The 71,064-nt window shown below is 44.0% G+C and overlaps 3 protein-coding genes across 7 annotated transcripts in view; all 3 read left to right on the forward strand.

Moving 5' to 3' along the window:
• The window catches only part of LOC308471618 (protein SSUH2 homolog), a 15,672-nt gene extending 8,677 nt beyond the window's left edge, over positions 1-6,995 (forward strand). The window contains exons 9-13 of the mRNA XM_080995850.1: positions 1,168-1,250; positions 2,971-3,067; positions 3,450-3,551; positions 5,610-5,717; positions 6,231-6,995. Of these exons, the coding sequence (XP_080851976.1) occupies positions 1,168-1,250; positions 2,971-3,067; positions 3,450-3,551; positions 5,610-5,717; positions 6,231-6,371 (531 nt within the window). The 3' untranslated portion in view covers positions 6,372-6,995. The remainder of the gene's footprint in view (positions 1-1,167; positions 1,251-2,970; positions 3,068-3,449; positions 3,552-5,609; positions 5,718-6,230) is intronic.
• A 4,672-nt stretch (positions 6,996-11,667) lies between these two features.
• Positions 11,668-42,782, forward strand: LOC308471616 (protein SSUH2 homolog). 4 transcript variants are annotated; one of them, XM_080995848.1, is made up of 14 exons: positions 11,755-11,847; positions 13,933-13,991; positions 16,253-16,572; positions 19,082-19,183; positions 20,083-20,164; positions 21,066-21,195; positions 23,955-24,015; positions 25,980-26,104; positions 28,001-28,063; positions 34,042-34,124; positions 34,917-35,009; positions 36,842-36,947; positions 38,760-38,873; positions 40,709-42,782. In XM_080995848.1, the coding sequence occupies exons 4-14, from the start codon at positions 19,135-19,137 to the stop codon at positions 40,847-40,849; spliced, it is 1,047 nt and encodes a 348-aa protein (XP_080851974.1). In that variant the 5' UTR covers positions 11,755-11,847; positions 13,933-13,991; positions 16,253-16,572; positions 19,082-19,134; the 3' UTR covers positions 40,850-42,782. The 4 variants fall into 4 exon arrangements, with proteins under 4 accessions (XP_080851972.1, XP_080851974.1, XP_080851973.1 ...); XM_080995847.1 differs by lacking the exon at positions 16,253-16,572 and adding an exon at positions 15,803-16,205 and having other exon boundaries at positions 11,785-11,847; XM_080995846.1 differs by lacking the exon at positions 16,253-16,572 and having other exon boundaries at positions 11,668-11,847.
• A 4,149-nt stretch (positions 42,783-46,931) lies between these two features.
• Positions 46,932-71,064, forward strand: part of LOC308471614 (protein SSUH2 homolog) — a 36,060-nt gene continuing 11,927 nt past the window's right edge. Inside the window, exons 1-8 of one of the 2 annotated variants that reach the window (XM_080995840.1) lie at positions 46,932-46,962; positions 56,588-56,686; positions 58,238-58,319; positions 59,462-59,591; positions 61,869-61,929; positions 65,335-65,459; positions 65,829-65,891; positions 66,716-66,816. In XM_080995840.1, the coding sequence (XP_080851966.1) occupies positions 58,270-58,319; positions 59,462-59,591; positions 61,869-61,929; positions 65,335-65,459; positions 65,829-65,891; positions 66,716-66,816 (530 nt within the window). In that variant the 5' untranslated portion in view covers positions 46,932-46,962; positions 56,588-56,686; positions 58,238-58,269. Of the gene's footprint in view, positions 46,963-49,013; positions 49,153-56,587; positions 56,687-58,237; positions 58,320-59,461; positions 59,592-61,868; positions 61,930-65,334; positions 65,460-65,828; positions 65,892-66,715; positions 66,817-71,064 lie in introns of those variants that run through there. The other variant, XM_080995839.1, reaches the window with a different exon arrangement.

Genomic DNA, 71,064 nt, shown 5'->3' on the forward strand with positions numbered 1-71,064 from the left:
AGGTGGAGGAGGAAGCAACATGTCTTTTGTTTAAACAGCTGATGGGATGTTGAATAGTAGAACAAAATTGGAACCCAAGAGATATAAACCAGAAAGCCAGTAAATATTTGATACAGCAATTGTACTGGATGTCTGGGGTATAGGTTTTCTACGCTGGTTTTTCTTCCATATTTGGAAGCTCAGAACAGAGAACAATTAAAACGACTGACTACGTAATCATGGATGTGAGAAATATTAATTAAAGTAAACGTTGCAACACTACCCAAAATTGATAAAAGTTGCGACTAACAACCCTTCCATCAATTTTTAATCAGTTAATTCAGAAAAAAGTTTATTTTTATTTTTAAAAACCTACATTTTTACATGCCTTGTGAAAATAGAAAGGGATGAAGTATGGTGGAATCGAATAGAGTATCATTTCACAGACTGATGGAACTGGGCAGCTTCTCTTGTTAAGAGGCAAGAAATCTCCAGCTGCATCTAGGCAGTGTTAAGAAAGCAGGAGGAGAAGGTCAACACCTCACACTTGGATGGAATCAGCCTGGTTGGGTCTATGAGACAGGGAAGTCCTCTGTCACAGAGGGAAGACCTTTGGATTTTTGACCAAGATAAAGTGCTCTTCAGGATTGACCCTTCCCCTCATACTTCAGCACCACATTTCATGATTTGCAGGAAACAGATCAGATGGCAGCAGTTTGAGGTTCATAGGGCACTAAAATAATACACTTGGTGGAGAGTGGAATCTGATTTCTGGGGTGGGGTGGGGAGATAGTCCCCCTTGTTTTCCACAAGCAAGTCACCCAAGATTGTCTTGTCTTGAGAACCACCAGAAGCAGGTAGAATTGAGAAGGCTTGGATCTAGCCAACATTTCTGACAGATCTACAGTTACAGCTGACTTTGTGGTCCATTTTCCCATAGGGACACCTCTTTGCAACAATGTCCTCATTGGGGATATGTACAAAGTTGGTACCTTGGGCTTCTCCATCTACTTCCACAGGGTGTTACAAGATGCTTCGGCAGATAGCACCTTAATGACTGATAGAGAAAGTAGTGAAGTGATTCCTTGTTAAAGATGATCATGGAGATCTGATTTTGTCCAATGAGTGTTTTGTTTGGCGATACCCTGCTTATTTCTGGCTCTTTTGTCTAACATTAAATCCGAACAGCAACAGTGTGGGAGATGTCATGGAAGAGGAGTCCGGTTTGTGGATGAAACATGTGACCAATGTATGGGAAGTGGACTTGAAAAGTGCGTGAGTCAATCTGCAAATATATGAAGAAGATGCTCATTTTTATTTTCACTGTGGGGTTTGAGTGTTGCACTATGTGTGACAATTGCACTCCTTCCTGGTCCTCTATACGTGAGATACCATGGACAATCTTATGGTGGAGCTTCAGGCTATAGGTTCAACAGAGACCAGGAAGTCTTTGCTTCAAATCTTGCCTTTGCTGTGAACTGAGGCTGTATACACACTATATACCTTAAAAGCACATTCAAAGCACATTCTTTCCCTCAAAGAATTTTGGGCACTGTGGGTTTCTCCTCTCAGAATTAAAATTCCCAACAACGCCCAACAAACTACAGCACCCATAATTCTTTGAGGAAAGTAATATGTTTTGTATGTGTTTTATAGATATCATGGGTGGTCAGCCTCATTCATTGGCCTTGGGAAAGCTGCGGGATGAAAGAGACATCTGCAGAATAATAAGACTTAGCTTACCTTCAGAGGTGTGCAAATGTTTGAAATACTGCATGTGAAGGACTTTAAATACCCTAAGTTAATTTTTTAAAATTAAAAGTATAGGAAGTATTGTCCTAGATCTTTCTGTAACTGAATTGATTCAAATGTATTTTGCACTTGGGAAGGAATTTGTGCCCAAATGTAAAATAAAGCAAAAGGAGTTGCCTAATGGCAGCACCCTGGAATGAGGGCTATAGTGTAACTGTCGGAGAAACTAGAAATATAAATGGAAGTCTCTTCTGTTTCATGATTTTTCGCAGAGACGTGTGCAGTTGTTTTCCAAAATTTGAATTAGCGTAAAAAGTTAGACAGCCCTCAAGAGAATGGAGAAAAGATCCTGCAGGCCTTACCTTTCACCTCCCCATTGGTCCCAGGCACATGCAGGCAGTTAAGAATACAGTGGTACCTCAGGTTAAGTACTTAATTCGTTCCGCAGGTCCGTTCTTAACCTGAAGCACCACTTTAGCTAATGAGGCCTCCTGCTGCCGCTGTGCCGCCAGAGCACGATTTCTGTTCTCATCCTGAAGCAAAGTTCTTAACCTGAAGCACTATTTCTGGGTTAGCGGAGGCTGTAACCTGAAGCGTATGTAACCTGAAGTGTATGTAACCTGAGGTACCACTGTATGGTGATCTGTCCTTTTAATCTTTATGAGTTTTTCTGTGTACATATAAAATTGCGATGATGATGCAGCAGCCTCCCTGAAGCTAAAGCTGGTCTGTGCCTAGTTGGGGGGGGCGTATGGAAGCCTGTGGGAGCTCCGTGGTGGAAAAATACATATGAACGAAAGGCTGCCTTAGGGATATGTATGAAATAGAAGGATCCGAAGAAAGCAAATGAAGCAGATTTCCAGCCCTTAACCCAAACTATGGGGCATGCCACACTGCATGTCTCTGTGTGCCTGTGTTGGCTAAGTGTATTCAAGAGAGTAGAAACAGGGTTGCCATCCCCTGACTAGTATTGGCCAAACTGGGAAACGTTCCTAACTGAAAAAGAAGCTCAGCTTGTTATGCGTCCTGAGGCCCAGGAGATGGCGCCATTTCCCAACAGAAAAACGAAACAAGACGCCGGCTCTAGAACTGAGAAACCTCTATTCCATTGGTTTTGCCGGATTATCCTTTCCTTTTTTGTGTGTGTGTTTCAGCCGGGCTCACAAAGTACCAAGCTTTATGCTGAGTAGTTTCATTACATTTTATCGCACCTTGTGTTTTATTGCATTTTATTTACAGTTGCCAGGAGTGTTCTGGTATGGGAAAAACAGTCTGCAACGATTGTGCAGGAAAAGGACAACTGCTGTCGTTCATTGAGCTGCAAGTTGAATGGCAAGTCTTGTCAAAATAGACTGTGGTGGAAAGGGGAGGCCGCTTCTAACTGCGTGGAAAATTGGCTCTGCCTACCAGAGCTGCCTGAGTTTTACCTTCAGTATCATGAGTGAACCGATCCAGTATAAATGCTAGAAATGGTTACTCAACTGATCTGAGCATTGTGCCAGTTTTGTGACTTCATAAATTTATGGTCAGCGCCTGATGTGGTTCAGTTCCCCCATGGGACTGCACTGTGTTTGATTTATGTTGGAGATTGGGCCGGCTCTTTGACCCCACGTAAAAAGCTTACATAGCAGGGGAGCCATTTTGAGAGCGTTTGGTTTGAGAAGGCCGTTGTGCTGTGTTGTCATTGCAACTCTCCTGCCTTTTGCCTTCATAGGAAGAACAACGTTTATGAATATGTGGCAGATGAAAGATCTGGATTTCCTATTGAACTCTTCAAAACGGTTACTGGAGAGACGTTGTTTGTTGATGACAGCCCTATGGTAATGAAATGCTTTCAGCAAAAGCAGTAATGCAAAGAGAGGCAGGACTTGAAAAGGAACCAACTTAAGTGTTGACAGTTAATTAATTGGTGGACCATATTTCACCATATAATGTCCCCCAGACACATAAATCTTCCCCCACCCCACTCCAACCTCTGCTGCCTCTCTCTCACCCTGGGCCACAACACACAAGCAATCATAAAAGTAATTGTAGCCCTACAAAAATACACAGGTACGAATGCAACATGTTTGTAAAGTCATCCAGAGCCTTTGAAAGATTTAGCGTGATAGAAAGGTTGCAGAGGCCTATGGCTGTAAACAAGTTTTCATTCATTCATAAAGTGATACTAGTTCAATTGCATCTTTCAGGAAACCCACTGGCAGCGGCGGAACATAAGCCCTTTACCCCCCTGCTCTCTGCTACCAGGTCAGGCCTGACCTGGCAGTGGAGGTGAAGCTCCTGAGGCCGGGCGCATCTCACCGCGACTGAGATGGGATGCTCTCCACCACCAGGTCAGTAGTGACCTGGTGGCAGAGCTACTGCAGCTGGGCACGAGGCGCCTCGCAGCCAAGGAGGCATTGCTGCCGACTCTTCTCTCTGAGACCTGGTGATGGAGCCGCTTTGACTGGGTGTGCCTTGCCGCAGCCAGGGAGGGCCACTCTCTGCCTCCAAGTCAGAAGTGACCTGGCGAAAGAGCTGCTGCCGCTGGGTGCGAGGTGTGTCACGGCCTGCTCTCCTCCCCCGGTTCAGGGTGGAGCTGCGCCTGGCACAAGCGCCGTAGCCAAGGTGCAGCTCCTTGTGACACAGAGCCAGGCTCCGATGACAGGCGCCCCCTCTCAAAATTGTCCCCTGGCACCCCCCATTCTATGCCTCTGCCCACTGGGTAGCTTACAGCCAAATTGTACAGCGATCCTACTATTTTAGAACTAGCCATATGCCCATTTTTTGACAGATTTGTGTTCTAGCTCTGACATAACAAGTTATCTTATATATCGTTGCTGCATCCTAGATCCTAAGAAACCCTTCTGACCAGGGCTTCCTGTCCCCAACCCCAACAGTGGCAGTCAGAAAATAACTTTAGACAGGAATGGTGGTTTAAACGCAATCTTACAAATAGCTTAATAATACATTTATTGGATTAAAAAAAGCTTTTCATACCCAGTGATTTGTTAAGACATGATTTGAAGATTTTGCATCTTAATGGCATTTCCAGAAAACATGTGTATAGTTTGTATGAGGCTGGGGTATACATTTTCTAAAGCACCCTCATAGCTCCCAAACTATTGCTGGCCTTGATAGCCAAGGCAAACCTTGTGGACCTATCGCTCTGCACGAAGTCAGGGACAATCCCCCATTTTCTTCCTGGCTGGGGAGGATGTGGGTGGGGCAACCCAAGGGAGAACAATCTCTGTGCTCCTCCTTCCAGTCATGGAACTGTGGAAATTTTGGTGTTGGGTGACAGTGGCACTTGGCCCACTTCAGTAGTGCATTTGTCAAATGGCAACACATTTTTCTGTGGAGGCCCACGCTGGGGCTTGTTTTGGCACTGGGCTGCCAGAGCATTAGAAGTGCCAAAGTGGGAACCCAACCTCTCTCTGGCTCCCATTTCCACTAGACGTTGAAAACAGCATCACACCACATTAAACAGTCATGGCTTTCCCCCAAGGAATCCTGGGAACTGTCTTTGGTTAAGGAAGCTCAGAGTTGTTAGGGCTACAGTGGTTTACTAATCCCTCTTCCCACAGAGTGGTTTACTAAACTCTCTTCCCAGGGAACTCTCCTGATAATTTTGTGTAAAAGAGAGAGGGCTGGACAGGGATATACTGGGCTGCCCAGAAACAGCCTGGCTTCATCATCTCGTATTGGCAATAGTAGTTTTACTTACCTGTCCGCAGTGCAGGCAAGAGGCTCTTCTTGGGTGGTATGCAGTTGTATTTTAGAGATCAGCTATGCTTCATGTCTGCATAATGTGATAAAACAATGACTAGCCTGCTCTTGCTCCTCGGTTAGGACTTCAGTTTTCTATTTGTATGTCTTTGAAATTTGTTTTTCCATAGGTATATCCAGTGATTAGTTTCCCTGATTTTGGCGTCAGTCAAGCCTCCAGCTATGCCGTTGAACAACACCAAGCTCAGTTTGCATCTACAAGGCGGATACTGAGGCAGGCAAGTGCTGTGAATATTAACCGAATCACCACTGAGGCGATGGTCTTCGGTGCTGTGATCCAAGAGAATTTCCTGGAGCGCTTCCTTCCCCAGTGCAGGGTCATGGTGAAATTCATACACCTGCTGGCCTCCATTGGCCTGTGCCCTTGCAAACATCCTAAGCTTTGTAGGCTTTTCCCATATTGTTCGGCCAAGTTCCTACATTGGCAGCACCCTAGGCTAAGGGATAGCTGGGTCAGAGAATAAGGATGGGGAACTTCTGGCTTTTCAGGTGTTGGTGCGCTCCAGCTTAAGTAAGCCCAGCAGGCATGCCCAGTGGTTTGGGACAAGAACGTCAGGAGGGTCCCAGATTCCCCATACCTGCCAGATAGGGCCTCAGCATGTCCGTATTCAGAATGTGCCTAACTGTTGTAAATCTTCTATGTATAAAAGAAAGCGATTCAGGTTTGAACTTTTCTGTAAACGATACACTGATGTTTAGACCCTGAAAGTATCTTCTTTGTGTTTTTACAGAGGCAAACAATTGAGCTGATACTTCTCACCAGGGTACAATATTTATGGCATGGCAAACCTTACTCCTTCTATGTTTATGGCAAGGAACGCAAGGTGCATGCGGAGGATTATCCACAGAAGTGTTGCTGTGCCATCCTGTGATTATTATGGGCTATTTCAACTGGTGTAAAAGAAGCATTGTTGATCAAAACTTGTGGAATATTTGCAGTCCCCCCTCATCCCATTTTTATTTTATAAATGAAGTTTATTGACCCACTTTATAAGAATTGTGGAAGATGCTTAAATAAATTGGACATAAAGGACTAAAGTTTGCCAAACTCCGGGATTACACATTAGAAGGAGAAAGAAGAGCAATCAGTGCAAGGATGTCTCTTGCACAACAAAACATTCCTGCCTCCCCATCCAGCGTGTCTCCTGAATATGTTCTTTTTTAATGCTTTATTAATATTAAAAGATATAACAAAGAAATATATATATAATCAAAATAGAAATACAAAAAGAAAATCACATTATTTGTTCACTGTACATTCTTCTGTTCCCTACGACTTCCTGCCACCCCATCATGCATTTACTTCTTATTTTATTTAGTGCCCTATTAATCTCTATTTTCTTTTTAATTGTCAATAATATATCTTCTTATAAATATCCATCGTAACACAGAAGTCATTCAAATCCTGCCACATTTATACTAGTACAATCATCTTTAAGATTTTTTTTATACATGTCCCAATTCCAAATAAATGTTTGTTCAGTATTACCTCTCAATTTGTCTGTCCTTTTTGCCAGTTTGGCGAACTCCATCAATTTACTTTGCCACTCCAACTTTGTTGGGATTTTCTCTCCTTTCCAATTCATTGCGATTAGTATTCTTGCTGTTACAGTAGCATACAAGAATATTTCTCTCGCAATTTTTGGTATGTCTAGGCCAAGTATCCCTAAGAGAAAAGCCTCTGGTTTTTTTTATGAAGGATACTTTAATCATTTTTTTAAGCTCATCTTAGATTATGTTCCAAAACTCCTTAATTTTTTTGCATGTCCACCACATGTGTAACATTGACCCTTCCACTTCCCAAATATTTCAACATTTGCCAAATATTTCAGCATTTCATATTGACCTTTCCATAAATTTGTTGTAGCCAAAGTCTTGGGCCCATTTGACCATAACAGATTTTACCTCCTCCTCCTTGACCTCCCTGTCTTTTTCCAGTCTGGATGGCCCTCCCTGCCTAGAGGAGGAAAGGGGCTAGGCTTTGTTGGTGCCAGCAGCAGCAGCAGCACTTGAGCAGCCGCCATTTTAAGCAGCCCCTCTCCGGAGCCCTTTTGCGTGCCACTTATTGTCCCTCCACCGCCAGCCCCTGCTGCTCGCAAGACACAGCTAAGCAGCCACCGGGCTCGTGCTGCTCTTGCATCACCCCCCCCCCAAATATAGTCTGCCCCCCCCACCTAGGTCTGAGGGACAGTGGACCGGCCCCCTGTTGAAAAAGCTTGCTAACCCCTCATCTAGTGCAACTGTTTCATTGAATACTGATGCTTTGATTTCTCTGTTGCTATTTGTGGGGAGCTATCTCTTCTGTCATCCTGAGAGCATTTTAAAATTGTTTTTCAAAGTGAACCAGGAAAATCACCAAATAAACGATTCATTCTACTCTTCGTATAGATCTCTGTAGTCTCTCGCTCCTTCCCTCCCTCCCTTCTGCTCTCCCCCTTTCACCCCTAAACATTCTGTGTCATTGAGTTCTTATGGGGTGTTTTGGTTTCCCCCCTCCTTGATAGGATTTATTCCTACAAGGGCTTTTCTGCAAACCTAGTGTTGCCTTAGGGATACCCCAAGTCTGCCTGTGCCTTTACTGTGGGTGGTGCAGTTTTGGCTCCAGATACACGAGCACAACAATACGCACTGGAGACAGAGGGCACTAAGGAGGGGCTGCACTCCTTCTCAAGGGGTAGGTCAATAGCTGGAGGTTACCTGGATTCATATTTGTCATTAGTGACCCCTGTGACCAGCTTTGTCTGTTGGCCAAGAATAACTTGACCACTACCAAAGAGCATACTATTCATGTATGCGATGACAGCAGCGCAGATACTACTGGCTCAGAGTCACGACCAGAGAAGACTGGTTGAAAAAGAAGATGGACTATGCCGAAATGGTGAAAATGACCATGAAAATTAGAAACCAAGAAGATAGAAGCTTTAATAAGGAATGCGGGAAATTTATAAGTTACCTAAGAGAACACTGTAAAGGACTAAAAACTTCGGCAGGATTATAACAACACTTGTAACGAAAACTAAGGTAAAAATGAATTTTTAAGAAAAATTGAGAAATTATATGATTCAGTGGGAAAAGGTTGACAATGGAACCAATGGAGGGAAGTCTATGATTATGATTATTCAAATTCAAATTTATATTGTAAAACTGAATAATAATAAAAACAAATAACTTGACCACTAGTCAGCGCGTTGTTAACCTCAAGACTGGATTGCTGCTACTCAGCCACCCATTCCAGAACTTGGTTGTCCACTAGGTCACCTGCTCAGGTGGCTGTTCAGTCACTTGCTCCACTTCTCAATTGGTAAGTCAATAGGTCAGCTAGACTGCTGCTCAGTGAGTCTGCTATTAATATTATTTTTACTATTAAATGTGTAGCCCTTCAGCCGAAGATCACAGGCTGGTTCACAACATAAAAAGAGGGGAACAGAAAATGCATATACAGTGGTACCTCGGGTTACAGACGCTCCAGGTTACAGTTGCTTCAGGTTACAGACTCCGCTAACCCAGAAATAGTACCACAGGTTAAGAACTTTGCTTCAGGATGAGAACAGAAATCACGTGGCGGCGGTGCAGCAGCAGCAGGAGGCCCCATTAGCTAAAGTGATACCTCAGGTTAAGAACAGTTTCAGGTTAAGAACGGACCTCCAGAACGAATTAAGTTCTTAACCTGAAGTACCACTGTACTAGACTGGTACAGGCTGTTGGCGTTCTGCATGAGATGACAGCAGTAATGGCAGGAGAGACTACAGTGTTATTCACACTTCTTTGGGAGTGAGCGTCACTGAACTGAGCAGGACTTTTATCTAACTGGACATATATAGGATTGCACCCTGAGCATCCTCCACACTAAAACCCTGGTATCCTGGGCAAGGTGGGAAGGTGTCACTGATTCAGCTGTTGGGCATCTGATATTGAAAGCTATGAAGAACCATACTGCACTTAAACATTCTGTAATGCTTAAAAGACTGTCAGATGATCTTAAGCATCCTAAAACTGGGCAGACATGAGTTGGGCTCCCATTCAATGAGGTCCTTGTTCTTGTACAGCTTTTGTCTTACTGCTTTTCAGTTCTACAGTGCCACCCTGTGGTCAAAATATAAAAATGTTTCTCTTTAACAGCAATGGTAACTTTCCCACTGTTCTAAAAGAACCCAAAGCTGTCCTTTTGAATTCTAGGGTGAAAGGGGGTTGGTTCTTTGTGTTTCTGACAGTTTGGTTGAACTGGGCAAAAGCTGTTGGCAATGGGGGCTTCCATATCACGAACTACACACAAAAATCCCCCCCCCCACTGTCGTATATAAACACATCTGTGTAAGCATAAATATGTACATAGGCAGATGGTTATAGGGCACTGAGCAGCCCATGGCTCCTGGCAGATAGACCCAGTGACTTCCTATCTGAAACACAAAAGATCTGTTTCCATTGCAAGCAAGGAGTGCACCCTGGGGAAGGGGTCAAGACGCTGCACGGCTTTTGCAAGTGGTCTTGGATCTCCCACTCTTCCCCATTGTTAAATTGTGAGAACTTCAGTACATAACACCCACCCTCACATTTTATTTTATTTTTTGCCTACATGGCAGCTGGGCACACTGCAAATCACAGTGCCATGAGAACCTAGCTACAGTGTCTGCCTTCTTCATTTGTAGAGGACCCAATCCACAGACAGTGGATGGGGGCTAGGAAAGCCATCGTTCAGAGAAATCCCTGATAGTGAGAGCCAAAATTTTGTTCCTCCCACCTAAGTCGGCCTAAATCTGCATCCAAACACATAAATCAGCAGACACAATTTTTAGGCAGTTGTGTGTCATGGGCTTGTAACTCAAGTCTTTTATGTGCCCAGAGATATCCCTGTTGGCAAGTCTGGCAAACTAAACTCTTTGTTGTTGATTTTTCCTGCTATGTCTCAATTAGAGAAAAGGATTGTTGATTTTGAATAGTTAATTTGTGACACTGCAGCTTTATGAAACGCTTTTAGTTGGTCAACCATAAAGCTTCCCTTGGATTCTGAACCATTAGCTTTTGAACCATTAAACTCTTTGCTTTGATGGTACCACCTAGGTCACAGCATCACTCTGCCTGGGTCAGCTGACTCCCAGGGTCCTCCCCTGTCTTCTAGGCCCAGTAAAGCTCCACCTAACTTGTTGCTCGAAGACAGGAGTGCCTGGCGTGCTCTGGTCCATGGGGTCACGAAGAGTCGGACACGACTAAACGACTAAACAACAACAACTTGTTGCTCAGTCTGACCAACTTGTTCCTGGTGTGGAGACACTGCCCAAATCCCTGCTTGCTTCTGTGAACCTTGACCCCTGTCTGTGCCAAGCATTTACTTCTGGCCCTCTGATATTTGTTCACTATAGGTTCTGGCTCATGTGGACTGCCAGCCCGTTACCGCCAGCCTCAAAACCTGGCTAACTAGGGCCTGACAACAGGTCTTGTGTGACAACAGCTCTTGCGTCTCCGAGGTTTTGAACAGCCACAAAATTAATCTGTGTGCACTGGAATGCACACAGGAGTGTGGACACCACCTGTCCGTGCATTTTGCTTTCAGTGGGGTGGATCCAGAGGGGCTTCTTTCCACAGGTTTAACTACTCACCTGAATCTGGACCCTCTGATCCTATTTTGCTGCTCTGGAATTCAACACCTGTGTGTTTGGGACCACAACACTTGCTTCTGGACTGGCAGCCATCTCCCATGGCTGGAGGAAGCTCCTCAGGATCCAACTCAAAGGATGTACTTTCAGAAGTACATGTGAAATGACAACCCAACCCATATTCTAGCACAGCTTTGAATAAAATACTTCATGAAGCATGACTGATGCTTGCCTGACATTTAACATTTAAAACAACTAGGATTTTAAGAAATAAATATGCATCGCAAAACTAAAAGAGCCCCCTTTGCTCTCAAGATTCAGTATGTGTGTCCTTCCTAAAAGTATTTGGTCAGTAATGATGTCACTGGATTTCTATGTGTACAATTGGTTTTTTTCAGAGCCAGCAACAACATGGAATTAACTGCAAGGCCAGTTAACTTGCTCCTGAATCTTCCAAGGTTTTCTATGCCAGCGAAAAAGAGGAACTGCCATTACACAATCAACATCCTGCTTAAAGAAAGTACAATCCAGTCTCCCTCCCGCCGCTTCTTTTTCAGCGTTCTGTAGCAATTGAGCAGCGAGCTGCAATTTGACAGGGGTTGTGCACATGTGTCCTTGTAAACTTCCGACAAACAGACCAACTTCTGCAGAAAGAGAGGCCTTCTGGGAAGCAGGAACTTTCTCTCTCTCTCCCCGCTACCCAGCAAAACAACAACAGCTGCCTTTCAGTAGCGATGGAGAAAGACCTGCTTATGGGGTGAGTTGTTATTTAACAAAAACAATTTTGTTCTACTAAATAAAGCCATATGTGATACATTTTTTAAAAAAATAAATGTTGAAGACAAATCCGACAGTAACGGCAACAGATGAGGAGGTAAAGAGGACTCATCATTTCCAGTACATTAGTTGGCACTGATAAAATACAATTCACAGTGTATTTCTTAATAGAGTTGCAAGTGGAACCCTATGCCAGATTTTTCTTTTTCTTTTTTACCCATATGCTGGAAATGCTTTTGCTTCCCGGTATAACAGTCTGTTCTGTTCTATTTTCTGTCGATTTGTTTTGTTTTTTCATCATCTGTTACATAGGACAGAGCAAATCCGTGGGAACTGAAACAAAATGCTACAGTCTGGAGTCCTCCTGTTCCAGAATCCAAACACTCCAGACACCCATTTCCTTTTTTAATGTCCCTTCTTACCCCCTTCCCCAAGTCAGCGTTCTGTGGCCACTGAGCATGCTCAGTCCTTCCTGGACTGGGAGGGTGTTTCCTCGCTGAAGAAATTTTTGTACGTTCAGCCAGCTGATACCTCTCCCTCATATGTGTAGATGGTGTGATTTTGGCTACATAAGAACCACATTTGGGGGATTAGTGATCACTGGTGGTATATATGATAGTATTCAAGCTAAGAATACGGCTTTCGATTTCTCTTTTTATTAAGGGAAATTTTTTAGATAACTCAAATATTCAGATAAGCAGCAGGTGAATTGGGCAATATGCTCCCATACTTAGACGGCAGGTGGGGGAATGTTGTGGCTGAATGACCCTCCATAGAAAAAAACCAGACCACCTGCATGTAGAGAACTCGATGTCAGACAGAAGGGTTTTAGCCTAGCCTTCTCTCTTAGGCCTCAACGGCACTATATATTGAAAACAGTATCATAGTACTTTAAGCAGCCATGACTCCTCTCAAAGAATCCTGGGAACTGTAGTTTACTACAGGTTGTTGGGAGTTGTTAGGAGACCCCCCCCCCCATTCCCTTCACTGTGCTACGATTTCCTGAGTTCCCTGAAAAGTGGGGTCAGCTGTTAAACTGTTCTGTGAATTGTAGTTCTGCCTGGTAGCCCTAACCCCTAGCCTCTGCCCTTGATTGTAACATCTGCGTGGGAAACGGTCTGTGTATTCATATACAGTGGTACCTCAGGTTAAGAACTTAATTCGTTCTGGAGGTTCGTTCTTAACCTGAAACTGTTCTTAACCTGAGGTACCACTTTAGCTAATGGGGCCTCCCGCTGCCGCTGCGCTGCAGCCACACGATTTCTGTTCTCATCCTGAAGCAAAGTTCTTAACCCGTGGTACTATTTCTGGGTTAGCGGAGTCTGTAACCTGAAGCGTCTGTAACCCGGGGTACCACTGTACAGTCAAACCTCAGTTGTTGAACACAATCCATTCCAGAAGCCCGTTAGGCTTCCAAATTATTTGACAGCCAAGGCATGGCTTCCAATTGGCTGCAAGAGCTTCTTGCACTCAAGTGGCAGCTGCGTTGGATGTTCAGTTTCCAAAAAATGTTCGGAAACTGGAACACTTACTTCTGGGTTTTCGGCGTCCGGGAGCCGAAACGTACGATAACAGAGGCGTCCGGGAACCAAGGTTTGACTGTTACCTGAAAGCATATTGGCTCCTGCAGGATCCAGATTACACCTTCAGAGACTCCCCTTTAGGGTGCAGGTGCACAGACTTCTGGGTAGAAGTTGTGAGAAGGTTGGGCTGGGTGTGGGGACAGGGCTACAGATGAAACTCTGTCTCCCCCCAGCCCTCCCCAGCTCTCTACCCAGGTTGACCATCTGCACAGGCTCAGGAAGTCAGTAATGATTTGTGGTACAATAAGCAATTGTGTTTCTTCACTATGGAAAAATCCATGCCTCCTTATCTGTACATTCAAGGCGTACAGCGCCGTCAGTCACAGGACAGGAATATCCCAAAGGTGCCCTGTCAGTCTGGCATGCTTAACTGCCCTACCTTATAGCCTTGGGGAACAGCTGACTGTCACGTTGAGTCAGAAAGATCCAACTCTTTCAAAAGAAGTTAAGCGACGTTCTTTTGTTTGCCTTCTTTCAAACAGAGACGGAAATTGTGCAAGTTATGGAAGTGACGGTGTCCTCTCCCCAAAGATTGCACAAGGTAAGGCAAACCTAGAGTTAGCCAGCCCTAGGCTGAGATAAGATCTGAAAACAGTTTCCAAGCAAAATCTACAAGATGGGCAGGGTATTTACAGTCTCCGGGTTTCTTGTTGTGCAAAACAGATGAGAGAAGAGGCTGGTGGCAGTGCAGCCGACATACACGTATACATTGTATAGGAAAATCACTGAACTTTGTTTGACTTGGGGCACAAGTGGCCGTGAATGGCTGCTGGTGCTTGTTTAATTTCCCCAGGATTTCAGACAGGGGAAATTCCTTTCCTTCACTGGAGATGCCTGGGGCAGAAGAACCTTCATGCAAAATCTACCACAGAGCTATAGCCCAAATATATATATAATAATAATTTTTAAAATACTATTCTTAATTTCATTTATATCTCAGTAGCTATGTTTTATATTTTTAACATGATTGTTCTATACTGTTAAAGGTAAAGGTAAAGGGACCGCTGACAATTAAGTCCAGTCGCAGAGGACTATGGGGTTGCGGCACTCATCTTGCTTTACTGGCCAAGGGAGCTGGTGTTTGTCGGCAGGCAGTTTTTCCGGGTCATGTGGCTAGCATGACTAAGCCGCTTCTAGCGAACCAGAGCAGCACACAGAAACGCCGTTTACCTTCCCACCGGAGCGGTACCTATTTATCTACTTGCACTTTGACATGCTTTCGAACTGCTAGGTTGGCAGGAGCAGGGACCGAGCAACGGGAGCTCACCCCGTTGCGGGGATTCGAACCGCTGACCTTCTGATCGGCAAGTCCTAGGCTCTGTGGTTTAATCCACAGCGCCACCCGCGTCCCTTCTATAATGTCAGTTGGCACTTTTCAGAACAACTTCCTCCTTCCAGCATTCCACCCACCCCCAATTTCTATGCCTCTCTCCTAGACAAAATATCAGTGATAGAAATGGCATCCCAACAAACAGAAAAGCTCCAATATTGCTTAATTAGATTTGGCTTTTTTTTTTTTTTACTGTTGCTGCCAAATATTATTTTCTAAGAATACAAAAACATTGAATCCATATACTACTCCATGGTAGTATAGCGCTGAGCATGTTAGTGCAACTTGGTTTGTTTGTTGGACTAACTACAGCTAGAATATGCTACACTTTTATGAGTTTGGATATAATGCCTGCATATAGACCATACATTTAAAATACATGACCTCAAGGATCCTAGAAAATGTAGTTTGCCCCCCATGGAGCTAAAACTCTTAGCACTCTTAACAAACTACAGTTCCCAATATTTGGGGGTGTGTGCGTGTGATTTAAATCTGCTTTAAATGTATAGTGTGTGTGCTGCCAATGAGAAACAGCAGTACACAACCTCTGGTTGTGTACGGGATCCATTCCAGAGGACTGTTCGCAACATGAAAAGAGCGCAACCCGCAGCAGCGCGTCTGCGCACGTGTGGGTTGCGATTCACTACTTCTGCACATGATGTCATTTTGTGCTTCTGTGCATGCGCGAGCGGCAAAACCCAGAAGTAACCCTTTCCAGTACTTCCAGGTCGCCGCAGGACGTAACCTGAAAGAACGTAATATGAATCAAATGTAACATGAGGTATGACTGTATATTCAAAACGGAAAGTAGACATTTTCAATCTTGCTCCCTAATGCACAGTGAGGAGGGAGGTCCACTACCACACATTCTTGTAGCAGAAAACCATAGTTTCTAGTCATATGTTAATTGGGACAGACTTTTCCTGTGAAAATCTGACAATTTAAGCACATTGCCTCTGAGAGTTGAAATACATTCATACCTTCAAAATGAGATTCTCACCATTTTGTCTGTCTGCTCTCAGAACAAAATATTTGGATGCCTGTGCTATTGCAGAAATGCCCCCTGTTTGCTGTGGATGATGAACAGAAAGCTCCACCTATATTTTCTCAAGCACTTCCTCTAATGCTCTAACCACGTGTGTTGTGAAATGCCACATACTTAATCGGTTCTCCTTCAGAAAGTTCCACTGACACATTCCTCCTCAAGCGTTGCACCTTACAAAGCTGTTAAAAGGAGTTGCTGCTCAAATATTTACTCATCCTCTGACGCTGTGAAAGATACTTTGGCCATAGCAGCAATCGGCCTACTCACACTCTCTGGGCTAATGCCTTAGGCTTCTTTGGAAACAAGAGTTTTATTCGAGGAATCTTCCATGCGCAGAACAGAGCGTTTGAGAGGCAGCTGGAACAGAAAAGGCATGCCTGGTATGTGAGACAGAGGAGCTTAAATCCAAACATCTTCTTTTCTTTAGGAATTGTTTAGAGCAAAATTCAGCAGTGGTATCTCGCATGCTGGAGCTAGACTTCAGAGTTGTTCTGGAGTGCCGCTGGTAAACGGTTCCACACAAATAGGGTGGGAGACTCAGAGCTGATTAAGACTGGACCTTCCATTTGAAATCAAAGTAAGGAAACGAAAACAAAACCGAGAGAGCTGGGGATATTCACTCAACACCGCTTCTAGCAACAGCAGCTTGTGCAAAACAAAAAAAGGGATGTACTAACTGGTGTGAACTAGACAGGCACTGAAATAAAGGAAAGAAGCATCAACTCCATAACACATCCAGAAGCTTATGTAAGTAAGAATAACATTCTCTAGCATGTTTCCTTTTCTTCTGTATGTTTTGAGCTTCACAAATAAGTCCCCCCCCCCCCTACAGAGGCCTTGAAAAAGTAAGTCAAACCTGGCGTTTCTGTACATAAACTGTGTGTGAGAGAGAGGGGAGGGAGAGATTTTATTTACTAACAACACAATCCTTTACTGTATGTCTACTCAGGAATAAGTTTCATTCAGTTCAGTGGGGCTTGATGCCAAATAAGTGTGTATACGATTGCAGCCAAACAAATTAGGGTTCGGCATAAGCTGTCTGACTAAAATGGCATCATGCTCATTTCAAGGAGATGACTTTGATTCAGGGAGCTGACAGTATGTTCCATTTGATTAAAATAGAAAATCTTCACATCACACCAATATCTGTATATTATTTTCCAAAAATGAGTGGTGTTCGGACTTATGCATCAATTGAAACAACTGCCTCTGACTTCATTTTAACCTCTCCCATTCTGCTCCAGTATGTTCTATGGACTATCTACCGGTAATCCATATCTATCTTCTGATCAATCTCTTGATTGTTCAGCACAGGAATTTAATAACTGTATTCACAGTCAGGATCAATCCAGTATACTGTTACCCAGGGCTTTTTCAGGGGGAACTCACAGGCACTCAGTTCTGGCACCTCTCAGGTGGGTGCCATTGGCATTCTAAGAGAACGAGGGAGGTGTTCATGGTGAATTCCAGCATCTTTTTCTAGAAAAATACCACTGTTGTTACCTGTGGTTGGTGTTCAGAGGGATTGCAGGCTTTTCCAAGACTGCATGATTTAAGAAAGTGTATGGTGTTGAACAAAGTTTAGTAATTTACTTGGCAGGCTCTATTTTTTTATTGTTCCATTTCAATAGCACTGTCCATTTAAAATAATTCTAACAGAGGTTTTTCCCCTGAACCTTTTCATCCTCACAAGTTAGCCGATTATTCTTCTCCATTTTACAAACTGAGAATTTTCAGATAAAAAGGGATTTTCTTGTAGCTGGTAGATTTGACAGTCCGTTTCCAAGATCCAAGTCCAACACATCACCTGTTGGAAAACACTGGACTTAACAATGCCAGCGGTAATCATCTTTTCACTGTGTCTAGCACATACACTTAAGAAGGGAGACGAGTTCTTGAAATGTTGGGCCCTACAGATGATATTTTACAGGTGCATTCAGGATGATTTGTGCTCATGATGCTATTGGGGTGGTCACACACACTCCTGCATTCTAGCTGTTTTTTGCCTTCAAAATTTTCAGGGCAGTCTCATGGTATGAACAGCAATCCACGCATGGTCAGTAGCTTCCAGCAAAGATCCCAAAACTTTTAACACCAGAAATATTTCATGGCAGCATGCCAAACTGAAGTTGCTTCTTCATGATGCAACCATTCCCACATACATCCTGTTGATTTTGTGTGTGTGTGTGTGTGTGGAACTGAACACAGCTTAAGCGCGGCCATCAGAGCCTGAGCATTAAAAATGCAAGAGCAATAGTGTGGTGTTGGCATGGCGCCATAGTGCAAATAGCCCACTCTCTTTTGCTACTTGGCTTGCATCAGGAGCATAAAGAAGAAGCTTTGTGGCTGGCTGAGCCTGTTAGGGTTTTGTTTTGCAGTAAGGGGAGGTGTGTGTGTGTGTGTGTGTGTGTGTATCAGTGGGTGTACAGAAGCAACTGAGGAGTGGGGAACAGGTAGCTCTTTCCCTCCATCTCTCCCTCCTCCGTACCCTCCAGCATCTTTGTCCAGCTGCTGGGGGCTGAGAGGGAGGCATCAAAAACTGGATTTCCTGCTGCAGGCAAAGGAGAAGAGCAGCACATCTGCAGGCAAAGGAGAAGAGCAGCACATCTGCCACCGATGGAGGACTGTGCAAAAGAGCAGGGTGGCAAGGCATCACAGCACACCTAACCTCTATTGTTGAAAATAAGAGGAAGGATGGCAATAACAATTTGAAAGGAACCAAAGGAAGCTAGTGCACACTCCACGATGTGGAAGTACTGAAGAACAATTATTTAATGGGAGGAGCAGCAGATGTCCAGTACCAAACCATCACAAACCCAGACTTTAGAACTCCTTCCCTAGAGAAGCTAGACTGGCTCCCTCCTTGCTGAAGATGCCTTTGTGCTAATGGGCTTTTGGGAACGGACTGCTTTTAATGAACGGGCTGGTGCTGTGCTGTTTTTACTGTAATCATTTGTTATACACACACACACACACACACACACACACACAACCAATACAAATGATTACAGTACACACACACACACACACACACACACACACATATATATATATATATGTTTGTTTTAATGATGGGTTTTTCCTATGTTTTTAGCAGTTCTTGTTTTTATCTCTAAGGTGCCTCGAGTCCCGTCAGAGAAAAAGCCAGGGTATAAATAAATAAGTTAATAATAATAATAACAACTTGCAAAAAGAAACCCATCTGGAGGAACCTTCTGTGAATTACCCTGTTCTGTATCATCTTTCTGTGTTTTAGGTGCATCTTGTAATTCATCTTTCTGGGAAGGAGCCTCTGCCCCTCCTTGTGAGATGATGGACAACAGCCCTGAGGATGAAAAGGAAACTGTTGCAGATGCTGGTGAGTTGACATTTACATGAGTCCAAGCTATTAGAGGTTTCCTTCAAAAAATGGAAGTCTTGTCCAAATGGAGAGAACAAAAAGGAACACAAACTTTGGCAAAAGAAAAGAAAAGTGCAAGCAGACAGTAAGAGATACTGAAAAAGAATTTGAGGACTATATTGCTAAAAAATATTAAGGCTGACAAAAAAGCAATTATTTAAATATATTAGCAAGAGACCATCTAGGGAGATGGTTAGACCCTTGGATGACAAGGGAATCAAAGGAATGTCAAAGGAGAATAAGGAGATTGCGGAGAAGCTGAATTAAGTATTTGCACCTGTCTTCACAATGGAAGATATGGGGCAAATCCCAGTGCCTGTACTAACTTTTGCAGGAGAGGAGTCTGAGAAACTGAGGCTGATAATGGTGATGAGAGAGGAAGTTCTAGGCCTAATAAACAAAATGAGAACTGACAAATCACCAGGTCTGCACTCACAACCAATATATTTAGGAGCAAAACAACCAAAAGCTAGTTTTAAAAAGATTGTTTACAATTGCTGACAGAAGACAAAGGGGATGATGACATGACTGTCTGCTCCAGTGTTCTGTGGTCCATCTTGAATCATTATCTCCTTAACACCACCCTACTCCTGAAGTTGCTTTATTGGAAGCCACCATGGAAAAAGCAATCCCTCCAACTGTGCCTTGGAAAGCAATGGCGCATGCCGGGCTGGGGAGCGGGCACTGATCTTACTGGACAGGGAAATTATCATGAAAAAAAATACTGTCTTTCAAGTAGTTTGGCCCAAGCTGCTTCAAACTTTTAAGGTAATAACCAGCACCTCGAGCTGCACCTAGGAAACAAATTAATTGGAAAGGACAGACATTACAAATATATCTTTTTTATTCCATTGCAGAGAACCGGTCCATTTCTGATATACCTGCTCACATGTCCTGTGAAGAATATGAGGGACTCCCTCCATATCTAAGAGAGGGAAAGTAAGACATTTCTTTAATCATTGTTTCTGGGTGTTGTTACGAGTGATTGTTAAAACTATTGGGTGGAATCTTGACTGGAAAAGTCCTGGAGAGCTTCAGCCAACCAGTGTAGACCAGGGATAATCAATGTGGCGCTTCTAGATTTTGTTGGACTACAACTCTGACCATTAACCCATACTGATTGGTGCTGATGGGAGTTGCAGTTTAACAACACCTGAAAGGCACCTCTGGTGTAAAGGTAAAGGTAAAGGACCCCTGGACGGTTAAGTCCAGTCAAAGGCAACTATGGGGTTGCAGCGCTTATCTCGCTTTCAGGCTGAGGGAGCCAGTGTTTGTCCACAGACAGCCTTCTGGGTTATGTGGCCAGCATGACTAAACTGCTTCTGGCACAACAGGACACTGTGATGTTTACCTTCCCGCCACAGCGATACCTATTTATCTACTTGCACTAGCATGCTTTTGAACTGCTAAGTTGGCAGGAACTGGGACAGAGCAACAGGAGCTCACCCCGTCACAGGGATTCAAACCGCCAACCTTCTGATCGGCAAGCCCAAGAGGGACAATACTGAGCTAGATAGACCAATGCCCTCACAGCAATCACTATTGAAAAGGGTTGACTATGTGTTACCACCTTCATGTTGCTATTATTTTTACCTGCCCTTCACCCTAAGGTCCGAAGGTGGGTTCACAACATTAAAACACAATATTATAAACAGTTTAAAACATCTTACAATCGCAGAAATAATGTGGGCCTCAAAATACACATCCTAAGTGTCCAAAGCAGCCCTTGAAGTTGTTCCAATTTTGTTAACGTTCAGGCATTTTTAAGGCTATAAATTCCAAGTATAAAGTTATCTAGCAAGTACTACAAACTGAAACATGTCTTGATTTCCTTTCCCAGTGTCCTCTTTGCTTCTGAGCAAGATGTTAAAGAAGCCTTCCTACAGTACGCAGCCAGTAAGCGTTGCTATAGCACAGCCCCTGCAAAGCAAATGAAAGTCCAGAATCTCACTCCTCTCAACATATACAGAGTATGTACCATAGTAGTATAAAGCGAAGTGACCGTTCCTGAAAATCAGGCTTTGTGAGCTTCAAGCCAGAGGTTTAGCTCAGCTGCTCTCAGGCTTTTCCCTAGGAGCCACTCAGGTCAAGATAATTGAACGTTCAGGTTCCCCAACATCACACCACTTTGCATTTCCCTGTGTTTTCGGTATGCCCCATGACTGTTAGGTATAGGAAATGTTCTTGGAAAAAAGCAGGTATCTTTTCAGTTGGGAACCAATAGTTAATTCTTAAAGAGGGATTTGCTGGCATGAGAAGTCTATGCAATGGCTGTGTTCTAGCTACCTGTTGGAGGCAGTTTGTCTCTGAATGCCAGTTCCTGGAAACAAATGGGGAGAAGACAGCTGTTGCACTCAGGTCCTGTTTTGGGGCTTCCCATAGGTATCTGGCTGACCATGATGAGAACAAGATGCTGGACTAGGTGGGGCATTAGCTTAATCTGGCAGGTCTCTTCTTATGTTCTTATGCATTCTTAAAAACCTTTACTCCTCATTGTGAAAATGCCAGAGTACGCATATAAGAGTCAGTGGTGGTGCGAGAGTTATTTCCAAAAGATGTGGTTATTACTTAAAAATAAAAAAATAGAGCCACACTTTTGACTTAGTTGTTATGTTGAAATTATAACTAATTCTGAGAACGAAAATGTAAGTAGTATCTAAATTAATAATAATAATAATAATAATAATAATTTATTTGTACCCCGCTCGTCTGTTTTGGTTTCCCCAGCCACTCTGGGTGACTTCCAACAAAGATTAAAAAGTGGCAACTCAGGAGAGCCAAGGCACGTGTCTTGAAATCCCTTCTCCTTAATTTTGTGGGTACAAGCTACAGTTGCACAGTATGTTAATGGTTTGCTTTCTGGTGTAGGGACCCAAGTAGTGGCATGTCAGCTTGCGGTGGGACTTGGCATGGATGAATTCAGTTTTTATTTCTGTCCGTCTCTCATTTTTCCAAACATAAATTCAGTTTGCCACATTCCCATATTAGTTTGCAATTTATTTATTCATTTAAAAAAGAATTTCCTCATGGAAATTCTCCAGCATTTTGCCTAATTATACCTATTTCTGTAAGCCATTTTGCATAAAACAATGCTTTTTTAATGTATGTTATTCCACCTATATATACATTTTAAAATGCACACTTTCTTGTTGCGAATGCATTTTTGGTACACATTTTTGTGTTGGAGAACTGCATTGCAAAATTTGGAGAATTTCAAAGAATAGTTCCATTTTTGTTTCTGGGAGTGCAGGTTAGGTAGGTTGTGTTAAAATGAGAACGGAAGAAGATCACATTTCTTTCCATCTCTAGGGAGGGACTGGAGAGGGACAACAGCTTAGCAGCAAAAGGTCCCAGTAAAAAAAAAGATCAAGTAGCAGGTAGAATTCAATATTTGCAAATCCCTATAGAAAATGATCTGATCGCACCTTTCGTGTGGAATGGAATTTCCCTTATCTATTCTTCAAATGTTGTAGCACAGTTCATGCCATATGCATGGATACAGAATTAACTCCCACTGACTTCTGCAAGACTTACTCGCAAGTCACCATGTATAAGATTGCAGCCTAAATGTATCAAAATATATTATTTAAATGCATAGGGTTTTTTTGAGGAGATAAATATTTTTAAATGTAGTCTGCATTTAAATATATCTATGTATACTGAGGAAAAATGCATATTTTGGGGGGAAATTCTTTTTAAATTCCCCCCTCCAAAAATAATAATAATGCAGAAGTGGAATAGAAGAGGATTATGAATAAAAATATGCAAAAGCAATAGGGACCAGAAATAGATAGCTTAATCCATTCCTAGCTGCTAGTAGACAGCTTGGGTTAGGACTAGGTGGACAGTACATAGGCCTCTTTCATTCTGTGCATGCTTAGAGGCATTATTTCACAAAGTCTGGGGCTTAGGCTCAGTGCTGAAAATGGATTCTGGCTGTGAGCACTTGTGCAATTTAAGTACAGGCCAAGCACCATCTATAGACCTTTCCCCCTTTTGCCAAAATATAAAATTGTCACGAGTTTGACTGTGTGAACTGCTGTGTGTGCAGGCTTTCAACCAGATAACTGAATGGGTGGTGAGAGAATTTAACAAAAGAACATTAATGTTCATGCATGGTTGGAAATCTCTCCATGCTGCCTTGAGAAGGTGACACCCTTCAGTTCATGAAAAGAAACGCTTGTTGCTGTTTGAATCCAAAGAGAAGAGTTGGGCGTTTGAAGCTGAAGTGTGCTGGACTGGAGAAAGCCCAGGACCTTGATGGTCTCCATACAGTTGTTTTCTGGGAATCTGATTAAGCATTTTTATAGGACCCTTTCTGCTTCTATAAACACTTTCTTTTCTTTTTCAAATTACTTCTCATACAAAATGGTTGTGGTTAAAGGATGAGCTGTGGGTCGACAAGGCAAAGCTCAATAATTTACACCACTGCTCTTAATTCCAGATGTGTGAGGGGTGGTTGTAGTTATTTAACGGTGAAGGAAAGTATTTGTACAAACTCAGAAGTTGGTCTAATCCCTTCACGTACTCTAGGGTTGAATCTTTAAATATATGAAGAACAGTGCTGCACCCTGTTGAGTTCTGGCTAAGATCAATTGAGAAGCCAGCTCTCCACGCGACACTTCTCATTTGCAGGTTTCGTTTCTTAAAAAGAACCATTTCAAGTCCACTTCCACATACCCTTACGTTATAATTTTGATAGGTTTTTTTTTTCTCCTCCTGTCCTCAGTATCGTCTGGAGACTTTCACTGAAATGAGAGACACCCACATGGCCAGTGAGCTTTATGATGGTGAGTCACACATGAAAAAGAAGATAGCCAGGCCAGGCTTTCTACTCTCCAAGCGATTGCCACCTCATATCTTTCCAGCTACCAAACAGGGCCAGATTGAGTTTTCTTCTCTCAGAGAGATTGGCACCTCATACTTTTCCAGCTTCCAAATTAAGCTTCCTTCTCTGATAGTTTGTTACTGTGTACCTTTCCAGCTACCAAATAAAGAGGGGCATCGTGATTAGCATATGGAAGTCTCTGGAAAAACCTGTGCTCAAATTTCCCTCAGCAATGTAGGTGAATTGGGTGAACTTGGGCCGATTGTTCTTTCTTTTGTCCTAATCTGAAGGTCGTTTTATATTTTGTGTTCTGAGCTCCTAGAGGGAAGTCTGCAATTAAGTAAAGCTAACATAATTACTACACATCTTCCAATTTAGAAAGCAGGTTGCTCTTTCCTTTCTATTTCCAGCAGAAGTTGTGAGGTTGTGGGCAGCTGCTGACAGGAGTCATATTTCCTCATATACAACCAGTTAGAATGAAATTAGCTTACTTTGAGCTCAGGGTGTGAAAGATTTAGACATCCTTCCTTTCAGGAAAAGAAAGACTGCTCATATTCCTCTTTGGAGGGGAGCAAATTATTTAATGCAGCAGAAGAATAATTAACATTGTACTATCTCACGCTATTCAGAGGAGACTGAAAAGTACAGGCTCCTTAGTTCCCATGGTGATTCTTGAACTCTTCATAGGTTTTCCACAGAACGGGACTTCCGATTCAGCCATTCTCTGCTCTCTAAAGGCAGAGAAGGAAACGGTACCCAACAGTGTAGTCCAAAGGCCTCCCATACTTCTCAAAATATTTATTTAATTATTTGGTTATAATTTTAATTTAAATCCTGCTTTTCTACACATAGGCAGTGTGTTGTTACAACAACGACAATAAGAATATGATAAAAACACCAACAATTGTAAAAAATTTTTTTAAAAAGCTGATAAAAATATCAAGTATGAAAGCAGTCAACACTAAACATCAAATGCATAATAAAAAGAGCATTTAAAAATAATAATCGTATTGAGACCAGAGAATAGGGAGTTTTGGGTTACTTTTCATACAGCTCTATTATTTAGAGCTGTTGACTCAAAATACCTGAAGGCAACTCAGTCCCTTTGCTACATTCCTCTGCCTTAATTTCTTCAGAGAAGGAAGTTCCTCAGTGGAAGTTTGTTATATGGCAATGAGAGAGAGTGCCTTTTTGTGGTAGTACCACGCTCCCCATAGGAGTACCACTGGTGTCAATATTGAAATCCTTCAGGTGCCAGATTAAAATCTATGCTTTTTAAAGTTTTGCACTGGTGGTTATTAGTCTGCTCTGCTATTGCTGTTGCCCTAATATGTTTATATTGTACTTGTTTTATTGTACTGTCTTGTTTTGTTTTATGCCTCTGTATACCATTCTGGTATCTGTATAGATCAGCCTTCCCCTTTTTGTTGCCCTCCAGATATTTTGGATTCCAACTCTCATCATCCCTTACCATTGGCTGTGCTAGCTGGGGTTGATAGGAACTGGAGTCCAACAAGATCTGAAGGGTACAAGGTTGGGAGACGCTAGCATACATGAAAAATGGATTTAAAGGTGTTGTTCAGCTATGACATCCATCGGCCCCAGCAAGCTTTGACAGTGGTCAAGGATGATTTGCGTTGTAGTTCATCAACAACTGGAGGGCACCATGTTGGTTTCTCCTGCTCTAGGGCCTCTCAAGGGAGAAAACCATAATATTTACTTGTCCTATTGTATTGTACTGCTGAAAAAATTTAACCAGCACCGATGATTCAGGGAAAGCTGCTGTTCTGGTTGAAAAATCCCAGAATATCTACCCACTTTGAGACAAACATTAGTAAAGGCAGGTCATTTGTCAACCTGTCATTTTGCCATTGAAGGTGGGGTACATCATTCTTACTAATTTTATGGTGGCTTCTGTTCTTCCAGGTGGATTTGTAGACTCCTTTGCTGTTGGAATACCACCTCTCCCATGGGATATAACAGTGGATGAACCTCCTTTGTTTACGGACTGTGAAATGCATATTCCAGTGCCCCATTCGTACTCAGTAGAGGTAAGAAAATAACAAGCCATTGGCTGCTCTACACAGGAGTTCAGTGGGGTTTACAATGCAACCCTGTGCATGTTTCCTCCGAAGTAAGACCCACCGTGTTCAATAGGGCTTATTTCTGTGAGTCTCCCTAAAAGGCAGGCAGCAAATAGAACAAGATGGAGAAGAATGTATGGTATTACGGCCTTGTTGACATTTTCCACCAGGGGAGACCTGAGGCATTTCTGTGCTGGAGGTGAAATGTTCTGCTGCTGCCTCTGTGATGTGAGGGTGCAAATTCTGTAAGGCCTTTTCCCTGACTGCGTGTAGAGTCTCCCCTGCTGGGCAGGGGGCATCCTTTTCAGATCCTGACTCCCACCCAAGCTGTGGTGCTTCCCATCAGCTCCTCCATTCAGGTGACAGGAGGGGAGGTGTTCCACAGAGCTTTCCCACTGGTCTCTCTCTGCCCTGAGGCTGGGGAAACCAGCGGTGAAGCTGAGCAGTGGAGCAGTCCCCCTTGTAGGGTAACGCCTGAGATGGCTGCCTCACTCTGCCTCATGGGGCCGGCTCTGCTTTCTGCCTTGCTGGTTCTTCAAGACTAAAGCCATGTATGCAATCAGTGGTTGAACTCAGGTTTCCTGATCTATTCACCTTGAACTGATGGGTCAGGGCCCACTACTGGGTCAGAACTTACTGAAATTACAGCAGCACCGTAGAAAATATATCATAAAAAGTAAAATAAAATAGAATTGAGAAATTCAAAGTGCTTTTGGCTTAACTTAGCACAAGTTGCACCCCTTCTGAAACCAGTTACTTTAAATACTCTGAAACAAACAGCGTCCCCCAGCCTGGTATTAATTGCTTCTTCCCGCAATTTATGATCTTGGCAGAGAGCATTGTTTTTACTGCGAGATAATATATTAGTGGAGAAAGTTTTTTTTTTTTTAACGTATGGGGATTTGGCAGGGAGTATTTTCCCCCCTTTGGTTTATATAGTCTGGTGTGTGTATTTCATTTCAAATGGGCAAGTTGCCATGAAAAACTGATTTGTATCCACCCAGAAGAACAAAGCATGGATATTTTTTCACTAGGCTGTGTGGTTTCCTTTAAAGCGGGCGCAAAAACAAAACTATTTAGGTGGTCTCTCCATGCTAAAATGCAATAGTCTAGGTACATCCTCTAAGTGGGCAACTGAAATCAATGTATCTTAAGTTGGTGCTGAAGTGCAAATCTACCATTTAATTTCAATGGAAAGTAAGTGAGTTCTTAATAATATTATGTGAATGACACCTTATGCCTCACTTCAATAGGTTTCTCCACGCTGAGGAAACTGGAAATCTTTGAGCACTTGATTCAATCTGAACCATGTCCTTCCATTCTCATTGCTCCTAACAATTGCTTTTATTATAGCATTGCTGGTCCATGTCATTTCTTTTAATGTGGAAAGTGGAAACCAAAGGTTGATATCAAGAAACAGAAGTGCCAGATTTAAGTGAGAACTGACTACTGCAACCTGCTTTGGGGTTTCTCCCCCTTTTATTACACCTTTATATAAAGCCACCTATAGGATGTCTTGCTAAAACGAGATCATAACATTGAACAAGTTGACTGTAGTTTAGGGATTTCTATCATAAAAAGAGTAAAGATTTTGGGTTGATTCAAGCATAGACTTTTTCATAGATAGTAGAATATATATATGGTTATAGAGGGAGACTACTCCTCCCTGTCTGCTTTTCCCACACTTCCGCATTGCAGATGTTTCGTTTTGCCGTTTTGTTTTACTTATGCACTTGTTTTTCATCCTGTGTTTTATTCTGTGAACCACGCTGAGATCATATGATGAAGGGCAGCTTAAATGAATGAATGAATAAGTTTCCCAAATCATTTTCAGTTATACTTCATTCCTTGCTTTGATTTCAGGACTGTCCAAACTGCAAAAGACGTGGTGAAACTATGTGTCAGCCTTGTAAAGGAACTGGCAAGGTATTGTATGATGGAAACATTGCCAAATTCTTTTCTGAAATTTCTGGGGGTTTTTTGCAATTGATATTTACTTTCGATTCAAAACGTAAAAGAACTGTTTTTTATTTAAATTATATGAATAATGTGTTTGCTGGAAACCACAGGAAATGAGAGTTTTCTCATGCTCTGGTCCTGCTTTGGGTTTCCCAAAAGCATCTGGTTTTCCACTCTCAGAACAGGATACTAAGCCACTGATCTGATACAGTAGGATCTGCTTATGCAACATGCCCAGCTTGGAGAGAGTGGAACCCTGAACAGGAGCACTCACTGGAGGCTACACTGCAACATTTGGTTGCAGGCACACTTGTTGCATTCTGTTTGTAGGTAAAATCACAACCTACTTGTCAGGGAACTGCCATCGGAAGGAAGGGAGGTGAAGGGGCTCACACAGGTTGGGAGAGACTCAGCAGCTGAAGAGGGAACCAGTAGGGGGAGAGGAGGTGAGCTGAGGGAAAGTGAGCTGGAGGGATGGCTCAGAGACACTTCCAGCGAAAACAGTGGGGAGGTTTCAGGACCTCCTGTAGGGACACCCACTCCTCGCCGGAAACTGTCACGCAGAGAGTCCAGAAGACGTGTTTCCGTTAAGGAGCTTTTATGTTGGAAGCGATTCTGAAAGCAACCACTGTCGGAATCTGCTAGTGACTAGAGGAGCCATGTCTGAGGGGCTCCGTCACAGACAGAGGTTTGTGGACTTGAACAAACTCTGAGGGGATACGATTTTACACACAAGCAGCTCATCATCCCATCACAGCATTCCGACAGTCTTTGAAAGCAGCTTGTGCAGGAGAAGGCATCATGAGCAACCCAGCCGGAACCGGAGAAGCAGGAGCTGGAGCGGGTCCAAGCCTGGAAGAAAGGTACCGGGTGTTGGAGGTCCAGCTAGCGCTGCAGACGGCGAGGCTTGAGGAGAGGAGGGCTCAGGATGCAGACAAAAAGGGGAAAGCCACCCAGCTCGCCAGAAAGGTACCAGGATTGGTGCAGAAGTTTGGGGGGGAGCCCAAAGACTATCATGGCTTTCGGACAGAGATGCAATATGCCCTCAATCTGCAGTTTGATGAATTCCCTGACGAGGAATCACGAGTGGCTTTCGTGATTGGGCATCTTGAAAAGGGGGCGAGAGACTGGGTTAGACCCCTGATGGCAGAGAATAGTGACGTCCTAAAGGACACAATGAAGTTCTTTCGCGCCATGGATCTGATGTTTTCCAGCGATATTGAACAGGGAGTGGTGCGCAGACAGTTAATGGCTTGCAAACAGGGGAGCCGATCTGTCCGTGAGTACTGGACTGAGTTCACCATGCTGGTTCACAGATTGGGGTGGGACTTATCGGCGGAACCCATTCAAATGCTATTTGAAGAAGGGCTTTCTTCGGCTGTGAAAGACGAACTTTCCCGGGGCCCCAGGGCGGATTCTATGGACCAGCTGACCAAATCTGCGCTGACCATAGGAGCGCGCCAGGAGGCAAGAGCATTGGAGAGGCGGGAAGGGAAGGGGGAACATTGGAAGGAGTTCCGCATTCCAGACATTCCGGAGCCAACTTTCCCGCCGGCAGAGCCGATGGAAATCGGAACAGCGCGCGTGCGTGCAGTTTCAAAGCCCAGTGAGGGGGGAAAGAAGGAGGGAAAAGGCGCCCGGAAATGCTATCTCTGCCAACAGCCAGGTCACTTTGCCAGAGTCTGCCCCCAGAGGAAGGAATGGCAAGGGATGGTGGGAGCTGTGGAGGGAAGGGAGGAAGAAATACCAGAGCAAGTAAAAGCCAACGCCTGGCTGCCACCGTCGGGGCACAGCAGCCAGGCCAAAGAGCAGTGAAAGTGCCCACGCCAGAACCTCCTAAACCCGCCCTAGTGATAGAAGTGGCGCTAGAGCTGCCAAACGGACACCCTCTAAAGATAAAGGCGCTGTTGGACTCAGGCAGCTCCTGCAATTTCATGAGCAAAGAGTTTGCAGCTGAACACCAGATACAGACGATCCCTTTAAGCAACCCCCTGCAGGTGACCACGATCGATGGCAGGGAGCTGTTGGGAGGAGAAGTCAGCTTGCAGACCGTCCCAATGATAATGAAGGTGGCAAGGCACACCGAACTGATAGCGTTTAATGTGGCCACCTTGGGAGGAGCTCCCATTATATTGGGGATGAGCTGGCTAGCGTTACATGATCCGCTGGTGGGCTGGCATCAGAGAGTGGTTTCTTTTGGTTCAGCACATTGCTTAGAACACTGCAAAGAGGGAAAGGGTTTGGCAGGGGCCCAAGCCACCCTAGCAGGGACTGAAGTAACGGAGAACGTGAAGGTACCACGACAATACGCAGATCTCCGCGACGTCTTCAGCGAAAGGGAAGCTGACCAACTACCCCCGCATAGACCCTTTGACTGTCAAATCAATTTACTCCCTGGGGCACAGCTCCCTGTAGGCAAGCTGTACGCCATGTCAGACAGAGAGATGCAGGAGCTAAAGGAGTTCATTGACAAGAACCTGAAGAGAGGGTTCATCAGAGAGTCCAGGGCGGTGGGGGGCAGCCCAGTGTTTTTTGTGGATAAAAAAAACACGAACAAGCCGAGGCTGGTGTGTGACTTCAGGGCCTTGAACGCAGTGTCAGAACCAGTGGCCTTCCCTATGCCCAGGATTGACGACATTTTGACAAGGGTGCGGAAGGGAAAGATTTTCACAAAGCTGGACCTAAGGGGGGCGTACAACCTGATACGAATAAGGAAGGGGGATGAATGGAAAACCACCATGTTCACCCCTTTGGGGGCATTTGAATATTTAGTTATGCCCTTCGGCTTACAAGCAGGCTCCGCGTGCTTTCAATCGTTTATGAACCACGTCCTGGGGCCTTTGCTTTACAAGAATTGTGTGGCCTTCTTAGACGACGTGTTGGTGTATTCTGAGAATGAGGAGCAGCATGTGAGAGACGTCAGAGAAGTGTTGAGCAGGCTGCAAGTCAACCAGCTGTGGGTGAAACTGGAGAAGTGTCAGTTTCATACCAAGGAGGTGGAATTCCTGGGGTATCGCCTGTCAGACAAGGGATTGGCCATGGATCCCGGCAAGGTCCAGGCGGTGCTGGAATGGAAAACACCCAAAACAAGGAAGGATGTGCAGAGGTTCCTAGGATTTGGGAACTTCTATCGTAAGTTCATCCGAAACTTTGCCCACCTGACGGCGCCCATTACGGACTGTCTCAGCAGTAAGAAGAAGTTCGTTTGGACTGAGGAGGCGGAGCGAGCATTTGAGGAACTAAAAAGGGCCTTCGCCTCGGAACAACAACTCCTGCATGTGGATTTACAAAAACCGATGAGAGTGGAAACTGACGCATCAGACAGAGCTATTGGGGCGGTGCTTCTGCAGCCAGGGAAGGAGGAGTCAGAGTGGAGACCGTGTGCCTTTTTTTCGCGAAAGCTGAACAAATCCGAGAGGAACTACACGGTGTATGACCGAGAACTACTAGCCATTCATGAGGCGTTCCGGAGATGGAGGCACCTGCTAATTGGCGCACAACATAAGGTGCAAGTGTGCACTGACCACAAGAACCTAGAGTATTGGAGGACGGCACGAGTGCTCAACCAACAGCAAGTGAGATGGGCCCAGGAGTTCTCCAAATTTAACTTTGAGATTTGTTACGTGCCAGGCCCAGAGAACATTAGGGCGGACGCTCTCTCTCGCAAACCTGAATATTTGGAGGGGGAGGGAGCACCCGAAGAGAGACATGTCATTCCAGAGGACCGCTGGGTGTGTGGGGCGGCATTGGTGGAACAAGGAGAACTGGTAGAGGAAACAGAGAATGATGAATACGCCCAGAATAAGCTCAGAGGTCTTAGGGGTGAGGGAGAGGAACCAGGGGGTTTCGAGGAAAGAAATGGAGCTTTGTATTACAAAGGGGCACTGTATATCCCTGAAGGAGACTTAAGGGGGAGGGTACTCAAGCAGTTGCACGACAGCCCCACGGCGGGGCATTTTGGACAACACAAAACCATGTGGTTGGTCACCAGGGAATTTTGGTGGCCTAAGGTGAGGGAAGATGTACGGGAGTATGTAAGAGGGTGCGAGCAATGCCAGCGAGCCAAAGGGGAGAGGCGGGCGCCAGCGGGGCTATTAGAACCCTTACCAACCCCAGAACGACCTTGGGAGGCAGTGTCGATAGATTTTATGACTGATCTGCCGAAGTCCAAGGGGAAAACAGCCATCATGGTGGTGGTAGACCTACTAACAAAGATGTGCCACTTTGTAGCCTGCTCGCATGCAGTCACGGCGGAAGAGACAGCGAAGTTATTTGTAGAACACATTTTTAGGTTGCACGGGGTGCCATTGAGGGTGGTCTCAGACCGAGGAAAACAATTTACTTCCAGGTTCTGGAGGAAGCTCATGAGCTTACTGCAGGTGGAGGTCAACTTTTCGACTGCCCGGCACCCTGAAACCAACGGGCAGGCGGAAAGAGCAAACGGTGTCCTCCAGCAATACCTGAGGTGTTATGTCAATGACAGAGAGAATGACTGGGTAGAAAAGTTGGCGCTGGCGGAATTTGCCTACAACAATCCCGAGAATGTGTCCACAGGGATGAGCCCCTTCTTGGCTAATTATGGGTGTCATCCCAGGGCTTTCCCAGGGGGAGAAGGGGAGAGATGGAGCGTCCCGGCAGCCGAGCATTTTGTAGAAGAAATGGAAGCAATCCATCGTCAGCTCCAACTCAACTTAGAAAGGGCGAAGGAAGAATACAAGAGGCAGGCAGACAAGAACCGAAGGGAAGGTGAAACCATAAGGGTGGGAGATAGGGTGTGGCTGTCAACCCAAGGGTTGCCGTTCAAAGGAGGTTGTAAGAAATTAAGACCCAGGAGATTGGGTCCCTTTGAGGTCATTCAACAGGTCAACCCAGTGGCTTTCAGGCTCCGGTTACCCAACCACATGAAACTGCACCCAGTATTTCACAGGTCGTTACTGTCACCGTATGAGGGGGGACGAGAAGGGATGGCCACTCGGGGACCGGTCATAGAAGAAAGAGAATGCAGCAGCCACGTGGCAGAAATCCTCGACGCCAGGTGGAAGGGGGATCAGGTGGAGTATTTGGTAGCGTGGGAAGGAGAACCGGAGTCAGAAAACACTTGGGCAATGGCAGAAGATATCAATGACGAGGTATTGATAGAAACGTTCCATCAAAGGTTCCCAAGGAAACCTCAGCCTGTGGAGAGGTTCCGGAGGGAATACTTTGGGACCACCGATGAGGAGGAGGAGTTGGAAGGATTCCCGGACTCGGAAGGGGAAGGGGAGATGGACTCTGAGGAGGAGGAGTACTTCGAGACCAGGAACCGCAACAGGTGGAGAGAAGTGTTCGAGACATCGGAAGATGAAGGAAGTTCATTCCGGGGTTTTGCCTCCTCACCGCCCGTAGAGGAGGGGGCGAGAGGGGGTGAAGGGGGCCCTGGAGGGGAGGTGGATGTCAGGGAACTGCCATCGGAAGGAAGGGAGGTGAAGGGGCTCACACAGGTTGGGAGAGACTCAGCAGCTGAAGAGGGAACCAGTAGGGGGAGAGGAGGTGAGCTGAGGGAAAGTGAGCTGGAGGGATGGCTCAGAGACACTTCCAGCGAAAACAGTGGGGAGGTTTCAGGACCTCCTGTAGGGACACCCACTCCTCGCCGGAAACTGTCACACAGAGAGTCCAGAAGACGTGTTTCCGTTAAGGAGCTTTTATGTTGGAAGCGATTCCGAAAGCAACCACTGTCGGAATCTGCTAGTGACTAGAGGAGCCATGTCTGAGGGGCTCCGTCACAGACAGAGGTTTGTGGACTTGAACAAACTCTGAGGGGATACGATTTTACGCACAAGCAGCTCATCATCCCATCACACTACTTAACGTGGCAAATGTGCACTCAACTCTCCAAATGGAAAGAGCGAGTTTCAAAGATATACACACATGCATGCCTGATTATTTTGTTTTGTCCTTTAATGTAGAAAAAGTGTTCGGCTTGTGGTGGGACTGGTTCACAGGAGGACAGCAATATCTGCTCGTGGTGCGCAGGTTCAGGAAAGAATCGGTAAGTGAATAAGTGGTAAGTTATACCACTTGTATCAGGGACGTGGGTGGCGCTGTGGGTTAAACCACAGAGCCTAGGACTTGCTGATCAGAAGGTCGGCGGTGCAAATCCCCGTGATGGGGTGAGCTCCCGTTGCTCGGTCCCTGCTCCTGCCAACCTAGCAGTTCGAAAGCACGTCAAAGTAAAAGTAGATAAATAGGTACCGCTCCGGCGGGAAGGTAAACTGTGTTTCCATGTGCTGTTCTGGTTCGCCAGAAGCGGCTTAGTCATGCTGGCCACATGACCCGGAAGCTGTACGTCGGCTCCCTCGGCCAATAAAGCAAAATGAGCGCCGCAACCCCAGAGTCGGTCACGACTGGACCTAATGGTCAGGGGTCCCTTTACCTTTATCTTTACACCACTTGTAGTAAGTTGCATGGCAGGAGATTATTGAGTTGGCTCACCCCCCCACCCCCCCCGGTTATTTCAGCAAGGGGAATTTGTGATCAATTGTGATTTTTTTTTGGGGGGGGGACATACAGTGTTCTCAGCACTCTCTGCCTCATTCACCTCCCCTGTGATCATCTGTATCAATGTACCCATTTTACAGCAGTGGCACTGAAACCAGTAAACCATACTGAAAGTCTTAGCGTTGGTCCATAGTAATGATGAAATTGTTAGAAACTATTCAACTTAGAAAAATCTAGCCATATGCAGAGTAAAGAATTATATTGCTTCTAAATGTTAAGTATGTGCACATTTCCTATTTCCCATTTTTGTGTGTGTGTGTTTTCCCACCTTCCTCTTCCGCAGTTGCTTCAATTGCCGTGGCAATGGCTGGCTGAAGTGTTACCGTTGCAATGGAAGCGGTGTCTTGCTATTTCATACCGAACTTACGATAACTTGGTAAGTTGAAAAGCCAAAGGAAGAAGAGTTCCATGAAGGTGTGCTCTTGCTACAACCCTTGAACATTTTCGAGTGATTCCTTGGCATGGTATTAGCAGAGATCATCACCGAGTACTAGGAATCTTTACAGCGGCTTTATATGGAATCTGGCCATTACTCTATCTAGTTCAGTATTGTCTGCTTTGACTTTCAGTGGCTCTCCAGGGTTTCAAACACAGGTCTCTCCTTGAGATGCCAGGGATTGACCCTGATGCCTTCTGCATGCAAGGCAGCTGCACTACCACATCCCTACTCTCTGCAGCTTTTGCTATATTAAGCTTTATGCTAGGAATGCCCAGTGTACATCAACAGAGAACATCAATTGACACGTCTTTCCTTTCTTCACCATGCAGACTGCTGGACTTGAAATCCAGGAAAGTTACTAGACTGTTTTGTTGTTATTTTTTTATTAGCATCTTACTAGGATTTTTAAAATTGCCAAGTGGGCTTGCATAGAAGGGACGGGTCTCTCTATCGCTTGCCCACCAGCCCACTTGGTTTCCCCGCTGGTCTTCCTCTACAGCCAGCAGGGAAGGAAAGTGGGCTGGTAGATGAGGAACAGAGAACTCCATCCGTCTTCTGCCAGACCCACAATATTTCCTTGTTGGCCATGGAGCAAGATTCTTCACTTTATCCTAAGCCAGCGTTAAAACCAAGTGGGCTGGATGATCCGTCCCTACTTCAGCTCACTCACCTGCAGGCCCTGTCAGAATTCCAGAGAGGTCCAGGCCACTTTCAGGGCCCCAAACCATAATAAAAACACTAGTTTTTATTGTGGTTCCCCCCCCAAAAAAAATCAGCTGAGCTAAGAGGACATGTTTATCAATGGTTTAATCTTGTGCTGTGAGAACCTCTCTCCCCCTCTCTCTAACATATATATATTACATATAAATATATATATATATATGTAAAAACGTATATATATGTAAAAACAGAAATAATAATTTTATAATAGATTTTATTAAACTCTAAAAATGACAAAATCTACATCAGTTAACAATTTTGTGTCTTTTTCCAAATCACAATTCATATTTGCAGCTCTGAGCTGAGTGTGCCACATTATGGTCTGAGGCTCATAAAAAAAAACCTGTGCATCAAATGCCAAAAAATAGCGTTGCCAGAATTTTTGAGCTCCCCCCCCCCCCGGCTCGAATGTCTGGGAATTTCTGGACGTATGGCAGCCCTACCAAAAGATTAACTAGTGTATAAATCTGAGGCTCTCTTTGTGTTTATGGCCCAGGGGAAATGGCCCTTATGCTACCATCTTCTGATTGGCCCTGCTCACTTGCATCTAATTTCTTGTCTAGAGACCAGACAAATAGTTAAATACGAGGCTATTCTAGTGGTCCATGAATTTTTCCCATAGCAATGCTAGTAGAGCCAACAAAAAAACCTCCAAATGACCGAGCAACCAAGTCACACACAGACCAGTCTCTCCCCCCCCCCCCACTTTCATCTCACCTCATCATAAATCACTGGAGCCAAAATTCCTTGCTAAGCAAAACACATTTTCCGAGTCATCCAAAAGCAATGTGGGAAATTGTTGTATCAGGATACAAGCAAAGCCTTCATTCAGATTGCAGTTATACACAATTACCTAGAACTAAGTTTCACTGAAATCAATCAGTGGGAAGACATGCAGGTTTGCTGTATTAATTTATCTTTTCAGTGCTGTCTAGGAGCTGGATGTTGTGAGGTCAGCACTGTTACGCTTTGCCCAGCCTACTTTGTCCTTGAACGTGTGCCTGAAAAAGAAAGCAAATGTGTCTTCTTCGTTTCTGTTTTCTCAACAGGAAGAACAATGTTTTAGAACATGTAGCAGACAAGAATTCTGGCTTCCCAGTTCACCATTTGCAAGAAGTGACTGGGAAAGAAATTGTTAGTGATGAAGGTTCCTTGGTAAGCCACATTCAACCAAATAGCCTGGGGACATGGGTGCTGTTTTTCTTTTGTGGGGTGTGGATATACTCAGGATGGGGGATAAATTCAATTCAGTTCACATTTAAACTTACCTAATTCACACTTTCTGAAATAATCTGTGAACCAAAACACAGCCCTCTTTCAAAACCTTCACTTCTCTAAATGTTGCAGTGCAGTTCTATAGCCACATAATGGATGTGCTATAGTGTATATAGTGAACATAGGGATGTGGGTGGCACTGTGGTCTAAACTACAGAGCTTCTTGGGCTTGTTGATTGGAAGCTTGGCAGTTGGAATCCCTGAGACGTTCGAAAGCGTGCCAGTGCAAGTAGATAAATAGGTACCGCTGCGACGGGAAGGTAAACTGCATTTCTGTGGGCTCTGGCACTCGTCCTCCGTGCGCCAGTAGCGGTTTAGTCATGCTGGCCACATGACCCGGAAAACTGTCTGTGGACAAACGCCAGCTCCCTCAGCCTGAAAGCGAGATGAGTGCCGCAACTCCATAGTCGCCTTTGACTGGACTTAACCATCCTTTACCTTTTTACCATACCAAACATAATGCATAAACATTTTTTGAAAGTTAGGTCATTCAGGTTATGGAAACACTTTAAATAGGAGCTTAAATACAAGCTCCAGGTAAGCAGTTAAATGTGTGTTTATCAAAACTATAAGGTGAGAAGGATTTGTTTTTTTAATAGGAAATATTGATGGGAATTTCCTATGTCGATATTTTTTTTTTGTTATCCCATGCAAAGGAAGAGTATTTGGGTTGGTTTTGGTGTTTATATGCCCTATACTCAGGGGTTTTTCCCCCAGCCAGAACTTGCCAGAACTCGGTTCCAGCACCTCTCGCATGGATTCTGGCACCTCTCATGTGGGTGCCATTGCCATTCTAAAAGAACAAATGAAGTGTTCATGGCCATCTCAGTTCTACTATATGCAGATGATGTGGTACTCCTATTCCAAACAAAAGTGGGCCTAAAAAGGTTGATAAGGGCAATCACAGGATACTGCCAGAAAGAACAACTGACTGTGAATTTGAGTGCTATATTGAAAGGGAATTTTCAATGTGCGTTTTCCTTGGCTCACAATGGCAGGAGAAGCAGCACCTGTTAAATTTCCCATTTATACAGAAGTATTTGGTGCGGCAAAACCCTGTCTTCTATCAGTGGTGGATTTGGGTACGATGGTGCCCTGTACAAAACCAAAATTTGTCCCCCTCCATCCTTGCACTGCCTTCCCAAAGGCAGGGAAGCAAGTCACTGGGCTTTGAGAAGGAAGCACGAGGGGTTGGCAGGGTGCTAGAGCCCTCCTACCTCCTTCCCAAAGCTGGGAAAGCACTAACTATGCTTTGGGAAGGAGACAGGAAGATTCTAGGACTCTATCAGAGCCCAACACCACCTTCACAAAGCCAAGCGACTCGGGCTTTTAGACGGTGTCCCCTCAGCTCAGCACCCAGTGTGTATGTACTGCTAGCACAGCCCTAAATCCGCCCTGCTTCTATACTGTATTCCACGCAGGCAAGCAAGGAGCATCAAAGAGCCCAAGGACATCCTTGGGCCAATCATAAAATTCAAGGAAGGTGCAAAGCAGCGTCTGTGAGGGGTGTGGCACTGGGAAGAGCCCCATGGGTCAGACAGAGAGGCCCTGAGGGCTGACTTTTGACCCCTGGACCCGAGGTTCCTCATCTCTGTCCCAAAACAACAACGCCACCACTTTTTGGGTTTTTCTTGGGAGTTTAACAATATTTTACAAATGTGAATATAGCAGTGTATTTTATTTGTTCTCTAGGTATTTCCCATAGTTGATTTCCCAGAGCCATTAGTTGAGGACTATTCCCGAGCATTCATTGCACAACACAATATACAGTTTACCTCAGAAGGATTGCACAGAGTCCTGAGGCAGGTAGGTGGAAAATGGAATCAATGGATACCTGTAATAAAGGATTAGGGTTTGTTTCTTGTCAGTAGCTTGGCATAACTTCTTCTTATTCTTATTCTTTTTCTTCTACTATGTCATTATTATTTATTAAATGTCTTATCCAACCTTCACCAGCAGGTCCCAGGGAGGGGATACAACAATTTTAAAATCAGAATAAGAAATGGTTAAAACGAATTACAGTTGCAGGAATAGAGTGGGTCTTGAAAACACATGTGTCATGTGTCAAAGGCCAGGGTGAAGAGGTGAATCTTCAGCATGCATCAGAAGCTATGCAATGAAGGTGCCAGATATACCTCTGTGAGGAGGGAATTCCACAACCTAGGAGATGCCACACAGAATGCCCTCTCCCAGGTCACACACCTTTACTGAGCTTCTGAGGGAGAGATGTAACTTTAACTTAGAGGGGCAGATTCTTAACAATATTTTTGCTGGCTATACCAGATCCCAATACTTTTTAGGAAAGTTAAAAGGGAAGTTGTATGGTGAACTGTATGGTGCCTGCAAATGGGGAACGGTTTTTGGTTTTTTATCCTCTGCCATTGTAAAACAAAAAGGGGGAAATGTTGCGGCATTCGAGGAACTTCAGTAATAGTTGTAAGGTAGATATACGAAATTAGATATATTAAGAATAAGTTTAATTATGATAAAAGTGTGTATTGGCAATAAGTATTATGAAATCAAAATATGGAATAGCCAGGAGGTTGGGTCTTTAGTGTTAAGACCAATATATGTTATATTGTTTGCTAAGAAAATTATGTGTCTATAGTTATTCCTGTGTGTAATTTAGAATTTGTGTTTTTTTCTTTTTTCTTGTTGTATCAATAAAAAATCTTTTTAAGAAAAGGGCGGGGGGGGGGGGAGGAAGGGAACTGTGAGAACCAATAGGCAGATGTTCCAAAACAAAAGGAAATAGTTTTTCACATAATGCTTTTCTGAAATTCCTTCCTTGTGATGTATGTATCAATAAGGTCAAAATTGTCACGGCCATGAACAGTTGCACAATAAGCTTGTTAGTGAATGTAATTTCATGTGAAGTCATATGAGTTTTAACTAATCACCACAAGCTGGGGGATGAACAATGGAGTCATTCAATAACTAGTCCACAGCATACTAGAACTATGGGTATTACAGTGTTACACAAAGGATGACCCTCCAAACTGAATCCAACCCATGAGCTGAATATCAGATAGTTCGCCATGAGTTTTGCTGTCTGTGTGGAATGCTCAACTCTTGGCTATTTTGAGATACAGGATGCTAAAGTGAACCAGATGAGTAATCTCTTACCTGGCACAGGAGATATCAAGTATTTTCTTCCTTTAGCTAACAAAGGGGAACTATTTGTGGGTCGACACACTGGTGTCTTGTCGGAGCTCTTCTTTAAAGACAGAAAGGCAGGGCATAAAAGTTCTTCTAAAGAAACAGAGTTGAGCTCAGGTTTGGCAAAGACATTTTGCTGCCTGAAGCAAAAGGCAAGATGGAACATCCTCCCTATTTGATGTGTAGAAGCCAATTGTACTGGCAGCTGAATCTTACTACAAAACCAGAAATGGGATGGCATCCTCCACAGCATTTGAAGTAGCCAGCTAATTTAGGTCGCTGAGAACAGGCCACGTGGCATACAAACTGTGGCTTCCAACACAGGGGAATGTCTGGTGTTCAGGGGTGCTTAGAAGGAGCAGCCAGGGGACTGCTACCACTGCTGCTCAGCATCTGCCACCTGAGGGAGTTTAATGGTAGGGCCGGCCCTGTTTGCTCGTTGGAGCAGGTTTTTCAGTGAATTATATATCTCTTTTTTTCAGAAACAAACAGTTGAGTTGGTGCCACTCACAAAGGTTGACTATGAATGGAAAGAGAGAGTCTATTCCTTCTACATCTTTGGCAATGAGAATAAAGTATATACCAAAGACTATCCAGCAAAGTGCTGCTGCTCCATCATGTGACACGAGGACAGTTTTGGTGGCATTCAGCAACACAGCTGCTCCCGGTTATTTGTTCTTCACGGCAACTTGCAGATTTTTATTTTATTTTATTTGCTGAAGGACATTTTCTGTATGATATTTAGGGATTCAGCCATAGTTCAGCACGGTCGAAGTTGTTTGTGGGTGCTATACACCGGACATTTGTCACTAATACATGACTGCATTGGCTGTGCTTTTCAATTAGGGAGATGAAGGAAACTATTTGTTCTAATGCACGAAAGAGGATTCAATGCATTTGCTTTCTTGTGGTTGTGCATTAGGATGCCTCAAGCTAAGCATCCTGTAAACTTCTTGTGGAAGTATAAGCAGTTCAGAATGAAATATATTCCAGCACTGGGCATCATACTGCATGAATCTCTGCTGTGATTTGCATTCCTCTTAACTAAGAAGGTCAGGTAAGTGAGGGATTGATGGACAGATTTTTCATTTGTCTCCTATACTAGAACAGATCCCCTCTCCCTGCCATTTCAGTGTCTGATTGTACAAGTGCCACATTTAGCAAGGTCTATAGCAGGGTCAGAGAAGCTGTGGCTCACCAGGCATTGCTGGATTATAACTCCCACCATCCCTTACCATTGGCCATGCTTGCCTGGAAGTGGTCCAGGAGCTCCTCAAGGATCACAGATTCTCTGATCTGAAGGATCATAGCATACTCTGATGTTATTGTAATCATAGAATTCAATGAGAAAATGTTTTGAAAATTGAGTCTTAGCTGTGATCAAATGCCCCAGTACCTGGTGCTCAACAACCTCTGTGTTTAAGTACCAGTATTAAGGCAACTAGCATCTACAGTGGTACCTCGGGTTACATTATGTAATTCTACCTGAAGAAATATCAGGATCACCCCAGAGAAGAATTAGTGTGAGTCTGCACACTTTTTTTTTATTTAAGAACATGTCTCAAGTGGTGTAATACATTTAAGCAACCCTTTGGATTTTGTTTCTGTTTTTAAATTAACTTACATCATTGCGTAGAAAATGACTAAGTACAAAACTGATCAGATTTGCTGGAATGCTATGCTATAGGGGAATAATGAGCAAGTCTCCTAATGGTGGGTTCCTCCCCTGTCCTAATACTTGCACAAAACCATGTGGTATAGCAGTCAGAATGCTGGACTTAGTCCAAGGAAACCCACGTTGAAATTTCCACTGAACCATGATGCTCATTAGTTCACAATGGGTTAATTAATAGGAAAAAAACAACACTATTATAGCTACATCCGCCAATTTTCTATATTGGTCCTGCTCTTATACATTTAAGGACCATATGACATACAGATGCTAGTCAAGTGAAGCTATTCCCAGCATGATGTGAAACTAAGTGATGCAGGAAAGCCCTTGTCCACCTGGGTCTAGAATATCTCAGAGTATCCATCTCCTCCTTATCTTCCTGCTGCTCTGTGAACCAGCCAGAAAAGTCATTCCCTTGTCAGAGGCCTTCCTCCATGTCCTCTTGCCACCTGGGCAAGTTGAATAGAGAAAGCACCTTCTGTGCTGTGGCCCCCAGACTGTGGAAGAGCCTCCCTAGGGAGACACACCTAGAGCCATCCAGATTGTCTGTGAGTTAAATAACATGGCATCTGATCTCATAGAAAGCCCATTCAGGCCAGCCATTGATGCTTTTAGCTCCATATTGTCTCCTCCCTGCCAGCCAGGATGTCAGACAGGAGTCTTTCGTAGCCCTACCTGGAGACGCCAGGAACTGAACCCGGGACATTTGCATGCAAAGTGTGCACTCTACCACCTCTCTTACCATGTTTTTAAACTGCTGCTATTTTAATAATTTCACTGTTTTGTCTTATTTGCAATTTTCATTTTAACTTTTGAGTTGCCTTTGAATAGTTTCTGTCAGAGGCCGTATATATATATATTTGTAATAAATAACATAAATCAAAGTTCTGCCTGCTTAATTTCTTTGGGGATGATGTTAATGGCAAAGAAGCCAGACCAAAATAAAAATGTGTTTATTTAATTGTAGCTCACTGGTATTTGATAATAAATTCCAGCGCCGATGAAATGCTTTGGAGTCCTGTCCTTGCCCTAGGACCACTTAAGCCTGTCTTAAACAAATAAAGGTCACTAGTCAGTTCTACAGCATTGTTGTGTCCTGTCACAGTGGTACTACACTGTGAATAAGCGTACCGGACTTCAGGGACGGGAATGGAGCTGGATCACAAATAACCTGTGTAAACTACATAGGACTCCACAGCTGCTTTTCCAGCAGAGGTTGACAGGGAGAAATGGATGCAGAAGTGGGAAGTTGCATTGGAGGGACAGAATGATATTGTAGCTGTGGTAATGCAAATAATTGACTGTACTCTGACCCTACTATGAGTAAATAAGCTCAGGCTGGTATATTGGTATACACGCAAGCGCGCACACACACCCATAGTCATAAGAGGTAAACATGCTGAAGTTGAAACCAAGATCCTATGCCAGATGCCAAGTTCCACGAGGAATTTTGCTTGAGCAAAATTACAGAAAACGAACAGCTCCTTGGGGCATTGTACTGACGTCACTGAGGAGACCAAGCCTTTCATATGAGAGTTTAGAACAATAAGAAGTCTCTTAACAAGATTTTGGGTCGCTAGAATTGCTCCCACATAAGATAAGTAGTTAAAGTAGTAGACAGGTATAATGGATGACTGCCAATGTTAAAGGTCAGTAGATCACAAACAATGATATTCTCTCAAGACATTGTAGTTGGAATTGGATTGTGTAACAGGCAGGACACAGTTCTGAATGTAAGTAACGGACATAAACAACTTCATGTAAGTAATGGACATAAACAACAACTGGAATGATATTATTATTATTATTATTATTATTATTATTATTATTATTATTCCTTGTTAAATTTGCTTACTGCCAAAAATCACAGGGTGGTTCACAACATAAAAATACAAAATGAGAACACAAAAGACATAATAAAAACAGTTGAGGCATCATTTTACCTGAACCTCATGACTCGAAAACTTTAGACATGTAGTTCATATATCAAAGCATCGTGAACAAACAACAATCATGTATACCAGACCATTTACTGGTACCAAGCCTGGTATTTGCCACTGTTATCTCAGTTCACTCCAGAAGGAAATATTGCAACACTGTCTTGATAAAGCTCTCAATCCAATGTTTCCAAGACGCAGGGCTCTTTCCCTAGCTATTTTTATTTTTTGCTGTATTATTTTATTGTGCAACTGTAGTGTTTTCCTTTGCAAGTATTAAATATTGTAATATGTTCTTCCCCCTCGGGATCTGATAAATTGATAACAATGTTATCAGAGTATTACAGGCTGTTTTGTTCTGTGTATATGGCATTATTAGCATGCATTTAAGGATGTGAGAATAACTGGGTAGTCAGAATTTGAAAGGACGGTGCAACTGAGATGATAGGCATTACTACTAGAAAGCTGTATGAAGAAGATAACAATTTGGAATAAGAATCTAGGGAGAACCTACAGGATGAGACCAAGGGCCCATCTAATCTGGCACCCTGTTCTCACAGTGGCCAACCAGATGTTTGGGGAAAGCCTGCAAGCAGGACACGAGCACAACAGACTCCTCTCCTGGAGTCTGCAACAACTGGTACAGTGGAACCTCAGTTGTCGAACATAATCCGTTCCGGAAGACCATTCAACTTCCAAAACGTTCGTCAACCGAGGTGCTATGGGTGGTTGGCAATGTCAATGGAGAAAATGGAGAAACACGCCTCGGAAGCTGTTGGTCTTCCGAGGCGCGTTCAGAAACGGAAGCAATTAATTGTGGGTTTTCGGCGTTCCAAAACCGAAACGTTCGGTTTCTGAGATGCTTGAAAACCGAAGTTCAACTGTACTCAGAAGCATACTGCCTTCAACAGTGGAAGCAGAACCTAGCCATCATGGTTAGTAGTCCTTCGAGGCCTTATCCTCCATGAATTTGTCTAAACCTCTTTTAAGGTCACTCAACATGGTGGCCATCATTACCTCTTGCCAAAGCAAATTCCATGGATGACCTATGTGCTGCGTGCAAAACTGCTTTCTTTTTGTCAGGTTCCATGATGCCACGCAGACTCACTCTGTCCAACAGACAGACTCAAATTGCCCGCACCTGAGCCCTTACAACATTTCTGCACAACCTGCTCAAAGCAGCACACCCAGGTGGTGACTTTTCATTGCAACGGCAAGCAAGTGGAGGATATATAACCAGAGTGCCAAATCTTTTTAATGCATAGCTCCAAAGTGTGCTAATTTTATACAATTTTCTACAACAGATGTTAATCACAGTTCTGTAGGGGAAAATTTATGGGGGGGGGAGATTTTCATGACTCGTATCTGATAAACACCAAGATGAATTGTAGTGTCAAATCACTCCCCTGTGAGCACTATATTAGTCATGCATATTAATAGTGATGAATAGTTTAGGCTACGCTGCTGCAAAGTGCTACTGCAACGAGCACCAGATGCTGTTATTTACTGAAATGCTCTGCGTGCGCTGGAGGCTGTTGTGATTTTTCTGGTGCAATTTCAGCATGAGAAATTGCATCTCTTTTTGCCAGTTTAAATTTACTGCCATTAGCAAACCATTTTAGATTTCTAATTTTCCCTCCTTTTTATATATTCTTGGGTGGTGGTCATGTTTAATTTATTGGCTCTTGCACAGAATTTTTTGGTTTCTCATATCTTATCAGAATAAGCCTGCCTTAAGGAAGAGAAGAAGATCCCAAACTGAAACCAAATGTTGCTTGAGCGCCCACAAGTATAACTGAGACATACCAGGCAGGCAACACTTTTTCTTGGACTGGTTCATGCAAATTTACAGATCACTTACTTTGTCCACATTATGTCTACTTGGGAATGGGTGGAGAAACCGAACTGTAAACCAGGCTGTACATCAGGGATGGGGAATACTTTCTGGCCACGAGGCCAGATCCTTATCTCTTAACCCTTGGTGGGCCAAAGTTTTGTAGGTGGGCAGGTGTCCTCTCCTACAGTGTTCCCACTCTTCTCCTTGGTGCTTTCAGGTTTCATGTTGATATTCCTTGGGACCCAACTGCTGCCGGTCTCCTTTCCCTTGCCTTGGCCTTCTGGATTGATTCTCCCACACATTGCCTTGGGTAGTCTTCTCCAAGAATGCTCTGTGTTTGACCTATCTGCTGTGGAATCTGAGCACCATCTCACCTGCTTCAGTTTGTTGTTGTTGTTGTTTAGTCGTTTAGTCGTGTCTGACTCTTCGTGACCCCATGGACCAGAGCACGTCAGGCACTCCTGTCTTCCACTGCCTCCCACAGTTTGGTCAAACTCATGCTGCTAGCTTCGAGAACACTGTCCAACCATCTCGTCCTCTGTCGTCCCCTTCTCCTTGTGCCCTCCATCTTTCCCAACATCAGGGTCTTTTCCAGGGAGTCTTCTCTTCTCATGAGGTGGCCAAAGTATTGGAGCCTCAGCTTCACGATCTGTCCTTCTAGTGAGCACACACATTTAAGAAGCGAGAAGACTTCTAGTATTGTTTGTCCATGTTCACTATGCTCTGACCACAAACTTCGTAATTAGCCTGTTAGTGCCAAAATGGGGAAGATCATGCTCCACTCTGCCTCGTTTGCTTGGTCAAAAGATTTACTTCAGCAGAGCTTCCAGGGTGCTTTCCAGAAACACAAACAATGTTAACAAATTTTGGCTGACATCGACAACTGCTGGGCCTAGTTCTTGTCACCTCATCTCACAAAGGCGCAGGGCTGGAAAAGAAAGCAAAATGATCAAGGAACTTGAGTACACTATAAAGAGCAGAAAGACACATCTGAGAACTGTTTATGTTAGGAAAATAAGAACATAAAAAGATCCCTGCTGGGTTAGACCAAAGGCCCATCTAGTCCAGCTTCCTGTTCTCACAATGGCCAACTTGATTCCTGTGGGGAATGTGCAAGCAGACCCTGAGCACAACAGCACTCAGAAGGCTACTGCCTCTGATAATGGAAGTTGAACATAGCCCTCAGGATAAGTAGGCACAGATAGCCTTATCTTCCATGAGTTTGCCTCATCCTCTTTTAAAGCCAGCCAGCTTCATTGAAAGTCCTCAAGTTCTAGCGTTAGGAGAGAGGTAAGAAAAATTTGTCTCTATCCACTTTTTCCATGCCATGCATAATTCTATAAATGGCTATCATATCTCCTCTTATTTCCCTTTTCTCTAAACTAAAAAGTCACAAATGCTGCAACCTTTCCTCGCGGGGAGTTTGAGCCACCCCCTTGACTATTTTGGTAGCCCTTTTCTGAACACCAGAAGACAGGCTCTATGAGGCGACCATGTCAGACAGCAGTCGATCGCTGGGGTAGGTGGGAGCAGTGGTGGCTGGTGCTCATTGGAACTGGTTTGTTAAGGGGCAGGGAGGCCAACAGTAGATGGCACTAGAGCCAACTAATTCTAGTTTTGCCTCCATCCTCCTCCATGCTGAGTTCTACAATGGCAACACTGACACTAAGTGTCCTGAGGTGTCACTGAGCTCAAGAGTGGACTGGCAGGCTGAGATGGATGAGGAGAATGTGCCCCCTGCTCCTCCCTTGCCTCCTAGCACTCCCTAGGTAATCTCACTGCCCCCAGGGCATCACCCACTTTGGCTAACCAGCACCCCAAACAAAGTAGACAATACCCGATTAAAAAAATGAGGGCAAACACTCTATTCCAACAAGAATAAAAACAACAACATCTGGGGGGGGGATGCCCCAAACTGGGTAGTAGAGGAACAGAGGAAGAAACCAACAAACAGGAGTTGGAAGTTGTCAAGGAGCAAAATTGATGGGAGATTATTGAGATTGTCTGAGGTTCTTAAGAATGGGGAAAGCATGGGTATGCTGCCCATATACAGTGGGGAGGATACAGAGGGAACAACTAAGAGAAAATGAGGCTGTGTGGTGGTGTTAGGGCTGACTAGAGAAGTTTGTTCCAAAATGTCAGACCTAAATTTCTTAAGGGTAGTTCCAGATGGGTGTTTATAATGGGATGAGCTGGTCCATTAGGAAGTCACCTACCTGATGTCGTACACGTCCTTAATCTCTAGGGTTGCCATCTTTCGAACAGTGAAAATCCAGACAGAAAAGTTGCTGAGCCTTTTTGGCAAGGTTGTTGAGCTTTTAATAGCAAAATTGCAAAAGAATTGCAGTTTTTGAGCCATTTTAATGGAAAAACGGCACTGCTGACATGGGCTAACACACATCCGGATTTTCCTGGAAAATGTCTGGGAAATTCTGGACATATGGTAACCCTGTTAGCCTCAGTGTTGCACTAATTGAACTCAGAAGGGAGGAGACAGCTAAAATCCATTAACTCTGCCATCCGTTGCCTCTAGCGCCACCTACTGTTGGGCTCCCAATGGGGACCAGCCACCACTGAGAACGGTATGCTCTTTGTGCATTTCTTTAAGCAGCATCTATATGACATTGTTGGCATCAAAATACCAGCCCCCATTTCCTCCATTTAATCAGGATTTACCTTTTCTAACTTGAAGAACAAACCTGTTTCCAACAACCTGTTTTAGATAGTTGAGCAAGTAGATTTCAATGCTGAATCCCTGTCTGGAGGCAGCCACATCGTATTTAATGTTAAAGCACATTTATTATAATTATAGTATTGCTTTATTTGTAATTTTTTAATGACAATTTGAAAGGTGGTTAAAAGTGCCTTTTTGAGTTTATTCCTCACCTGTGAAAATTCCTTTAAAGAAGCACTAGGAGAGTGTCAGGCTCCCTTTGGCAGCAATGAATTAGACATTGATCTAAACTGTGACCATGCATTTCAAAGCACTTTTTTCCCTCTCAAAGGATCATGGGAAGTGTAGTTTGTTAAGGGTGCCGGGAATTGTAGCCCTTTGGGGTAAAGTACAGTTCCCAGGATTCTTTTTTTGGGTGTGGGTGTGTTTTAAATGTACAGTGTGTATGCATCCTGTGTTTTAGGCAGAATGAAAAAGAGTAAAGTACAAAGATGAATTTTTTTACCCACAATCACATCCAACAGACAGTGAAAGAATGTATTTTTAGAACCGGGGGCAGGTATCAATGGGAGCTCTTAGCTTGTAGCCTGGACTTCATTTCAACACAGATTAATGAATCACTTTACATACTTTTCTTCAGATTGTTTTATAAAGTGGGAGTGGTTCAAGGGGCGTGGATGGGATTTTTATCTGCTCCTAACACAGAATCCTCAGTAAACAATATATGTGGAAATTGTTGGAGTGGGACTTAGAGACTTCATCCTGCACCATGAGAATGGATCAGGGACAGAACGGAGACGAAGGCAGTAAGTAAACAAAGTCACGCTGTTCAGTATGCCTTGCAAAAGCAGGCAATTTGTCTAAAAGCATGCTTTGTTCTGGGAAGTCGTTCTTCAGAATCAACGGCTGTACACACTGTACATTTAAAGTCCCCCCCACAAGAATCTTGGGAATTGTAGTTTGCTAAGCATGCTGGGAACTGTAGCTCGGTTAGGGGTAAACTGCAGATCCCAGGGTTCTCTGGAGAATGGGGAAATTTGTTTTTGATGTATGGTGTGTTCATAGCCTTAGACTCGGCTTTGAAGTACAATGTGTGGCTTGTGGTAAATAAATGCTGGTTTTCTGGTACAATCTGATGAAAAGTTGGCTAGTTGCAATTTCTTTCAGAAATGGGAGAGCAGGTGGAATAATACTGATATCTGGTTGAAAGCCCGGTGCATGGTTTCCCTGGATTTCTATTTGAGTTGGAGCCATTCATTGACTTTTCACTATCCTTTGAATTCTGCCTTGCTGTTGCTTTGCACTTTCTGACAGCAAGAGTCCATAGAAGGCGATTTGGGCTTAATGGTCATTTCTCTAACCCATAAGGGAATGATGTGTAATTAACACAAGCATCATTTAAAGCTACCTCCTGCTCTTGTTTTGCAGAAGGTTGTCAAATAGCCCTTTACAAGCAGGCTTAATAACCAAATCCCATTGCTAGTAAATGAATGCACTGGTTATTTTGATGCTGACATTAAATGGTTGTTTCAGAAAGAGTTGGTATTTCTGTCCAAGGGGATGTCATTCAGCAGCTTCATACATATAGTTAAGATCTAGTGGAGAACTTGGTTTAAAGGCTCCATTTTCCTCTGCTTCAGAGGCTTTGTCTGAAAAAAGAAACAAAAGAAAGCAATTTCCTAGTGTACTTAAAGAAGTATAAATGCCTTATTCCATTCAATTTAAAACTGATCTCTCTTCTAAGGGGAATTTTGTTTCATCTTGTCCCTTTACACATCTATGAATACATAAAAGACCATGTTTATCGGTACTCTGTCCCGGTAAAAAGACTGTCCGTGTTTTGCCCCCTGGGATATAGCACAGGTCCCCATTTTGTTAGTGTAAATTATTAAAGTGGTCAACCCACAGGTTTTAATCCCTCCCATGGGATTCCAGAATTTAAATCTCTGAATGGGAACTGGTAGATTCGTCTTGATACCAGTGTCCAAGCATTATAGATAGACAGAAAGTGCCAATTTCCTTCCTTTCTTCCTTCTTCTTCCTCTGAAACTATTCAGGTGAGGAGGGCTCTAAAAACCCACTGTGGTATAGTGGTTCGACTAGTGCTGGACTATGACTGGAGAGACCAAAGGTCAAATCCCCACTGAGCCATGAAATTCCCTGGATGACTTTTTGGGTCAGTCACTGTGGGTTGCACCCAACATTAGTCCTACACAGAGTAGGTCCACTGAAATAATTTGGTACCATTAATATCAGTGGACCTACTCAACTAGCATTGGCTACAAGCCTATGTCTAACCTACCACACAGGGTAATTGCAAAAATACAATTAGGGAGCGCCATCGTACGCCATCTTGAAATGCTTCGAGGGAAGGCGGGGATGAATGTAGTAAAGAAATAGCCAATTGCTGCTATTCTCTAATGAGCACAAACAGATCAATGGTGGTATTGAGCATTATATTAAACACTCTTAAATATACCAGTAACAAGAGAATAGACCTCTATTATGGTCTGTTAGGAAAATAACCTATTTTGAAAACCGGTGCCGGACAGACTGTTGCAGAGTAAATTAAGCACACAAGAGTGTCCCTGTTTTCATCTCTGAGATGTTGGAGAATATGAAAGTGGATGTGCAATTTGGGGCTGAGCTGTATTTGTCAAAGATGATCCATCACAGACACAGAAAAGCTATTGCAAGATTACAGTTATTACAGATCAAATCAGTAGTCCTAAGTGGGAAATGGGGAGGTATTTTTCTTGCAGAAAAGGAATGGCTGGCGTGACCTGAATATTATAGATCGGGACAATTTATGTGATTTGCCTTTTTACATGCAGCACCTAGAAAATAAATGGCCTTAATTTTGTGAGGTAGTGCGCAAGATTGCAATGGCTACACATGCACGGTTTTGTTCCCTGGGCTGTCTCTTCTTCCAGAAACAAGCTGCTTTTTAAAAACTAGAAGAGTATAATTAATGGCAGCTCAGGGATTTGAGAAGGGTGGGGGAAATACTATGAAGACGTGTCTCATGCATATTGCTGGATTATATGGGCAATGTGCTTGAAATACTTGTTTACAGGGGGATATGATTATTATTTTATTTATAACTAAAGTTCACCCCATTTCTTAAATGCAGTAAGATGTATGGGACAAACCTTGGAAATTTGACAAAGCATCAGAATAGATGATATTGGGGGCATTTTCTGAATTGTTCTGAGATGCCTTCTTCTACATCTTTGAGCCTGCTCAAACACCCACATGCAGGCAATTCAGCAGGCAGATTACCTTAGTTTCTGATTGTTCCTGGTAACTCACTGGTCCTGTTTTCCTAGAGTGTGTCATTTGGTAAGATGCTGAGAATGTCTTATAAACATTGTGAATGAGAAGCAACATATTGACTATCTTAAGTTTTCAGCTCTTTCCCCTGTTCTCTAGAGGGGCATATGATGCTGCCACACTGCTGCAGCTCTTCCATCCCATTCCCCCCTAATAGCCACTCATCCATGCAACAGATGTTGCCAAAGTGCTAGACTTGCAATTGTTTTAGAATAAGTTCAACTGGATCCATACTGCTACAATTTTTAAAGACAGACAGACAGACAGACAGACACCCACCCACCCACCCACCACGTTTCATATAAACAAGCAGAAAAGAGCATTCAGCAACTTGTATGCTTTAAGCAACATGCCACTTCACTCCTTTATTTTTCACTATTTATTCATTATTGCACCTCTATCCCAACCTTTTCTCCCAGGAGCTCAAGGTGGTATACTTGGTTATCCACGTACCATTTAATCCCCATGACGACTCTGTTAGGCAGTTACAGATAGGTAGCCGTGTTGGTCTGCCATAGTCAAAATAAAAAAAATCCTTCCAGTAGCACCTTTTAGACCAACTAAGTTAGTTCTTGGTATGAGCTTTCGTGTGCAAGCACACTTCTTCAGATACACTGAAACAGAAGTTGCCAGATCCTTCTATATATTGAGAAGGTGGGGAGGGGTATTACTCAGAAGGGTGGTGGGAATGGGAGATTGGCAGATAGCTGGGATGAGCCTGCTGACGACTCTTAACGACTGTAATGGGTCTTACAGGAAAAGGCAAGGGGTGAGAAGGTGAGAAATGGCTTAGTCATGTATAATGGGATAAGAATCCAATGTCTTTGTTCAAACCAGGTTTCTCCATGGTTTTAAGTTTGGTAATGAGTTGCAATTCTGTTAGGCAGGTTAGCCTGAGAGGCAGTGACGGGCCCAAGGTCACCCAGGTGAACTCCTTGGCCAAGTAGGGATCTGAATCCAGGGCATAGTCTAAGCCTGTAACCACTATACCACACAGACTCCTTGATTGTTATGGGCCTGAAGCTGGGTTCACATGTACATCTGTCGCACATAACATCATTTCTTTATTTTTTGCTCTGGATGTCGTATAACGATAAAGAAGGGGGCAGTTTTCATTGACATACATAACGGCACAACAACTCTCAATATCTTCATGTGTTTCACCCAGAGCTATTGGAAATGAACCCTTTATTTCTTTGGGTTTTGACAGAGGTATCACACAACTGCGGTCAAATGCATATTATGAATAGATGTGAATACACCCTTTTCCATTTTCCAAGCACACCCAACTTCTTTGTTCCATTAACCTAGAACAAGGAGGCTGTATTTACACACTATTGTGACTTCCAACTGGATTGCTATAGCAACAAGTCTGTCTGCAAGTTGCAGACTACAAACAAGAACTATTTATAACTTTGTTATTTCTGGTTATTTACTATATCATTATTTTCAGGGCCGATATCTGGCACACATGAGCATATTCTTCCTTCTAAATTGACCTTTACTATGGCATTTACAAACTATATAGTGGTACCTCAGGTTAAGTACTTAATTCGTTCCGGAGGTCCGTTCTTAACTTGAAACTGTTCTTAACCTGAAGCACCACTTTAGCTAATGGGGCTTCCTGCTGCTGCCGTGCCGCTGGAGCACGATTTCTATTCTTATCCTGAAGCAAAGTTCTTAACCTGAAGCACTATTTCGGGGTTAGCGGAGTCTGTAACCTGAAGCATATGTAACCTGAATCGTATGTAACCCGAGGTACCACTGTAGCTCACTTTCAAGGCAAGCTGGACACATTTGTGAGCATTGTTATACAACCAGCTTCAAACCAGTAGTTAAAGAACATAGAAGGAGGGGAGGGGAGGCTTAAAGAAAAATAAAACTCGAGTTCATCTTCTCTTGCTTAAATGTCGGAAATGGCACCTACTAAACCTGGCGACAATGAAGGTTAGAGCTGCAAAGCTGGCTCACTGATAGTAAATCAGGCCTGGATAGTGTGGTTTTAGCATTCATGGACTGTTATCATAAAATCATAGAATTGTAGAGTTGTAAAGGTCTATGCGTGTCATCTAGTCCAACCCCCTGCAATGCAGGAATCTTTCAGCCAATGTAGGGCTCCAACCAGTGACCCTGAAATTAAGTGTCTCGTGTTCTACAAGTTCTCTATGCAGTTTTAATGTTGTTTTCTTCTCCAATTTTGGTCACTCTAGAGACCCTTCAGGTCTGAATAATGGGTTATTTAGTTAACAAATATACATACTGCTAAATGTAAGAAATATCAAAGCGGTGTACAGTGGTACCTCGGGTTAAGAACTTAATTCATTCCGGAGGTCCGTTCTTAACCTGAAACTGTTCTTAACCAGAGGTACCACTTTAGCTAATAGGGCCTCCCGCTGCCACTGCGCCACAGCCACACAATTTCTGTTCTCATCCTGAACAAAGTTCTTAACTTGAAGCTCTATTTCTGGGTTAGCAGAGTCTGTAACCTGAAGCGTCTGTAACCTGAAGCATCTGTAACCCGAGGTACCACTGTATAAAATACAGATACACAACATAATAAAATAAAATCAATCTAAAACACAGCATCACCAGCTTACATTCACAGTGGCTATCAGTAGGGTAGATCAGTAAAACTTATCAAGGAAACTCTGGGTGGCGGGGGTGGGGTGGCATTTAGCATGCACGGTAAATAGGCAACTGTCAGCACATGCCTAATTTCCAGGGGGAAAGTGTTGTTGTTGTTAATTGAATTTGTTAGTTGCTTTATCCTGCCCAACCCAACCCAAAGTGACTTACAACCAACCAAACAGACCACCCCCAGATACATTAAAACTAATAGGAGAGGAAATACATCCCACCCACTTCTGAAAGGCCACTGATGGTTAAAAACTAAAGGCTTGGTTATAAAGGAAAGTATTTACCTGGTGCCTGAAGACATATAATGATGGCACCAGGCAAGCCTCCCTGGGGAGAGCATTCCGCAGATGGGAAGCCATTGCAGAAAGGCCCTTGCATGCACAGGTGTTGTGAGCCTGAGTACCAATGACCGAAAGATCACTCATGATTGACAACACCGTATTGTTCAAATCAGGCCACAACTTTATTTATTATAGATGTTAAGGGCTTGGCATAGGCATTGGGTTGTAACTGATATGGTTTGCTGAATGGTAGACCAAGGGGTCAAAACAGTGCCAAGGAGGTCCTATGACATACATCAAATAGGTGCCACTATGCCAGGATCACTGGCTCAAGAAGTGCTATGGCCCTTGCCCAGGTGTCTGGAGAGAAGCACCTTCTCCAAGGTCCCTTTAAGAGGATACCCCATTCCCTTGGAGGGGCAGGCAGAAGCTTACAACCTTCCCTCCGACCAGAACTAAGGTTTCTACCCAATGCCTTACCCGCCACACAAGCCGGTCCAAATTCTGGCTCGCCGCCAATCTACTCACAAGCAACATGTCAAATCGGCCAGGATATCCATAAGCCAAACATCATTCTCAGGTGCACAGAATCTGGCCTGTCGGTTTTGCAATGCCACATTCCTTTGGACGTAAGAAGTATGATTGTGTTACCACCCTCTGGACTTCCCATGGAAGGGGCACATGAAGAAGAGCCTCAGATGATGATTGCAGGGTCTGGGGTGGTTCATATGGGGAGAGCTGGTCTTGGAGGCATTGTGGTCCTGAGCCGCTGAAGGCTTTTGAGAAAACTTGTGCCACCACACTAAAGATGGATGGCAGGACTATGAAGCACCACCAGGACAACCTCATCAGAGAACTATGGCAGTCAAATGGCTATGGAGGGGAGAGGTGGCTTCTCAGTTAAATTTCTGTATAGACTCCAGCTTGACCATTTCCACCAAAGAGCTCATAAATCTTGGGTATGTGTGGGATAGTACAACGGTCCCTTGATGAGCATTTGACAGGCCACAGTTCATAACTAGGGATATTCAGTACCAATACTGCTGAAGTAGCGCAGGCCTTTTCTAAACAGATTCTGGAAACGAGATAGGCTACTAGCTCCCTCTTGCCCCGCTGGACTCAGAAAACCTGGAAGCAGTTCTGAGCCCACATTTATTTTTTTTAAGCAAGGGAAAAATTGATTTGATTAAAGGTTTTGGGTTCTTTTTTTTAAGCTATCAAAAACTCCTGCAGCATAACCTACTTGTGTTCTCCAGCCTAGTGCAAGTGTAGCTATTGCAGTTCCCTCCAGATGTTGATGGACTCCATCAGCTGCAGTCAACATGGGCAAGGGGTGATGGGTGTTGGTGTCAAAAGGTACCACTGGTCTAGTGAGATCATCTGTAATAAAGGAAGCTAGAAATTGCTTGTGTCCGGATCAATTCTTTTTTTGCCCTCTACCTCTAGACCACAGTATTGTATTAAAGCAAGAGAAATGGACTGGTGTTTTGTACGTAGAAGAATAGAGAGATTATTTTTGTCCTAGTGAATAATTGTGAATGCTTTCAGCAGAAAGGTCCACTTTATCAAATTGATGAATGATGTCATCAAGTCACTTTCCCCAGTGTTAGAATTGTACATTGTTAGCAAGTGGCATTTCCTGGAGCTTCTGCATGTATATATATATTCTTGTATGGACCTTCAAAATGGCACAAAGCACTCTAGTGTGATGGTTACTGAGTGCATTGTTTCTGCATTAGGAATCATGAGCACCTATTGTTACAGCTCAGCAAAGGGCATATTTTTAGAAGAGCACATGAATCAAAGAAACATCTGGTGCCCTAAGATTACTTTCAGGCAATTCTAAACTCTTGCATTAAAAAGGCAATGACTGTTGCTAAAAAATAAAGTCTGAGATCCTAGAATTCAGAACATATGATTATACAAAAAAGAAACCCAAAATATACGATAATTTGACTAAATATTCCACTCATATTTATGTCTAAAACAGCTACCCTGGAACTGGAATCAGAGCCTGAAAGTCCTTTAGCACCTCCTGCAGATCTGTTAGAGCCACTGGGTCATTATGAGTGGACTTTCCGAGATCTTGGTAAGTATGCATTGACATCATGGCCCCCCTAGAAAAATATTGTTAAGTCGCTTTAAAATATTGTAAGCCACTTTGAGCTGCAGTGGCAAAAAATGCGACTAGTAAATTAAATAAATAAGCAAATAAACAAACAATAGAATCTCAGCCTAAAGACTTTGGGGATGGATTCAGACTTGCCCTCTTGCAAATGGAGGCTCCTTCCATTCATGAAAGGGAGGGTCCCACTGAAGGAAAGGCAGGGCAACTTTCCGCTGTTCCTGAAGGTCCCCCAATCCTTTGGAGCAGGTTTTCAGGGGATCCTGAGTTTTGCAATGCAGAATCAGCAGCAACGATCTGCTCCCTCAAACAGAGAAGAGTTCTCCCTAGAACTAGTCTGGATCCAACCCAATCGATGCATTACTGCCAAAGAACAATACGTTATACAGTGGTACCTCAGGCTAAGTACTTAATTCGTTCCGGAGGTCCATTCTTAATCTGAAACTGTTCTTAACCTGAAGCACCACTTTAGCTAATGGGGCCTCCTGCTGCTGCTGCGCCGCCGGAGCACAATTTCTGTTCTCACCCTGAAGCAAAGTTCTTAACCTGAGGTACTACTTCTGGGTTAGCGGAGTCTGTAACCTGAAGTGTCTGTAACCCGAGGTACCACTGTAATGCAATGCAAGTTTCTACTTGCTACCGTGGAATGTCTTGGGCTGGCACTGTATCATGGAAGTACCCAAGGCTGCCTCCATAGCACATCTGTAACCATGGCCAATAGAACTCACCTAGCTGAGAATCTGTGCAGAAAACCCTTTCACTGACTATCAGCCGAAAGAACTAGAGAAAGGTGGGATTCCATTTTCAGACAGAATATATATTTGACAGATAGATGCTGCATGTTAATTACAACAGTTAAAAATGTGTATCAAGGTCTGTTCATATGTTTCCCTGGTTCATTTAGTTGCCAATGGCCAGAAGATAGAAAGCAGAATGATGAGAATTATTATTATTATTATTATTATTATTATTTAGTCGTTTAGTTGTGTCCGACTCTTTTTGACCCAATGGACCAGAGCACGCCAGGCACTTCTGTCTTCCACTGCTTCCTACAGCTTGGTCAAATTCATCCTGGTAGCTTCGAGAACACTATCCAACCATCATGTCCTCTGTCGTCCCCTTCTCCTTGTGCCCTCCATCTTTCCCAACATCAGGGTCTTTTTCAGGGAGTCTTCTCTTCTTATGAGGTGGCCAAAGTATTGGAGCCTCAGCTTCACGATCTGTCCTTCTAGTGAGCACTCAGGGCTGATTTCCTTAAGAATGGATAAGTTTGATCTTCTTGCAGTCCATGGGACTTCTTGCAGTCCATGGGACTCTTCTTCTTCTTCTTCTTCTTCTTCTTCTTCTTCCTCTTCCTCTTCCTCTTCCTCTTCCTCTTCCTCTTCTTCGCATCAGCTCTATGGGGGATTTTCCTTAGCTTTCAGGTTTTCACTGTTATCCCACCCCACCCACTTTGTCAGCACCAGGAAATCATTGAAGATGAAGGCTGATTCTTCTTTAAATTCTCCCATCTAGGCAGAAAAAAATTAGTTCCGCCTCCAGAGGTAATGCAAAAGTTTAGCGAACAGAGAAACAACCCAGTGTTTCTGCAATGCAGGTAAGAAATGTTTGTTTATTTTCCTTGTCTTGGAAAGCTGCCTTTCTAAGGTCCTAGCACTGGTATGAATCACACCCCACGCCCTGCAAAAAAGGTGCAAGTACCCACAGACTGAATCTCCTGAGCCTATAGGATTGGGCCAAGCAAAAATTCTTTGGTGGCTGGTGCCTATTGAGATGGTTAGGGCAGAAGACTGGCCGGCCAACAGTAGCTAGAGTCATAAAATCATAGAATCGTAGAGTTGGAAGGGACCCCAAGGGTCAACTAGTCCAAACCCCTGCAATGCAAAGGCAATTACAGGTTTTCCTTGTTTCATTCCCACCCTCTAAACTGCTGATCTCTAAAAGGATGAAGTGGAAGCTAAGCAGGAGGAAGCTGACAGCCAGGGCCACCCCTAGGCTAGTTGTAATAAAAAAAGGGGGGGCAGGCATTTGGGATGCTGGCTTAAGGCAGACTGAGGTTAGTGGGGCAGCACCCAATTTGCCCTAATGGACCACAGTGGGCATGTTTGCACCAGGAACTTGCTACTCCATAGAGTCAGCCACTCCTCTCCCCCAGCCACTACATTAAGCCCATGCTGTTTGCCTCTAGTCATTTTGTTCCAGGCAGCAATGGTCAGGTGGTTCGTGTGATGGCCCTGTTTTGAGCAAAGTGCACAGAACCAGCTGCTGAGAATGGATGGGGCTTTCAAAACTCCATCGTTAGGATCCATTTGCCTCTACATAAAAGGAGCAAGATTATACGTGTCTGTGTGTTTCAGAGGTTTTGCGCTGCCTGTAATCTTTAGAACGGGTCTGTCGAGAAAAGGCATATCAATATAATTTGACAGAGATAAGGAAACTGCAACCAGCCTAGAGCACAAGAATATTTGATAAGAACAGGCATGTTATTTAATAATTTGTTTTGGTTAACTTGAGGCTGGCAGTGATTTTTATTCCCTACCCATTCATTATTGTGTTATGGACACTGAGAGAGCCCTGATGGCAACGTTATAGAGGCCGTGTATCGCACCAAGAGATGTGATTGCCTTCACTTCTTCATTCCATGTTTGCATTTTTGGAGCTCCTGAACGACTGCTACGGGTATTAAATTCATTTATGTATGGTTTAGAAACAAGTGTGTGCTGTGCCGTTAATCCACAGGATCCCAAGAATGACAGATGACATGGCCAGAAATGCGCTCTTCAGCTTTGTCAATTCCAAATGTTGCTATGGCAACAGAGCTGCAGGAGAGCTTGTCATTCAGGAACTGAAGCCGCAAACATTGTACAGGGTGAGTATCCCCAGATGCGCTTCCAACAGGTGTAAATTAGACAAGAGTTAGGGAAGGGAAGTGGCTTGATGCAGATAGTTAAGCACTCCAATCCGTCTGATTGATTTCAGTGGGACTTTAGCAGCGTCTCATAGCTAAAAATATTTACCAGGCACATGCTCTCCACTGAGGTCTCTTCCCTTTAATCTTCAGTGCGCAGGTTATTCAGTCTGCATTTGCTCAGAGGCATGCTTCCAGGAGCAGAGGGTGGGGCAGGGTGTTGCTTACCTGACCTGGCAGCAGAATTGCTTTTGCTTGTCAGGAATGGGAGTGGGAGGGGCAAGGCGGTGGGGAAGTCTGTGCTGTGCAAATGCACCCGCAGGAACAACATGCTGGCTTCATTGATGTGTTTGCACAGCTCCAGCCACCCTGGCATCTTGATCCTCCCACTCTCCCTCTTGGTAAGCAGGAGCAATTGTGCTGCCAGGAGGCCAGGTAAGCACTGCTGCCCCACCCTGCCCTCACTGCTGCAACCCTCTTAATGATTATTTCATATACCTGAGGGCCAGGACGGGCCCAAGGCATTTTGGCACCGGAGATGAACCACAAAATGGTGCCCCTCACCCTGTGTCAGGATGTAAAGTCAGTTGGAGTCAGTGGTAAAGATAAAGGGACCCCTGACCATTAGGTCCAGTCATGGACAACTCTGGGGTTGCAGCGCTCATCTCGCTTTATTGGCCGATGGAGCTGGCGTACAGCTTCCAGGTCATGTGGCCAACATCACTAAGCTGCTTCTGGCGAACCAGAGCAGCGAACGGAAACACTGTTTACCTTCCCGCTGGAGTGGTACCTATTTATCTACTTGCACTTTGACTTGCTTTCGAACTGCTAGGTTGGCAGGAGCAGGGACCGAGCAACGGGAGCTCACCCCGTCGCGGGGATTCGAACCTCCAACCTTCTGATCAGCAAGCCCTAGGCTCTGTGGTTTAACCCACAGTGCCACCTGCATCCCTATGGAGTCAGCTGTAGGTCAGCAATAAAACAATAAATCAACCAAGCCAGTGACTCTTTATTCAAGGAAACAAATTGCAGCTCCAGCCCAGTGGTCTCAGCAACCCTTTCCTGGACCTCTTGCCCTGATGAAGCAGTTGCGAGGGTGGAAAGTCCCCACCTTTCTAGTGCTGACTAGGACTCTTCCTCTCCAAGCTGCGTCTGGGCACAACCATCCTCTGCTCTGGCCTTTTCATTTCTCAGTGTGTTCTACAATCCCAGGGGGAAGGGGAGCTGGATGCAGCAGGAGGAGAGACTCCCTGACTTCTTCTGCAGCAAGCCTCTCTGCCTCTTGGCCCCACTCCCTACAGCCCCCGCTGCTACCTCTGAGTCTGAACCGTGCTCTGCCACAGCCTCTTCCTGCTCACTAAGTCCTGTTACCTTTTCAGCTTCCGACACACCCTCCTCCCAGTCTGCTCCCTCTGACCACTCATCATCGTCCCACCACGAATCCTCTGGGTCTGAGCCTTCTTCCCCTGGGGGGTTCCCCAGCTGGTGCCTCCCACCATTCCTCTGCATCCAGCCAGTCCATGACCCCCCCACCAGGGAAGAAAAGGGGAGTGATGATCTACATCAGGAACAATGGGGGGGGGGGGAATAAAGATCAACATTGGGAACAGGATTTGGGAGAAGACCAACAGTGCCTCCTATTCACTGAGAGGCCACTGTGGAGGAAACATTAGGGCGGCGGGGGGAGGCTGTGAAGGAGGTGGTAGATGTGGCCTTCAAGGAGCTGCAGCTGTCTCTAGCACTGTGGCAGGTGACGCATTCCTTGCAGACTGGATCTGCCACTTGGTGGATCCTGCTGCTGAGGCAGTCACCTCATTTTGCCTCATGGGTGGGCCACTCTTGCCGAGACCTAAGTCTCATAAATAAAAACTGGTTCATGTACATGAGTCTTGGTGACCAGTGGCACAAAATGAACATGCCAAATTTGGTTTGTGAGAGGCTGAGATTACTTTATTGTTGTGAGATGACTAAGAATATGAGGAACAGGAGGGCAATGAAGCAGAGATATGATGAAGCGGAGAGGTGGGAAGAAATTTGCTCCTTGTTCACTTACTTTCAGGAGTTGTGGGATGGCATGGCATGGCCACTGGTCCATCGCAGACTATCATCTCAAAATGTCCCCAGACAACTCTACTTGCTGAGCAGGGCTTAAAGTGAACAAAATCTTTCCTATTTACTTTCAGTGATAATTACAGTTTCTAGTAATTGCATTTAATTACAATATTTATTTCTCCACAGTATCGGCTGGAAACCTTTACTGAAACAAGATTATGTGAATGGACTTTTGAGCCTTATACCAGTGAGTAATTTTCATGAATAGTGAATCATCCATTTTGATTGCAGTTGTGTCATTGTAATCCAATGTAATTTGTCACCTAATCATGCTTTGTACAGAGCCCTAAAAAATCTAGCTTCATTTTACTTACAACCATTCTGTCATAACTGATAGTGAGCACACAGCCACGTGGATGGCTGATTCCCTGTAACACCTGTCCATGAAATCAGGAGAATTTGTTCACACTTTAAGCGAACCTACCACACCCACAGAATCAATATATGAATCAAAACAACTTCTCCTTCAAAATCCAAACTATTTGTAATGTAATTCTCCAGTAAAAGAATGTGCACAGAAATGTGCATAATAGTGAAAAAATGAAAATAACATACAAAATGCATGCAATTAAGGGAGAATTCCTTGCAGAAAAATACACACACTAGGCTGTGGTTTTTCAACGTGATGCCGATGGGTATCATGGGGCCTGCAAAGGGCTTCAGTGGTGCCCTCAAGCTTGGGAGGCAGACTCAGGGATTTCTTTTCTTTTTTCTTTTTAAAAAGGAAGTCCTAGAAATAAAGCTATGAAGCAAAATGTGCAATTATCCTTCTAAGTAATTTCTGGAAATAAGTGAGCCTGGTTGCTTCTACCTGTCAGTGTTTTCAGCCAATGGGCGAAGTCAGAGCTGTCATTGATAAGTGAGGTGTGTGAACACCAGGCAACAGGAACCCCTGGGTTCCTAAAGAGCTTATGTTTTCCTCTTCCCTTTGCGTGTTCAGACCTTTAAACCTTCCCCTTAAATAAATTCAGACAAGACTCAAATTTTGGTTTGGTTTTTGGCAGAATTTAGGCCACAACTTTATTGATTACAGCAAGTGAGTGGTTGCATAGGCTCTGGTTCAACTGGCTCCCTGCACCCTTGCAGGCAGCGCTGACCCAGGGCACCAGTATAGGTCAGCCTAGGGCGAACACCTGGATAAGCGGAAAGTTGGGAGCAGGCTGTGTCCACCAACCAAATGTCCCCCTGAACTCAGGCATGGGCACAACCCCCTCTCAGGGGTTGACCAAACCATTGAGTCCCTGGATTCCTTTAACAGAATACCCTTCATATAGGGATGGCGAGAGTGTTCCCCCATCCCTATCACCTGAACCAGAGCCTACCCGCAACCTTACAAGTTGTGATGATTTGCTACGTGGCAGGTGAAACCCAAATGGCAACAGCCAATCAGGCAAGTGGGGAAATTCCTGCCGTGCCCCAGTCCCAACGACAGACGACACAAGACGGCATAGCAAGGTCAAACGCAACAAGCCCTGAAAGTAGGGAGAGGTGGGCGGGTGTTCCGATGCACAAACCGAAAGAGGAAGCTCTGGGTCCCTTGATCCCTTTAGGCTGAGTCCCATTGGCCTGATTAAACCCAGCATCAAGGGACCTACCAACTGGGTGCTGTGGCTATCCAAACGTACCCACCCACAGTACAGGGTTTGGTTGCCAGGTCTCACCACAACACATGCTCTCTTTTAGGGAGGACCCGATTTAGTGCACTTTTCCTGCATCTGTCTTGCTTTCTAGTAGTCCTTGGAATTTCCATACTTCGCCTTTCCATTCTTCCTAGCAACCAGGATGTGTTTTTTTCCTGAGAAGGGTTCATCTGAGATCAGGTACTCCCTAAAATTTACTGTTTGCAGAATAAGTGGGAAGTGAATGTTAAGCAATCCTCTCCCCCAATGGCAAATGCAAAACGTGATAACTTTGCAGAGAAGCTTATACAGTGGTACCTCGGGTTACAAACGCTTCGGGTTACGAACTCCGCTAACCCAGAAGTAGTTGCTCCAGGTTGCAAACTTTGCCCCAGGATGGTGGCGCTGCGGCAGCCGGAGGCCCGTTAGTGAAAGCATGCCTCAGGTTAAGAACGGTTTCGGGTTAAGAACGGACCTCCAGAACAAATTAAGTTTGTAACCTGAGGTACCACTGTACAGATATCCTGCTGTGCGGGAGCTGATGTTCAGGCACACTTTAAGAATTCACTGCACAACTTACAGTACAGTGGTATACATGTCTACTTCAGAAGTTAGATGAGTCCTGCCCTTTGACACCAGAAATTTAACAGACAGTCTGAATGCTGTTAACACTTCCAAAATAATCAACAGAGGGCAAAGGGAAACTGGTATCTCATATGCCAATAAATATATCTCTAAATATTTCAGAAGCTGATGATTCTTGCCTCTCAAACAGATTGCTTCCATGCCACTAACATTTCATAAAGCATTCAGTTTTTGTTCATTTTGTGCATAATATGTTCCTTCATATCAGTGCTTTTTTTCTGGAGGTATGCTGGGGTACGCATACCCCTAAACATTTTGTGAATATTTGTACTTTTGTTCATTTATTGTATTTAATTTTCCTGATTTGAGCTATAAAACGGTGATTTTCTTGAGTCAAAATGAGAGTAACCCTAAGCATTTTTTTTTTAGAAAAAAGCACTGCTTCATATGATTGTCAGATCATTTGAACTTTGACTCAGCACAGAAAAGTTCCCAGTTACTTTAGGAAAAGGCCTTTCCTTCAAGTTATCACGGGCTCACAAAAGAACCCAAAGTTAAAAGAAAAAAGGTTGCTTGTACTATCAGTATTATAAAGGTGAAGTGTAATGGCTTTCCTGGAAAAGTAATAAACTCCTACTAAAGTGATTGGCATGGCCTGTTGTACAAAGCAGCTGAGAGTTGCTGAAGAGAGCTGAAAGGTTCTCTTTACTAACTTCATCCCCCTCCCCAGTTTTGTGGGGGCTTTGTGATGTCTTTGGGTAGCTGGAGGCAGCCATTATTGCTATTCAAAAAGGCAACTCTTCTCTAGAAACTTCTTGCAAAGTGTGAAATACCTCAGTGCCTGTCAAGGAGCTCAGACAAACATCCCTGGAAAGAATGAATTCACTTATTGATCCAAAGGAGCAGTCTGGACAAAGAAACTGCACAGATAATCTCTGCACAACTTGATGAACCCCTAGAAAACTTGAACATTATATCTGGATCTTGGGTCCACTAGACAAATGTAACTCAGCATGGAAAAAATATAGCTACTGAATAGCTAGCTGTATTATCTATTTTAACGAAGAACTCTTTCGATAATTTAGTTTAATGGATATATTAATCAAGGATCTAAAATGTGGAACTATATATTCACATGGTACTCAATTTTTAGTCATATTAAGCAAAGCTTTTTCAAAAGAATTCTAGTATTCCCTCTAATTATAATAAGAAGGGTGAGCAGCAATATGCCGATCAGGGTGAAGCAAAACAGGACCGCCTGTAAACAAAGCAGAGATTTCTCTGTTCCATCTACTATTTGATTTCAATGGGCTTAAGTGGTGTTTGGGTTCAGATTATGGTCTCTAGGCTTGCTAAAATATTGTGTTTATGTTGTTTCTTTCTATCAGATATTTTGGTAGATGGGCCACAAAATGGCGCATCTCCTCAACCATGGGATATTAAAGTCCAAGTTCCACAGATGTTTCAGGAAGATACAAAAAAGTTTCGCATTCCTCACTCTTCTTTAGTAAAGGTAATTTGTCAATCATGGGTTTAAAATCAAGCATTAAGTCACATTATTATACCTCAGTTATGCTGGTTTCTTGATCTGCTTTAGCACACAGCTCTGTGATGGTTAATATTTTGTAGGTGGTTTTCATTTACATACCCTTTGCTTTCATTTGCCGTAGGTAAAAAATTCTGTTGCCCTTGGTAGTTCAGTTAGGCTGCCACAGTCATTCCCTTGAACTAAATGAGACTTACCTCTGAGTAGACATGCATAGGATTGTACTGTTCTGCTTCCCCAGTTAAGGCACCACCATTCATTTTGTTTAAGACAATGGCATGCAATTGCTGGAAATACTTGGCAGAAATCTGTATTTGTGCACCATTTATATTTCAGGAATGCCACAAGTGTCATGGTCGTGGCCGATACAAATGCAGTGGGTGTCATGGTGCCGGCAGAGTGAGTATTGGCTGTGTCCTCTCCAGTTCAATTCCTTCTTTCTTCTGTGTTCTCAGTGTTATCACTTGTGCCACTTGTACAGCAATCCTGTTTAGTCATTTCATGTTGTAATCTGTGTTGAAAAATCCATATATACACCAGAAGGAAAGCAGTGCCTTGCATACTTAAAAATACCAAAAGTGTTGGGGAATGGCATGTTCAGGCAGACATTTCTGACATTTGGGGGAAAGCTGTTACTTCTAGAACCGCATAGCTATCAACTTACAGATTTGAAAATAAGGGACCAGCAGCCTTGAAAATAAGGGATCAGCAGCCAAAATAAGGGATTTTCCGAGCACAGGTATGTTCAACTTCTGAGCCCCTCCGAGCCAAAGGCAGAAAGCCCAGCCAGCAGTCAAACGAAGCCTCAAGCGATGGTTCCCACAGCACAGCAACCCGGCAAAGGGGATGCAGCAAGGGAAACCACTGTCACCTCTCCGCTGGGAAGCGCTGAGCAAAGGCCAGTCCCCAGGCAACACGGCCAATTTGATTGGCACAAGGCATGCAAGCTCCACCCCCTGTCATTCTTAGACTCCTTATTGGGTGAGCAACACAGCCAAGCAACACAGTTGGAGCCTCCCTCCTCCCTGGCTGGCAGGGAGGGAGGGAGGGAGAGGAGATGCTTCCTTCGAAACCTGGGAAATTTAAGGGACATCATCAATAAGGGACAGCAGCGGGAGACAGCGCTGGGGTAAGGGACTTTCCCACCAAATAAGGGACGGTTGAAAGCTATGTAGAATCGTGTAATCTGTTCTGTTGTTGTTGTTGTTGTGGTGTACCTTTAGATGAGGTGTGTGACATGCAGTGGAGCCAGACATAAAGCAAAAGCGAAACACCTGAAACATCAAAAGCGATGCCAGATGTGTTCAGGTAGCGGACGTAAGAGGTAAGTTTTTTGAGGTGGGATATTCTTTCTCTCTCTCTCTCTCTCTCTCTCTCTGATAGATGCTACTTTACTTATTAAATACTTAGGATAATTTCTGCCAACACCAATGGAACTTAAGAATTAAATAAATCAAAGGAGTCCTACTATAAAACGATAAATCCCAATCCAAAAGCAAAGGCATACACACATACGTATATCTATTGCGGGAGCTCTTAGAGGCTATTCCTGCAGTGATTGCCCCATTAGCTGAACCACCGATTACCTGAAAGGAAGAGCTGACATGAAAGGGAGGCTTGACATGGTGTTGCCATGGTGACAGAGATGCTTCTTTCCATGCAAGGAAGGCTGGCCGAATTGGGGTGAGGGGTGGGTGTGCTGCTATCCCACCTGCAGCTGGTTATTCATAAGCTAAGGAGGGCTGCCCACAGAAGCTTTCTAACCCAGAAAGAGAAGAGAAGGAATGAGGATGATTTCATGCCCTCTGCTCAGCCGAGTCATGGTTGTCCCCCTTCTCATTTAATCCCCACAGCAACCCTGTTAGGTAGGTAAGGCTAAGAGGCAGTCATTGCCCCTAGGTCACCCAGATAGCTTTATGGCTGGGTGGGATTGGAACTCTGATCTTCCAGGTCCTAGTCTCACACTGTGACCACTGTTCCACACTGGCATACAGGGAAATAAAGAAATGGTGAGCACCTCTGCATGCTGGCCATGTTTTTGTGGTGGCAATATGTAGGCAAGATCTCCCTACGGCTCAACGGACCCGTCAAATGCATTGCTAGACATGCAGGCACTGCATATATGGGATGGCCTACAGGTACCTCCTAGGTGTGAGCCCAGCAGTCCCATGACTCCCCAGTGTAGTGGTTAAGAGCAGTGGTCTCGTAATCTGGTGAACTGGGTTCGATTCCCCCCCCCCCACATGCAGCTGCTGGGTGACCTTAGGCTAGTCAAACTTCTCTGAAGTCTCTCAGTCCCACTCACCTCACAGAGTGTTTGCTGTGGGGGAGGAAGGGAAAGGAGATTGTTTTTTGTTTTTTTAATAATATTTATTACTTTCCAACAATTTAGACATTACATAGAAAAAGAAAACAAACAATACAATACAATACAAAAACAATACCTAACACTAAACTAACAAAAATAATTTAAACTAAGAAAACCAAACAAAAACAATTTAAAACCCATCAAATAGTTTCAGTCTTTCATTCACTTATTTCCATGACCTCCTCACACCTCCCTTTTTGTATTCCACTTCTATTAGTTGTTTCAGCAATTCCTTTCCAACTTCCTCTGCTTTCTATCCTATAATTATCTTAACACCTTTTAACCTTATTTTCCCCTTTAATTCTCTATTAATCTATTTCTACTTAATTCCTTATAACATTTCTACTGAAGCCATATAACTTCATTCCAACATTTTTCTAACATTCATTAATTTTACAATATTTCTGTAAATATTCTTTAAACTTTTTCCAATCTTCTTCCACCGACTCTTCTCCCTGGTCTCGGATTCTGCCAGTCATTTCCGCCAGTTCCATATAGTCCATCAACTTCATCTGCCATTCTTCCCGGGTGGGTAAATCTTGTGTCTTCCAATACTTCGCGATGAGTATTCTTGCTGCTGTTGTAGCATACATAAAGAAAGTTCTATCCTTCTTTGGCACCAGTTGGCCGACCATGCCCAGGAGAAAGGCCTCTGGTTTCTTCAGGAAGGTATATTTGAATACCTTTTTCATTTCATTATAAATCATCTCCCAGAATGTCTTAATCCTTGGGCATGTCCACCAAAGGTGAAAGAATGTACCTTCGATCTCATTACATTTCCAACATTTATTATCGGGCAAATGATAAATTTTTGCAAGCTTGACTGGTGTCATGTACCACCTATAGATCATTTTCATTAAATTTTCTCTTAAAGCATCACATGCCGTAAATTTCATGCCTGTGGTCCATAACTGTTCCCAGTCAGCCATCATTATGTTATGTCCAACATCTTGTGCCCATTTAATCATAGCTGAAAGGAGATTGTTAGCCAGTTTGAGATTCCTTAGGGTAGTGATAAAGTGGGATATCAAATCCAAACTCCTCCTCCTCCTCCTCCTCCTCCTCCTCCTCTTCTTCTTCTTCTTCTTCTTCTTCTTCTTCTTCTTCTTCTTCTTCTTCTATTGCTATATGCACAGGCTCAGAACCTGAGTAGCCTGCATGCCCAGCTCCAGGGAAGGGCAAGGATTTCTATTTATGGAAGACATGGATAGGCTGGCCCTTCTAGGTAAAGGCTGAGAACATTGCAGTATACTTGGCAGGCACTATAGCAAGCACTATGTCCATTCAGATTGGGCCTGGCAGGGATGAAAGTAGGGAGTTAATGGGCTCTCCTGAACTCGGGAGGGGGGGATCCTTGCAGCATTTGCAGGTACACAGGGGAGACAGAGAAGAAGGAACAAAAGGGATAAGAAAAATGTAAACCCAGTTCATTTCTTCGCAACAGATTCTACATTTTGGGGCTTTTATCCGTTTACTCAATAAGCATAAGCATAAGAATAAGTATAGCAGCAGCAATAGCAATAGCAATACAGTGGTACCTCGGGTTCCATACGCTTCAGGTTCCATACGCTTCAGGTTACATACACTTCAGGTTACAGACTCCGCTAACCCAGAAATAATACCTCGGGTTAAGAACTTTGCTTCAGGATGAGAACAGAAATTGTGCTCCGGCGGCGCAGCAGCAGCAGCAGCAGGAAGCCCCATTAGCTAAAGTGGTGCTTCAGGTTAAGAACAGTTTCAGGTTAAGAACAGACCTCAGAACGAATTAAGTACTTAACCTGAGGTACCACTGTAGCAACAACATAGTACTGCCCAGCAATGCAAACCAGCCAAACTTCAATGATTAAGTATTGAATTGACAGATTTCCATTCCAAATAGGTCTGACACCCTCAAGCTGTAGATGAGCTGTGACTTCCTAAATCTCATCTGTACAATGATAACGTGCATATGAAAACCTATGAAAGTACCTCTGAGCCCAACATTAACTTTTTATACAAGGAAAATATTTTTGAAGGTTATGTCTATACAGAGGTACTCAGGGCTCAGAGGTACTTTGATAGGTTTTGTTATGCACATTATCATTGAGAAACAAGGCTGATGACACCATCTGGTTGAGTGATCCAAATCTCACCTAATCCCATGGAAAAACTTCCATTTTCCATTTACAGTAATACCTCCGCGAACGTCTGCCTTATCTAGTGTCCATTCCGGCGAACGTCCGTGGCAAACCCGGAAGTACTGGAACGGGTTACTATCCGGGTTTGCCACTCGCACATGTGCAGAAGCACAAATGCAGCGCTTTGCTCGGCATCTTTTTCGGCTAGTGGCCGGGGCTCTGGAACGGATCCCGGCCGCAAAATGAGGTACGACTGTACCATATTTTACAGAGCCTTGTTTTCTTCTGACACCTTCTCCTCCCAGGTTATCTGCAGTATGCAGAACCGCTGCCCTTCTGCTTCTCCGACTGCTGAACTAATTGCCTTTACAAATGATCTTTAAGTGATGCAAAGTAGCTCACCATTCTTTTAAACTGTTTTTATTAGGCTCCATTACGCTTAAAATAACAGAGATGGCATTGCGGGATAATCGTGGCAATAATTTTGAAAGCGGGATCCATTGGGGCTAGCAACATCTTAAAGTGCTTTCATAAATCAGCTGTTAACTGCTGCTAATCTGCGTCATGTTGATGCAATCCAAATTTGCCAAGTACAAACATATGCTTTCTACATCTGTTGTAGGCAGAATGGCACTTTCCTTGAAAAGGGTCACCTAGTCTTCTATAGTTTTTTAGGGAAACGGCCATTTTGTGCAGATGAGCATTTCATTTCCTTCAATGACATCCTTGTTACTCAGTGATCTCTGTGCTGGCACAAATCATGTAATTTGAGCAACTTGCTGTTGAGTGTTGAAGTTAAATAGGTAAAAACACGTCTCCCCTTTTAGCTCCTAAACATTTACTTCCGGGGTGGCGCCATCGGTAATGGTAGATTCCCTCTGATCCGGAGGGACCAGCTCCACGGGAAACGGGTCTTTCCCGCTATGGCGAAGCGGGGACCCTTTCAAAAATCACAGGCGGATGAAGCCTGTGACCATGGGACTCGGCGGGCACCTTTAGCGCCCCCCCAAGCCGCAAAGGAACCCACTAACAGGCTCCGGAGCGAAGAGGGGGAAGTGGCGCGGTGCTGAGAGTCAACTGCTTCTTC

The sequence above is a fragment of the Podarcis pityusensis genome (assembly GCF_964106645.2).
Source record: "Podarcis pityusensis genome assembly, chromosome: 2".
NCBI classification, from domain to species: Eukaryota; Metazoa; Chordata; class Lepidosauria; order Squamata; family Lacertidae; genus Podarcis; species Podarcis pityusensis.

What these genes read in the sequence shown, in the direction of transcription:
- LOC308471616 (XM_080995846.1), top strand. Translation starts at nt 11,825, where the DNA reads ATGGAGAAAGACCTGCTTATGGG. An exon ending in CTCCTCTCAACATATACAGA is followed by an intron (nt 21,196 to 23,954) that starts GTATGTACCATA and finishes TCCTGTCCTCAG; the next exon opens with TATCGTCTGGAGACTTTCAC. An exon ending in GCAGGTTCAGGAAAGAATCG is followed by an intron (nt 34,125 to 34,916) that starts GTAAGTGAATAA and finishes CCTCTTCCGCAG; the next exon opens with TTGCTTCAATTGCCGTGGCA.